General features: G+C 45.3%; 2 long non-coding RNA genes across 5 annotated transcripts; one reads left to right on the top strand and one right to left on the bottom strand.

The window, feature by feature from the left end:
- Nucleotides 1-37,795: 37,795 nt before the first annotated feature.
- LOC106043589 (uncharacterized) lies at nucleotides 37,796-44,162 on the bottom strand. The gene is made up of 3 exons (XR_001211778.3): nucleotides 43,996-44,162; nucleotides 41,416-41,622; nucleotides 37,796-38,784 (listed from the first exon to the last, which is right to left on the bottom strand). It is a non-coding gene; the product is annotated as an uncharacterized lncRNA (long non-coding RNA).
- Nucleotides 44,163-44,196: 34 nt separating this feature from the next.
- On the top strand, nucleotides 44,197-62,077 carry LOC106043570 (uncharacterized). 4 transcript variants are annotated; one of them, XR_010833238.1, is made up of 4 exons: nucleotides 47,407-47,807; nucleotides 48,516-49,824; nucleotides 50,370-50,527; nucleotides 60,582-60,718. It is a non-coding gene; the product is annotated as an uncharacterized lncRNA (long non-coding RNA). The 4 variants fall into 4 exon arrangements; XR_001211774.3 differs by lacking the exons at nucleotides 47,407-47,807; nucleotides 48,516-49,824 and adding an exon at nucleotides 44,197-44,317 and having other exon boundaries at nucleotides 60,582-62,074; XR_010833239.1 differs by lacking the exon at nucleotides 47,407-47,807 and having other exon boundaries at nucleotides 48,112-49,824; nucleotides 50,365-50,527; nucleotides 60,582-62,077.
- Nucleotides 62,078-71,892: the final 9,815 nt, after the last annotated feature.

Genomic DNA, 71,892 nt, shown 5'->3' with positions numbered 1-71,892 from the left:
CATAACATATGTATGTATATATTATCAACACTAAAAAAAGGAAGTAAGCAAATGGGTATATTAATCACAGGAGTGCTGTATTGAGGTTTACAGCAATTAGTAACAACAACAACAGAGCACTTACTATTTTTCATCTCTTCTGTCAGATTTGCTCTTCATTGCATGGATCTTCATTGTGTAAACCTGGTGCCTCTTACACTGATCTCACGTGTCCAAAGCTCCCTTGACTTCACTGAAGTTAATCTCGATATACATTCCTGTATCTGAAAAGTAAATAGATGGTAGATCTTGTTTATTACTGAAGATAGAATAGGATCTTTTTAGATGAAGAATGATAAACTGTCAACACATCTAATATTTAATCTCTATTTGCACCAGAAATCTGGCTGGCAGAGCTATTTCCATTCCAGTCAAACAGCAGGAGGATACAATGTCATTTTTGTATCTGCCAATTCTGAACATCAACCTCCCAGGCAAAGCGCTACTACTAACTTTCCTTTGAAAAATGAACAAATGAAGCAAATAATTCAGAGAATAATTTCAAAATAATCACTGCATTCAAGAGAAGTGACCCTGCACAACATATAAAGTAAAAAGAGGTGAAAGTCATTGATTATATGGTTTCCTGTGAATTATCCACACAATATACTGTGCTAATAAAAATAACTTTTTAAGATGTAAAAAAGGTGATAACAGTTTTCTGGTCTGCTTTTCTTTATCGCATAGACCATAGGCTTTCAGCTAGGACAGGTTTTTGTACACAGGTTTGATGTATGGCATTTTACATATTGCCTGATGCTGAGCATCGAAGATTTGATAGAGTACTGCAAATTTCTCCCAGTGTATAATCAACTGTTATTTTTTTTTTTTCAGTTCTAGCATTTATTAGATGGCCTTGTGCTGATTTCTTCTGTGTGGATTTCTCATACACATTTGTTGTTGAATATGTTACTCCAGACAGAATGTCAAAAAGAGAAAGCAGGAGCATAGATCTCTACTGGCAATTTTTCTAAGCTTTGCTTGAAACAACCAAGTATAGCAACATAAATTTACTTAGGTGCTGTACTCAACAGTGAAATTCCAAGTGTGGCCAATAGCAATTTGGGTTATGGCTTGTTTTCCTGCATCATCTTCTCACCGTTTCAAAAGCGGCAGCAGCTTCAAAGTAAGCTGTGTTGTTTTGGGTGCCTGAAACTGTTCATTCTCTTTGCTAGCTTAAAAAATTAATTAAAACTCAGGAAAGCATTTAAACGTACATGATAATATATTTTAAAATATCCATCAGAACTTGAACCATTCACTGAGAAGCATATTGATCGGTCGCCTGTAAGACCAGAACCGTCTTCTCTCCATTCAGACAACACTCCCTGTGACTTCAGCAGCAAGAGCAAGAACGGGACAGGTCCCCGAGCACCGCGGCTGTGGCTGTCCTGGGCACCGCACGCCTGAAGCCAACACGTCTCGCTGCTCATGGGCGCGCCAGGCGGGCTGAGCCCTGCCTCTGGCGCTGCTGCCCCTTCCTGTCTCAGCTTGCTTTTGGCCACCCAGTACAGGTGCACGTATCCTCCAGGGTAAAGAACACCAGAAATTTTGTTCCCTTAAATTCCCCTAACTCCCTTTTAATAAAAGAGTGAATAATTCTTTGAAGACAGGTATTGTGAGAACTTTTCATTCCCAAGCACGTGCTTCTGTGTTCAACCGAGTCCAAAAGTAAAACACAAACCCAAGGCAAATGTGCCCCCTATCCCAAACCCCAGAAGGCCAAGCTCCAGAGACAGCAGTTAAAAATGCTAACAATTCTCCACCTAGGAAGATTTGTTTTTAATTCAGACCAGCAAAATGTTCTTTTTTGGTTTGTTTAGATGCTATAATTTAAGAAGTCACTGGCAAATTAAGCAGAAAAGCGCAGAGGTGTGGGGAAATGTCCTTATATTGAGGAAACACTATGATAAGTGATCTACTTGAAGTACAGACTTTTATATACATATATATATATATATAAAAAGGAGTATTTACCATTAACCTCATCCCAAGTGGCCAATTACTGTTCTTTTTATTTCCTTTTATTGTGAGATTCAGAGAACACTCTACAAACAAAGACCTTCTGATACTCCTCAGCAATTATTTCTGTGATTATGTGCCTTTCTTTTCTTCCCTGTTTGCGAGTCCCTACAGAGCCTCAAGGAAGCCAAGTGTTTCACTCCCTGGAGCAGCCCCAGTCCTGGCCACTTCATCTGACCCTGCACTCATTTTGGCTGCATTTTAGCCAAAAAGCCTCTGTTCCACCGCATGCTGCTGTCTTCCCATCTACAGCAGCCCCAGGACTATAAAAATGTGCCCCAGAGGTACTACTGGAGCTCCCATGCCCCGGGACACTGCTGGGGAGAGGCTTTGCTCACCACTGACCTTGCTCTGAAGGGACCACAGCTGCCTCATTTCCAGCAGCGAATTCCAGAGTGAATCTGGTCCAGCTGGGGTGAGTTAACCCCTATGTCTGTGCTACCTCCAGCTGAGGGAGCCTCAGCGGATGGGGTCTGCAGGGGTCTTCTGCAGCAGTTCTCTTCCCCCGATGTGGTGGCCCAGAGGTGGGACAGCCCCAGCTGGAGGTTAGCAGTTGTCACCAACTCAGTGGTGGATGCTGCTGGGGTAGTAAGGGCTGGTCAAGAGCTTTTGGTGGTGCAATGCACTATAGAGAAAGAAAAATTGGTAAGATTTAAAAGAACTTGTCTGATACATAGTAAATGGAGGAGGGGAAATAGCACCAAAACTTTTACTTAGTGCTAGCTTGACCTTTCTGCTTGACTAAAATGCTGTTTTAATATGTATGTAAGTTGCTATTTCTGTATACACCTAGATGAGCAGTGTTCTGAAACAGTACGAGTGCCTTCATCTGCACAAAGTCCGCTGAGTCCTCAAACAGGTGTTGGGCAGCAGGGAGAGCTGGGATGTTGAATTTTAGAGGAGAAAGCAACAACAACAAAAAGCTAAATGTGGTATCAGCGGAGATATTCATCTTGTAGGCACCATGTATTTGTATTCAGTAAATAGATATTACATGTTAGTAGTCATTGCATTACAAAGCCCTTGAAGCAGTTTCATTATTGCTTTTTATTTTGCTGATTGCTCATTAACTGTCTCTGTTTAACCACCTGGGTGTCTGAGCAACCGGGAGCTCTGTCTTTCTGCCTGTGAGAATCAGTTACAGGCGGATGGGTGCCAAGGTCCTTGGAGTATGCTCTCGGCCATGATAGACGTGTTCAATAAGGTGGCTCAGCCTGTTGAAATAACTTCTTTACCCTGATCCTTCTGATAATAAAGATAAACTGAATCACACCTATATTCAGGAAATCATTTTATGGGAATGTGTTGATGTTTTACTTTTCCACATAAAGTGAGTAGAAGTGACGTGTTTTGGATACTCTCTCAGATGACGCAGCTAGTTGGGGTATTCATCGTTTATGATGATGATCAGTATCATCAGAGGGATAGCTCCTTTTTAGCAATTCAGCCTGTATAATCCACAAAGGCTGCACAAGACGTGAGTCACACGGGGCTGTGAGATGCATGTGTTAGAGAACACTTACCTGAGATTTGTGTTCTTGTAAAAAGCTAAACTGCATTATACAGGAGAGCAGCAGGAAAACACTTTTTAATGTTTAATGTAAAACCTTACTTTAAATTATGTGGCTTAACCACAACACCTTAAACATGCATGTTCAAGAGATGGCTTTGCAAATCCACTCTTGCCTTGTTCTACTCTGCACTCATATGTTATTTTTTTTTATTCCAGATTTTGATCTTGGCTGCAGTGTGTTGCGCATAAATACTATATAAAGACAAATGAATATATATAAAGGAAAATGTTAAGTGCTGCAACTGTTTGTTAGTCAGCTTTAGCTTTTGCTAGTGTTTATCAACTTATTTTTTTTTACTTATATTAGTAAAAAGATTTATTATTAACACGGACGCCAACACAGATAAAGAAGACTGTGACCATCCTAAGAAAACCTTGCATATCACCATAGTTACATGACAAAAAAAAAATCGTGCTCAGTAAGACACTCACTTATTGATGAGGAGGTGACAATATACTGTGAAATACCTTGCGTTCTTAATACACACTTACGAACTATTCATGTTCAAAACAAAAAACATATGAAGAATGATAAAAATTAGACTTTATAGACATTAAAGCATTTTCTATTATGAAGTATTCAGCTTTTAAGAAGTATGTCTGTAATTTCATGTGTTCACAGATTGCAGGAGGTCTATTATTTATAATAGCAAATGGAATTTAAAAAATGTACCAGGAGAAAACGTGTCCTTTGCAGTCTATTGTTTTAAAATGATCAATTACTGAACCAAATTTCAAATTTGTTAGCTTATTTTATTGTTGTCTTTAAAAGCTCTTGAAGATAGACCGGGGAAGTAGCCTACAAACTTGTGCTCATACCCTCCAGGGTAGCTTTGCCTGAGAGCAGGGAAAGTCCCCTAAGGCTGCTAAACCCCTATAAGCTTGTCAAATTATTAGCATGGTTAATCTTCATTGTATTTCTTTGTAGGCAGAGAAAGCTGGCAACAGACACAATTGTGCCTTCAAGCCTTTAGTACATCCTGGTGTAGGAGCCAGCAGTTGCTTGCCCCAGGAGAAATGCCCTTACCCTGGGCAGCACCTGGGGAAAAGGGCTGCACGCGCGGTGCTTTCTCTGACTGCCACCGCTAAGTACTGCGTGTGCGGGCTTTGTGTGTGTTTCTGGGGGGTGGGACAAGGCTGCCCACGCTGACTCTCCCTAAGGGTTTCTCCTGGGGTACATCCACCATTGTATATCCACATCCCCATTCTCAGTGCGCCCTCTGTATCTGTCCCAGACCTCTTTGTGGAGCTGTCCAGGTTGCAACAAGCTTCCCAACCAAAACAAGTAGCAAATTTTTGGAGACGATAGTCAAGAGAGGAAACGTCTTCTTAGAATGGTGAGCCCAGTGGAAAGCTTTGCAGGGTTTTTCTCTGTGACCAGCGCGTTCTTTAAAGCAGCTGAAGCTGCCCGTCCTGAGGGACGCAGGCCCTGCCTGGGTAGCCGGGGCTGCAGACCTGGTTGTGCGCACCGTCTGGTCACACAGCCACTCTGCCCAGAGCTGGGCCTTCGTAGTGCACAAGCATTTGTAGTATCCAAACTTGCCTATTGTGTAGACATTTCCATATGAATTGGTTTGAAGTTCAGCTTCTGTTTTGAAGTGCAGCCATACAACGGCACTATGTTCTTATTTGTTTATCACAAGCTTGTTGCAAACTTGGGGCGTTATCTTGGTTTCACAAAAATGTAAACATCAGCAAGTCAAGAAATCTCTAACAAAACTGAGTTCTCCCAAGTTTAACGTGAAATCTGAGTGCTGGAGTAGGCTGTTTCCTGAATTGTCTCACAAGTGAAGGAAGATTTTTTTTTAGAGATGGGCAAATACAGAAATTCACTTTAGGGTAAATCATCCTGTGGAGTATAACTTGAATCCCTTGTGAAGGTGTTCTCTGGGACTGCAGAGCCGTGCAGGGGTGCTGTGAGGAGAGAGGGAAGGCAGCAAAGCAAAATGTCCCCGGAGGTGCCTGTGCCAGTCGCCAAGTGCCTGATAGTACCAAGGTTCCCAGACCCCTCCTGAGAAAGCCTGTGTAAAGTCATTGTAAAGGAAAATGGTTCTGCTGGTCTTGTTCTTCCTTGCCAATACAGGATACGCTCTGCTGGAGAACTTCACAGAATCACAGACTGGCTGAGGTGGGAAGGGACCTCTGAAGGAAGGGACCTCAGTCTGACCCCCGGCTGAGCAGGGTCACCCAGAGCACGTTGCGCAGGATGGCATCCAGGCGGGTTTTGAATATCTCCGGTGACAGGGACTCCACAACCTCTCTGGGCATCCTGTTCCAGTGCTCTGTCACTGTAAAGAAGTGCCTTCTCATATTTAGGTGGAACTTGTGGAGACAGCAAAGAACCATTCCCAGCATCAGGATTTTCAGAATGGTTTCTCCAGAGCACGGTGACTGTGTGAGAAGCTGCAGTGGTTTCATCCCTGGGGTGCTCCCGAGGACTCATCCCAGCAACCCTTCTTCTGAAGATAAGATTCTATTTCCATGCAAAAGAGATCCTGACTACCACATCAAATTTAGCCACCAGTACTATTATGACTGTAAGCATCACTACACATGCCCAGAACCCTTTTCTGAGCTGCTTCTGCTTGATCTCTGGGCATGAGAAGATCTGCTCTCTTTGGTCTTCAATGGCAGTCATGCTGCCGACGCCCAGGGTGCAGAGATGCCACATCCCGTTGCTATTCAGAGCATTGGATTGCACTTTCTTCATTGCCTGTTACAGCAGAGTAAAAGCACTTGTAGTTCTTCCTGCATGCACATCTAAAACCTGCGAGAAAAGGTAAATGCCCTTATACAGTTTTGATTCCAAGCACTCGATGTCTGACTTTAATCTCACACTTTCTCTTCGTGGATCTTGCCCTAAAAAAGAAATCCCAACTCTAACAAATCCACTGCTAGAAAAAAAAAAAAGTGTTTTGGCTTTTTTTCTTTTTTTTTTTTTTCCCCAAGATTAAAAAAAAAAAAAAAGCTGTGTCTCCCCGAAAGTTTTTAAAATTAAAATCTTAGAGGGAGACCTGCAACGTTCCTGCAGCGTGTTTAACTGGGAGATGGACCACGGCTGCCTCAGTCCCTGCCAGTCATTGCCTCTGAACCGCCCCAAACTGCTGTGTGTGAGACTCTTGCATTATTTTTTAATTGACAGTGCCTTGGATAGATGTTGTACCTTAGCACACTGCAAAAAGTAATTAGGAATGGGAGGCCATCTTTAGTTACTGGAATTCAAGAAGAAAAAAACAAAGCCATCAGAAATGTCTAAAAATTGACTCTAATTTTCTCTCTGTGACATTAGGAAGCCTTCTCTCCCACTTTCAAACACAGGACTGTGATTTAAGCCACATGTACAGCACAGTTCTGGTAATAAAAAATGGCATTCTTATTAGAGCTCTTCTAAGTGAGAAATACTTAAAAGGATCTGAAAATCAGACTGAAACTGTTCCATTATTTCCTTTCTCATGTTGATGCTGAAAATCTGACAAACCATTAAAGGTAACAGTATGTTTTAGTGAAGCCAATATCTATTGCTAGCTGAATCTATTGAAAAACAAAGTGTGCATTAAACAGATATAATTACACTCTAGGAAAAAAAAAGTATATATTTTTAACAGTGTAAGAAAAGTGTTCATGGCTCAAATGTTGACTTTAACCTTTCCCCCTGTTTTACTTAATCAAAATTAAAATAGCTGTTGGTGGCATAAATGCCCCATACAATGAAGGAAGAGTATGCAAATCTCCTACTGATCAATGCCCTTACTGGAACAAAAACTTTTAAAGCATACAATCAATTTAAAGAGTTAAATCCAATCCCTTTAATTTGATAGAAGAGACTCCTTTCCCCCTTCTTGCAGGGACTCATTCCATGTGTTCCAGTAAAGATTCATCAACTCTAGGCACCTCCACAGAGGTTAACGTTTCCCATAAAAAAACCACCTGTAGTGGGGTGAGATGCTTTTCAGAAATACTTCTTCTCATGTAACCTGTCAAGCAAAAGCACCAAGTTCTCTGTGCATTTCCTGTTTTCCAGGACAGTAGGAACAAGTTTCCTGGTGTTACCCGAATATTAATGGTAACTTTCAAATAAATTTACAGTGGGTGAAGAGACTAGAAGCTAAGCTTCTGTTCATGATTTATTCATTACTTAAAACAAACATCCTGAGGACTGTTTATAGGTTTCATTAAATATCTGTGCCTCATCTAGATGTGAACTGTTGCACAGCATATTCATTGAAGGAATGGGAATGAAGTGCGGAGGCACATGGATAATTTTGCAATCAGTTTCTCTGCCTGCTGTGTGCTGGTGAGTCCAATATTTTCCCCTAACTTCCTTATATCGTCTGCATGGGTAATTCTGGATCACTTCCACCAGCACCACCTTCCCCTTTTTATTCTCAATGCTCTCTGCCCTCTCCAAAACCATACACAATTTCATGCTTAACAACTCCTGCCGTTAGGAGAGATTTATAACAGGATGTGCATATTGATGAGATACTCTCAGGGCACTGCCTGAGGCAGCTTTTTCACTTCCCCTGTTGTCCTCCCACATGTGGCCTGGAGCATTCCCATCCTCGGCCAGGACCCTGCGCGGAGCATTGCCACCATGCTGCTCCCTGCACGCGCCAGGTGCTGGGGTCTGGATGTGGCCCCTGGCCAGATAGGAGCTGCCCCGGCAGCCCGTCGCCGGGCTGAGCAGCACGGACACTGCCCTCAGTGCACGCTTTGCTCTGCACCGCGGTGTGACAATTGCGGTGACTGAGCTGCAGAGGGTTCTTCTGTACACAAAGCACTTGAGACTACATTAGCAGCTTGCCTGACCTCAAGCAAGATCTGGCTGGCCCAACAGTCGCTGGCCTCCAGACTCACCTGAGTGCAGATTGCTGTGGAAACTGGCTTCTTCTGGGATCACCAAAGTCTGTCACCCCACATGACTGCAAAAAACCTCGAAGCCTGTCCTCCTGCCTATGCATATGCTTATCTAGCAGATTTACAGACTCCCCAAACAAGTATTTCTGTGGTGCAGAGCATCGTTATGTTTTCCTCCCTAATGTGTAGGATAAGGATTACATTTAAATTTGTTTGAGCTGTTTTCCAGTCTCCAGTGGTTTGAACAGAGTATTCCACCTTTGTTATAGAAGCTGTGTATGTATTTCAAGACTAATATTCTCCTTCTCATCCTTTGGCTAAACATCCTTGTTCAATCTTAATAGACATTCTTCCTCTCCTAGATGTCCTCATTTGATGTGCAGTACCCAAAAATAGATAGAGTACTCCAAGTGCATATGGTAAGCAGGTGCCTTTCAGGCTGTAATGTTTTGTTTATTCCCAGACTGTTTCATGTTACAATTTGTTCATAGTGAAAGGTATTTTCAGCAATTTCTGGAATTTGAGTGGATGACCTGAGCTCTTTTAATAGCTTCTAACATACCATCTTGGCGATTCCCACATAGCTTGGGCAATTCCCCAGTAGCCTCCAGTACACGTTTTAGATGAAAACATTGAATGATGCAGGATGCACCACTGCAAAGCTCTACCTTGTCCATTCTTCTGTTTGGATAACAACCATTGTTCTCCAAGATGGGTCTCTAAAATCTTTCCCATCTCCTGTGTAATGGTTTCATCTGGGTGGTGTTTGCCTTGCTCAGTTTTGAGAATGCCCTGTGAAACAGCAAGAAAGCTGTGCTAAAAGCAAAGCTATTCCTCAGCACCAGGTCCACCACCGTGCCTCAGAAAACTGTTAGATTGAATTGACATGAGATGCTCTTGACAAATCGATGTTGACTTTTCATTTTTCCTTTGTTTCCTTGTGAGAACTTACAGTTGGCTCACTTGTTTATTTCACTATTTTTCTAGAAACTAGAGTTAAGTTTCTGTAGGTTATGACTTATGTTGACCTTTCATGTCTGTGCGAGACTTCTTTCCTGTGGAAAGTGCAAGAGGGGAATTAAATCTCAGCATGAATCAGGATGCCTTAACATCTTTCTCGCTTACTGACTGATAGTCATGAAGCATAGGAAGGAAAATTTCCGATAACTTTAAACTTCCCGGTCATTCTTAGACTAAAAATTGATGAGATCTAATGAGTTTAACATAGAACACTAGGCTAAGACACATTAGAATTATTTACTTCAGATGAGTGGTGATCTGAAAGAAACCCAGGAGTGATCTTTTCAGAGTTTGGCTTGTGAACTGAATTCAGCACCAGTATATTTCCACAAGACAAGCAACACAAAACTGAGCTGAGAAATCTGCTGCCATGCTAAATTATAGTTATGGGCTTTGAGGAGCCTCGGAAGCTACGGCCAGCAGGGGAGGAAGGGCAGAGGCATGGATTTTAATGCGAATCTCTGGAACTCCAAGGTCAAATTCAGGTTGTTTTCAAATTTCCCATTTGCTTTCAGTTTGAATACACGCGAATACTAGAATTATTAAGTGCTATCTGCTACCACAGCGAACTGGCAAACCAGCTCAGCAGGGCCTGGCATGACCCCGTGGCTGGCTACCCATGGTCTGCCAAAAAATGCATCCGTCTATCATGTTTGATGCAGCTTTGACAACGGAATGAGCCTCTGAAGCAAAGCGAGGAGACGCTCATCCCACGTCTGCTGGAGGCAGTCCTGGACCCTAAGGCTCTATGGAGCGAAGTGTGGTGGGTCAGAGAGACACGCCAGTGGCTTGTCCATCACAGCCCTAAAATACCCTGGGATCCGTATGCAGTGGCTTGGATGGCTTCAGTGTCTCCAAGTCTGTGGCAGGACCTTGTTTCTCTGAGGCTGGATGAGGGTCTTGCTCTGGAGAGCTTCTTGGGACCAGCTCTCCTACTCCACAGGCTCCCACAGCCGCCTGTCTCAGCAGCTCCTGTCTGCTGCTTGCAGCAGCTTTACAAATGAGAGAATTAGGCAGCCATGTGCAAATGCTCGTAAAAGCATCGCACATAAGAAAATTCATGTCATTAATCAATTGCATAAACATTCATGTCAGAAAATGCAGTGAAATATATGCAAAACCCATTGCTGCAGATTGCCTTCTACGCAACTAGAAGTGCAGAAAAATGTGTAATAAGTATCAAATCTGTTTCCAAACAATTAAGGAGAGAATGAAACTTCAGTGTACTCTCAACAGGTTTATAAAAAATGTTGCAGTGTTATGAATTTTAAAAACTATGCATGTATCAATTTGCATATATCCATACATGCAATTATCTACATTAATATGGGCAATAAACAGACTGTGATCTTCTGTATAGCACGATCAAATAACTGATGCTTGATCCCTACAGCTTCTCTTGATGTTTATTTCTCTTTGTCCCTCATTTGTGCACAGAGGCAGTTTACTGCTCCCTCTTGAAACTCAATTAGATGTGCTGGGAACAAGGTTAACTGGGTGTATTTGTGTGTCTGCATCCAGGCTTTCCTGAGCATTTGAAGCCCAGTGTTCACTGGATATTTTGTAAGCGAGAGGAAAAATGCCATTGTCATGTATAAGATGACTGGATCTAATTGTTCTTACCTGTTCTGCAATTCTTTCCTCTTTCTAATAATGGCAGCATATTTAGGAGCCTTGAAGAGACTTAACATTTTTTACAAAAAGCTATATAGAATAATACTGTTGGAAAATCTATCTTGTCTTTTGAGTTCAGGCTCTATAGCTGAAGAAGAGGTTGTATCCTTGATGTAAAGAAACTTTGTAGAGAAGATGCAGAATCCCATGTCTCTCTGATTCAGAATTTGCTTTATGCACTCGGTTTTGCTCAGGATTGCTCACATGCCTGGACACATTTTATGACTAGATCCAGACACACTTCAGCTACGGCATCAGTCTCAAGCTGCTGACACTGAATGGGTGCTCAGGATCCCAGACACATTACTCCTGAGACTCTGCTGGTGGTGCATGCGTTTCTTGCAGATCAGCTGCCCAGTTCTTTGGCAATACTTGTAGCTATGGTGCTCTGGGTACAGTAAGCCAGGTAAGCATTGCTAGGAAAATATAATGTCCTGGCTGGAAAAATACAGACTACCATTTAGGTAGAGATTAAGGTTTCATTGAGCTCACAGTTATTTATTCAAAGAGTTTAGCTCCTTCTTTGGAGCAGAAAGCAGCTTGCTGCAGTTATTTATGGCTCTGGTTCTGCAGCTTGACCTTCATGGGTGAATCTCTGTCCCCCGCTTTGCTCAACGGGAACCTCGCTGCATGGGCTTGTGAGCCCTTCTAGGATAAACACGTCTGTCTGAGAACTGGAAATGTATCTCCAGTGAATTCTTGGGCCTGTGATTTGGAAATCTGCTTACTGTTAATATTTTCACAGCAAGAGTTGACCTGTAGATCACAAGAAGAAGAAACAAAAGGGATGCAAATATGGCCTTACTTATTTACAAATGTGATTAATTATCTGCAAGCAAATTTTGTTGTAGCAGATCTTATTTTTGTTTCTCCCCAGACAGACTGAGCCTTTTTGTGTTCACACTGGCAAACACAGGAACCCTCCCGTCAGATGACATGTGTCACTTAAACCTACCCCAGATTTGGATTTGATGTACGTCAACACATTTAAACTTGTTAAATTTAAAAGGAGTTTCTCTGCCTGCTTCTCAGTTGCTGAGGGAATGCAGAGTATGTCATTTGACTTTAACGCCAAACCCAAACACCACTGGTTAATCCATATGGCACAAACATACCCGAATATTTATTTGCTGTATGCCAGCAGAGCCGTGCTGAAGTTCAACACAGGTTCTGTGGCTGTGGTGGGGTTAAAGCCCCTGCCTGTCCCTGGGGGAGCAGGCCCGGAGCCAGAGGTGCCGCTGCCCTCGGGCCCCTTCTGCAGCCCCTCTGTCCCTCTCAGCGCCCCGGCTGGTGTCTGGCCCACTTTGCAGCTCGGTGCCGCCAGCCCCGAGTGTCCTGGCCGCAGGTCCATCGAGCGCCTTCCCACTAGCGCAGAGATGTCCGTGCCGCCGCCTGGGTCACTGCACTCGCTGCTGAGCTGACATGGCTCCGGGGCTCTGCGGTCCTCTGGAGCACCCAGGGTGCTCCTGGCCTCGGGCGGGATGAAGATCAGCATCAGCAGGACCTGACGGGGCCCTGGTGGGAGCACACCCAGGAGGAGAAGAGGAATACGGACAGTAGGGAATGCGTTTTACATGTGGTGCCTTCTCCCTTTGCAAAGCCTGCATGAAAGCTTCTGAAAACCTGCTTTTGCCTTTATCTTCCTGTTATCTTTCAGTTTATAACACTACATTTAGAGGAGATAAACCCCAAACCTTAGCAATCTGTCACTAGCTTTTGGAGGGGGAGGTATAACTGGAAGAGGACAAGCCTGAAGCCTTGCTCTGAGCAGCACTCGTGACTTTTGGCCAAAGTGTCTGATAGCTTCTGGTGCTGCTGTGGGCCCCGAGACCTGCAGGGTCCGTCCTTTTGCTCTGAGCGGGGTCCTCCCCCTGACCCCCATGGCTGACGGGTGTTAGGTGTGATACAGCCACGTGTTTGGTAACTGCAGCTTCATCGCTGTTTTATCTTTGTTTCAGTACAAGTGAAACAGAGCACCTTGCATGTAACAACAATCATAACCAAAAGCTATTTGGGGGAATTAATCTATTAGGTTGGATTAAATTAATAGTGACATTAAAACCTTGAATAAACCAGCACCTCGTCTGCTGCTGATGGCATAATACAGAGCCATATAGTCTACACTGTCAGATACAACATTTTGGCAACACAGAAATTCACGTTCATTACTGGTGCAGTGGCTAATCAAGATCTTCTCAATTAAAATACCACTTCAGCTGCCTTTTCACCATCCAAAGCTAAAATGTGGATGATGGATAATAAAAGGGCAGCTGGGCTGCAGTGGACTACAGTGGTCTTCAGTGCTGGGACTGGCAGCACGGCGTGATTCTCGCTGCTGCCAAAGCTGAGTGCTCCTCCAGTAGAGCTTCTTAGCCATCAGGAGGCTATTGTCATTGTTTTCAGGTGTTCCGTGTAGAATAAGAAATAGATTAAACTGATACGAGAAAAAAAAATGCTGAGATAGTTGCTCCTTAAAGGGGGCTATTGACGCCAGCTTCAGCTTCTCTTCATCAGCTGCGGAGCTGCCATAGCTTTGTGCCTTACGTCTGGAGGAGGATCTTTCATTTGAAGCTTCTGTACTCCAGGATTAACATCGAGGCATGGGGGAATGATAATTTTCTCCATGCTTCTTTTATCTGTGGTGTTTCCAAGGATGCTGTGCTCAAGCCTGGCCGCGGGGCAGACAGCTGCCTGCTGAGCCTCGCCGCACGCGCTGGCAGTGGGCACTGGGGCAGGCAGGGACCATGCAGGCTGCTTCTACTTCTTCAGGTCCTCCGCTGGCTCAAGTCAAACACCGGCACACTACTTGTGGGTGTGACCTCTGCCCTCCTGCTTCGTAGTTTACCTTTGCTCATGTATGCTTTTACTTGAAATTCAATGTATATTTTTCAAAGAGAACCATGAAAATGAAATGAAGAAGAAAAAGACATCAATGCCATGTTATGGCTGAGATTTTACACACATAAAAGCTCTTAAGTAGAGCTGTGTAAAACTCATTGGTCTCACTTCACAGGGGCTTGTGACAAGATTTGCGCTGGCTTTTGATCCATCTCAGCCTGTACCCTCTGCGTGTGGCTCTGAGATTCACAGCTGAACTCGTTTGCTATCTCTAGGCCAAAAGGAATCAGGAGAAGTTCATTTAGACACCTGTCTCATCAGCTCTCTCTGAAACTGCCCCCTTCACATATTTTCTACATAAAGTCACTTTTTCTTTATAGACTTTAATGAATAATTTAAGAAATTCTGAATGCACAGCAAAAGATAAAGAGCATTTGCATGATACTGTTGCTAATATTTCAATCTGCTGTGAGCACAGTTTAGTCACAGAGCATGTGTGTAGTAAGTAGGCAAATGCTTCCCCGCGTATCAACTGACACAGAGGAAATCTAGTCAAAACAGCCACGGGAATTTCTGAATTTCCTGATTGTGTGAATGCAGAACCTGAAGCATAGTTACACTTGCAGTGTGGGCAGTGTTGGCAGACTGTGGACTCCTGGGCATGCCAGGGCAGGGCAGTTTTCCTTTCAGCCCCACCAGAGCAAGACCAACAGTCTTTTGGTGCTACTGGAAATCTGCTTTATGAATTGGAAAAAAAAAAAAAAAAAGAAAAAAAAAAAAGGAAAAAAGAGAAAAAAAGAAAAAAGAAAAAAAGACAAAAAAAGGAGGAATGAGTTGATAGCATGAGGTAATCACATGCAAAGATCTACAAAAACTCTTAAGTGCGCATGATCTGAGAGCACTGGCTGAGGTGTCGAGTTCAAATGTGGTAATTCTGGGCCAGGTTTTTAAAGCTTTCCATGCAGCTCTGTCCGCACTGAGGACGGTGCAGTGATCCTACGAGGGAGAGCAGCCCCAGGGGAATATTAACAATGTGAAGCAGCTCCGGTTTCACATACGGACCCTCAAAAAGGGGGCTGAATCCTGGAGAACAAAAGTTGCTTCCCCAGGTGGCACACTGCTCTTTCCTGCCAGGCTGACCTGGTGCACGCGTGGCGTACTCTGCTCTGCCCAGGGCAGACGGGCAGCTCCTGGACGTCGGGCTCAGAGCGTGCCTGGAGAGGTGATGCTGAGGAAAACTGCTGGGAGGAAACAAAGAGGATTTTAACGTGAAGATGTCAAAGGAAGCGGAGAGATCTACAGGCAGCAACTGGACATTTTCCAGCCTGAATAACTTTGTAGTGCTCAACAGGCAACCTGAGTGCAGCTTTTAATGAAAAATTCATACTGTTTTCTAGAGAACATTTTTTTCTTTCTTCTGAGTTGTTTGTTTGTTTTCTGAGATATTATCTACAGATATGCTTAATCACCTTTCTGTCAAGATGTGTTGAGCACAAGGTGTATCGCAGTGCTGTCACGTCCCGTTCCCTTTAGGGAAGAGGTGTGACGGGAGGGTTGAGTGCGGGGCAGCTGAACATGGGGAAGTGAGGCTTCCAGACACGTCCGAAGGAAAAGGTCTTCACTTGCACAGGTGACAGTGCTGTACTCTTGGAAAGTAACAAGAAAGATTTAGCAATCACACTGAACAGAAACACAACTTCTCTCTTACTGAACCCAGGAAAGGTTTAGGAAAAGAGCACGGCAGCAGGGAGCAGGACAGGGCTGGCACTCAGCACTGCATGCCTTGCAGCCACGAGAAATGAGGTGGAAAGGGCTTCAAATGCTGCCCTGGTAGGCAACAAAAATAGCAGTGTAGGTACTGAAAGCAGTGACTGTGAACAGGTAGCTAGGAAGTGGAGAAGACAGAGAGAGAGCTAAAGATGTTGAAGATTGATAAAGTTAAGAACACAGGGAAGAAATTATGTACACATCTCAGTGACAAAAAAAAAAATATCCCTATTTAGGGATGACATTGCTTAAAATCCATTGCATTGGCATGATTGGATAGTTTGTACATAGGAGAATTAAATTAACTTACTCGAATACTCTGAGACACAAAATAATAATTTCAAACAAATCCGAGAAACATGGGTGGGTTCCTAAGGAGGAGAAATAATATTAGTGCCTATGCCTAAAAAGGGTAAATATAAAAATTCTTATGACCAATGACCAGTTGCCAGGCCCAGAAAATGTAACAGAAAACTTGATGTGAGATGTGATCACTAAGGAATTCTTCAGTCCTGTAGTGTAGTTAATGCCAAGCAGAGTGACTTCATGAAACATGTCTTAAAGACAATTGCCGTGAGAGATGATAACTTTCCTGATTAAAGGTAACTGTCACAAAACAGGTTTCCTCAAATAATTTGATTTACTGCCCCAGGCATTTGGAAAATTACGCAATATGCACTAATGCCACAAAAATTAAAGGGATGAAAAACAGTTGAGTGATTTCAAAATGTAACCAGGATCAGGGCTCACTCCGGCGTGTTTCCAGCCAGCTGCCACGGGGACGTGCCCTCCTCAGCCAGCGGCACCACCCGGAGGGCCCGGCCGGGCCGCTCAGCCCGCGGGGAGAGGCCTGGGGGCACAGGGCACGGAGCTGCAGGGCTCTCAGCAGCTGCCCGCCGGCACCCACGGCCTCGAGGCGTGGGCACGGACAGCATCGGTGTAGGGACAGAGGGGGAACGAGATGATGCTTGTGGCCCAAAGCAACCATCGAGCCCGAAGAACCCACGTGGAGCCTGGCGCTGTGCGCGTGAGGACCCGGGAACGAACGGCCACGTGCTATGAAGAAATCAGTAGATGAAGTGCAGGAGATCACATCAGATTTTCCTAATGGTCGCTTCCAGGTATGAATTTAATGAACAACTATATGTTTTTTATTCCTTTATTAAAAATAACAGATTCATCTAATCTGATTAATTTTTCACTGCCTTTTTGCAGTTAGCACAGCACCTCACTGTGCATGTAGCCACGAGCCATCTCTCTGATGCAGCACGCTGGCAGAGGCTGGCTTCCCTTGGCTCTGGACAGAGGGCCTTGTTTTGCTTCTCCAGTGGCTACAGCTGAGCTTTTATTTTCATGGGTTGCTGTCTGTTGCAACAAAAAGTTATGTTTCCTCTGATGATTAAAAGTGCTCAACCGCAAGCCTATGGATTAATGGTCATTACTAATGGAAATGGTAAATACTACCCTGAAGGTTAGGTTTCATTTCATGGTTATATAGACAATGGTCAGGCAACACAGTCTGGGAAAATATACTGAAATTAGCAGTATGCGTTATGCAAGGTTGAAAAGAAAAAGCTAAAAAGCAATGGGTACTGGCCACATGGTGTGGGGACATCCATGAACGAGGGGGGCTGGCCAAGGAGCCCTGAGCCTTGCCCACATCTCCGTGCCGGCCTAAGCAGGTCTCCAGCAGCGCAGGGCACCAGAAGCCCCCTGCCCCCGGCACCACACCACTGCCCTGTGACTGCCAAGCCACTGCGGCAGTGGAAGTCCCCACCGAGGAGCAGGGAGAGTGATGGATTACCTCGACCTCCACACACACCACCTGTCAAAGCATGATGAATGGCCTTTTGTCTGCTAATTAGGCGAAGGGGACAATACAGGGTGTTAGTTTTCTCGTGAGCATCAAATTAGGAAAGCTGTCAAGCAAAATGACATGGATAACAATTAGATGGTGCGTTTGAGTTATTTACCTGACCGTAATGTTAATGGAGGCATCAAAGATAAATTCTGTGCATCGTTCAAGAAGCCATCTATGTTTCCTCTGTCAGCGCAGCTTGTTACTGGCCACTCGGCATCCCCGCGGAGGGACGGACGGTGCGCGGCGCTGTGCCGAGCCCCGGGGAAGGGGAACTGCGGGCTTGTCCCGCACCCCGAGCAGCTCTCCACCCCTGCACGCTGCAGACCCCGTGCTCTTTCACACCAGCTTCTGACATGTGCTTTAATGAAGTTGTGCCTGTTTCAACGCAGCGTGAGTGAGGAGAGAATTAGTCCCCATCTACTGCATTTGACATTTGAATTTGTCACGTTCTGATGTGGAGAGAGGATGTTTGAGAGAAAGTGCATGGCACATCATCCCGCGCACGTGTTCACACTGCCCCCGCCACCCCTGCATGCCGCAGGAAAACATGGCAATGAAGTGTGCTTTTTAACCATCACTGCAGTCCCGTACAATTTCCTGACCTCAAACTCATTCCCTCTTACACTAATCCAGGAAAATAGTCTTTGGAGAAAAACATCCCTGTCTGCAAATGCTCATGTTGTTTCCATTTAGAAGAATGGGAGTAACAGTCATTATTGTCCCAAGGAGTCTGGAACTGCACAAAATGATGTTGTGAACTGATGTACTTGGACGTCAGCACATCGGGACTGAGCAATGCCTGCTTCTCACAGCTGAGAGGAGACGGCTTATTTTGAAACAGACCAAAACACACAGAAAGTGGCGCAGGACACCACCCCAGCTCTGCAGAGCCACACAGCCCTTGCATGCAGGATCCTGCCTGCAGGATCAGGAGGCGGCTGGCCTTTCAGCCCTCCATCCTCTCATCCACCCTCACTTCTGGCCCTTGTCTGCCCAGGGGGGCGAGGGGGACGGGCAGCCCCTCTTTGTACAGCAGTACCCATTTCAGGCAGCCACGTGGCATTTGCTTACTGGAGAATAGCCACAGAAGTAGTTGTAATCGACCGTTTCCAGACTGAGACCAGAAAAGTTGAGAAGTTTCTCGTGGGCGTCCCTGTGGTGGTGGCAGCCTTATGGGGAAACCCTGCCTGGCCACGCACTGCCCGTGGAGCAGCACCGGAACTGACAAGGGTACGGACATGGACACAGGCATGGACATGGACACAGACACTGACACAGCAGGGACAGCCCAAGGCCATGGAGACACTGCCAGCTCTTCTCAGGGCTACGTGCTGGACTGGAGAGCATGCAGTTTGTTTTTTTTTTTTTTTTTAATAAAATGTATTTAAATTCAAAAGTGAAACGAGAAGAAAAGCTGTTTGATTTTTTTTTGACTGTGCTCATGCTTTTCAGCTGCAATTATTTGCACAACCTGGAATAAATTCATGCTGGAATCATGGGAAAACACCTCCTCATCCATAAAGAAAGTGGTAATGGCTGAAGATCAAAAGAGCAAAATGTTCAACCAGGGACATGCTTCCACTGTGGAAAAACCCAGCACTCGCCTTTCTAGAGCAAGCAACAATTCACAGATTTTTTTGCCTTCTCAATAAAAACATCTAGTAGGCCCAGACAGGAAATTTGTGCCAAAGGAATCACATTCTCTATGTAAAAGAGAGCGGCAAAAAAAATTCTAATACCAGCCTGCCAGTGACCATTTGGGGACGAAAAGAGGCACGTGGCGTGCTCCAGGCACCATGCACCCCGAGGGCAGGGCACTGCTGGCTCCTCGGGCAGTGGCCACGGTCCCCTGCGATGCCATCCTGCTGGGCCAGCTCCTCCTCCTCTGACGCCTCTCAGGAATTACCTCTGGAGGTTTTCGTTGCATCTTGCACACCCTCGAATAAAGTGTGTTTTGTTTGTTTAAAGTTTCACTCATTTAAATATTGAAAATATTATTAAAAAAAAAATCCAAGCCAGATTTCTTTTGACAATTATATCAAGAGGACTTGGATGGTGCCAAGTTTTAGGTTTTTGTACACTAATTCTCAATTGTGCTCTGCAGGCATTGGTTTGCTGACAACCATCTGTTTCAACCCAACTTTTTTCCTTAAAGTCTGCCCAAGAGAAATTAAAATATCAAAAGGAAATATTTCAGAGGGAGAGAAAAGGAAGCTAAGGAGAAGGATGTTGAAGTTGAAAACAGCTTTGGAATTTAAGCTTTGCTTAAGCTATGCGTTGCCGCTGACGTGAGTACTGGCGAGCTTGAGTGGGCTCAGCGTCATGGGCATGGTGGCCCTCAGCTTCAAACAAGATTTGCAGAAATGCTGCTTGGATATCACCAAGGTCTGCCCACCGTGGCTTCAGTGCCTTGTCAGGTTTCCGTTTGTCACAGCCTCTCTCCAAGCGTCTTATGAAACACCGTTACGTCGAGCGTAGAACAGATCTCAGAGAGAAAAATTGCCACAGAAAATGACAGCAGCATTGCTTTTAGGAAATGCAGAGCTCTGGCCAGCTTCTCTTCATATGATCAGCTTACCCCATGACTAAATTAACCATTTGTAATTAAAATGGTACTAAAAAGCAGATGGAACATATTAATTAAATGTCACGGTTGGTTTCCCATAGCCTTTTGATATTGAGAGCTACGCCAAACACACACACACACAAAAAGAAGCTCACGGCTGCAGGCTGGGCTTGCAGGAGCTGGCCGGGGCAGCGCAGGGGCAGCCCCTGGGGGCACAGATCCCCCTCTCTCCGGGCACATCCCTGGCTCGGTGGGCAGGGGCAGCAGAGCTCCACACAGGAGCCAGCCCCAGCCTCCCTCCTGCCAGCCAGTGTGGCTCAGACCTTTCACTGAGGGAAAAATTAGAAGTAAGAACAATGAAATTCATTCACAAAGTATAATTTTATCACAACTGCTGTCTCTCTCTTTGAAATAATTTTGTAAAAGACAGAATTACTGTCATTTGTGTCAAAGCATAATTTCCCCTGTTAAAACAAGGCACATTATGCCCCATCTTTATGGAACAACAAAACAGATTTAAAGGGTTTTTTTCTTATATATATATGAAGTCACTGATTTTTGCTGTTGCTTGAAAACACTTCTGTGAGCAAAAGCAGCCCATCTGCCAGAAGTGCAGGGAGTGGCTCTGTGCTGTCTCATGCTCCGGGTCCCAGGGTTCCCTTCCCAGGGAGGTTAAGGGCTCCCCATGCATGCTTGGTGCATGGACGTGCAAGCTATAAACCGCGCAAGTATAGACCAATCTGCCCTTTAAAACATGAAAACCTTGGTTGCTGCCCCCCTTGCACTCAACCTTGTAATTCTATGTTCTTTATATGCCTAATGTGATTTCACTCACGTGGATTGGATTTTCCCCCAAAACAAAATATCAATACATAACAATAATAAAGACAAACAGAGAACACTTTGTCATCAATAAGGTGAAACAAATGCTCCCATGCTTCATGTAAGAAAAAACTAAATGATAGTAGGGAATTCAAAGTCACAAAAATGAGCGCTATGGGAGAAAAGCTGCTCAGAAACAGGTTGGATGAGGATGAAGAAGATTGACCCTTGTAAATGGAGGGTGCACTCCTGGTATATAAAGAGAAACCTTTGTCAACATTCCCATCAAAAAGCTTAACCTCATTGCAAACAGCACACCACACCACTTAGAAAAACAAAAGCACGGAAAGATGAATAGCTCTGTCACTAATCAGTGTGAAACTGTTAATTTTAATTGAATTATAGCAAACTTGAAGTCAAACAGATAAGTCCTAATCCTGTAATGCTTTAATTTTCTTTCTAATATTTTTCTAATATTCTAAAATAGCATGTTACTTACACTGCTTAATCAATTTCATGTTGAATTTGTGAAACTCTGATAGCGTATTGTTGTTTCTAAACAAATAAATGGATTGCAATTTCGAAAGGTTATTGTGAAGGCAGCAGTGCGGGATGCGCAGCCAGGCTCGGGGAGCGGTGGGGGGCCGCGCTCGTCGCACAGGACACCCGACGTGCCGCCCACGCACCGCGTGGTTTGGAAGCCCTGCTCGACTCCTGTCGGTGCCCTGTCCCCGTGTCTGTGGGCTGTCAGCAGGGCAGGCTGGCCACGAGCCAGAGCACACCGAAAGGTGGGGGCAGCGCTCCCCCAGTGCTGCTGTCGAGTGTGGCAATCGTTGGCTGCCTTTCCTTCCCTTTCCACCAAGGCAGACGAAATTTTGGCAGGCAAACAGTGGGGCCGATGCTGGCCGTGGCCTGGGCCGGGGAGCAGGCAGCGTGGCGAGCAGCAGCATGAAGAGCTTTCTGTTCCTTCCCTGCTGCAGTCAGAGAGGCAGAGCGCCTCAGCGGCTCTCCCTGAGTGCCAGCCGTGGGGCTTCTAAATGGCTAACAGGAAGCCAAAGGTACGGCTCGGGCGTTTCTTTATCCTTCCGTGGAAGATGACACTAAGATTTCTGCTGTATCAACAAAAATAGAAAACAACTGGCTTGCCCAACGTGGGGTTTTATTCCAAATTCTCTCAGGTATTTTGTCCATGAGAAAAAATATAAATTGCTGAATTTCTGGGTATTTTTTTCTTTCAGAGCAGATTCTGCACATTTCCTACATTCAAAGCTAAGAGCAGTAACAGAGGAGCTGTGCCGCTCACAGGTTCGGCATTGCTGGTGCTGCTGTCGGCTGCTACGGTGCAGACAGCTCTTGGGCGGCCTGCTCCGTGCCTGGCTGCACAGGCGCTCTGTGGTGCAAAAAGCTGAGCGGTGTGGGAGGCCAGGGTCCCCGTGTGCGGTGTGTGAGGCCGGGGTCCCCGTGTGCGGTGTGTGAGGCCGGGGTCCCCGTGTGCGGGGGGGCAAGGCGGCTGGGAGGCTCCCCCTCTGCCGTGACCGCACGCACAGGAAGCACGCCCTGATCCCTGGCTGCTCCTGGTAACAAAGGATGGAGTCAGGTAGTTGCCTTACTCAGTACGAGTTCATCTGCTATTGGCAAGGGAGGAATTCAAATCTTCCGAGGCACTAAGGCATGAGCGTAAGCTACCGCAACAGGATTTGTATGGAGATAAGGCAGAGCTTGCTGGCAGAGGCATGCTCCGGACTCCTCAGACCTTTACTCCCCATAGGCTTGTATATACTTAACAGATTTATAGAAAAGGCAAAACTTGCAAGAAACAAAAAGACTCAATTAAATCCCTCTCTTCCAATTTATTATGCCACGCCAAAGATGAAAACAAGAGAGTGCAGTGCAACCAGAGCTGCACGTAGAAAGCTGATTTATGCCCCTGACTGGCGAACAGCAAGTGCATGAGAAATGGCAGAGATTCCTAATGAGTGAGTAATCTGTGAGAGAGCTTTTCCAATAACTCAAACAAGATAAAATAAAAATGCCTGCAACAGACATTGGGATTTTTCTAATGAATTTGCTCTATGAACCGTTCATAATCCATGTTTATTCCATCTTCTAAAATTAGGTTTATCTGAACAAAGTTCAGACAAATATGTTTTTAAGACCTGTTTATAGGCATTTAGACAAACTGAAGGTTTAGTATTAGATTATAAGCTTGCACTTTACAGTCACAAGGAGAAAGCACCATCGTTCCTGCTGGCAGGGCGCGTCCCTTCTGCAAGGGGGGTGGCTCCTGCCCCACTGCTGGACACACGGCACCTGCAGCCCAGGTCTGGGCAGTGGCCACCACTTCCCCCAGGCACACACGTGCACACGCACAGATGTGCACACACAAAGACATGCATATACACACACGCATGCAAACATGAGCTCATGGACATGGACACACACATGCACAGGCATGCACACATACAGACCTGCATGCATACACATACACCTCACATATGCACACACACACCGAAGAGTTTGTCTTTGTTGTCTCCATTATCAAATGCTCGTCAGGCCTGTGTCTCTGTGCTTTATTTATCATTTTCCCTGTTAATTATTATTCCCCTTGAGATGAAATGAAGCAGATGCTCTTGTATTCCTCATACACTTACGAGAACTTAGATGGGGAAATAAGTGTATCCACTCCCATACTACACTTCAGCAATGCAGTCACAAATACAAATAAAGAAACGTATGTGGAGGGAAGAGGAAAAAATGACAAATTCAGGTCTTCCTCACCCAGCTCTCCAAAGGCAGCTCAGTTGTGCATCATCCCTTATTAAGGCTAAACTTAATGGCAGTCAGTCCATATTTTTTTTTTCTTCAGTGTAAGTATGAGAGATGCCTTCATACCTCATTCTGAGAGGGAAGCAAAACCAGTAAGTTATTTGACTAGTCTTAATTGTGACTGTTCATGATCAAGCCAATGTCTGAATATTTTGGGAAGGTTTTTTGAATACATTTGTGCATGGGATAAATATCAGGGAACTCATATTTCCTTCCAAATAGCCTCAACAGAAAAAGATGCTAAATTTAGTGACTAAATTATTCATCATATGATAGTTTCTTGATCTTAATCTTTGACTCTTTATGCCAGGCAGCAGAATACACTCTGAAGACAAACATTTTTCATGGTTGTTATCTTCTACACACAAAAAAACGTACCCTCAGTGGTAGACTGAACCAGAAAAACATCAAGGCTGTGAAATGAGACCCTAGCAGTATCCACAGATGAACGGAGTTAATTTTTCCCTCTACACACATTGGATTAAGCCTGTAATTTAACTCCATGTAGATGATGTCCCCAGGGCACTTGCAGATCCCAAATCGCTTAAGAAGCCTAGTGATTTTTTTCATTGTCTTACTTGGCATCAAGCTTGCACCCAATAGTTACAACAACTTAGTGCATGGAGGTGCTCTGTGGTTCACAGAGGAGAATTTGGTAGCTGGCTGCCCTGCGTCCTGTGAGTGACCGGAGGGGTCAGGCCGGGAGGCAGCAGACACTCCAGCACCATGCTCAAGCCAAGCAAGACACCGGTGGGCAGCCTGGCTACTGGCAAACGAGCTCCTCTGCATGCTGCGCTGCTGGGTTCAGTCCAGGACAGCTGATTTCAAACTGGGTTGAAGATCTCCATCCAACATTACAGTCAAAGACTAGTCCCAAATGGTTTTCTTGAGGCCACTAGAATTCCTGCAGCTTTCAAGCTTCTCCCGACCTTTGGCTTAGCACTGGACAGTGCATCCTGGCACTGAGGACGATTCCCCTCCTCCGTGACTCCAGCCTGCACAGCAGCTATAAACCTCATCACCACTGTGCCAGTGAGTCTCTGTCAGGAGAAGAACCCTCTGTGTGATTTCATTAAAGCCAGTAAGACATGTGTCCCTTCTTGGATTAAAGCCATGCTAGCATGCAAAGCCAGCTCAGGGCACTGTACGTGTCTCCAGAACTGTATAGAAGACTATCTGTGCTGGGAGTGACAACTGAATCACCGAAGGAAATCATTTTCTACCCCACTCTCAGCACACAGCTCTCACTACTGCAGAGCTTTGTTTTGCTCCTCTCAGCGGCTGCTGTGGCCCTGCTGTGCTGGGCTCCCTGCCGTGATGCTGGCAGCAGCCCCTGCTCTCCTCTCACCTCAAGACAGCAGAAGTGCTGCCTCCAAACAGCGTTTTGAGGGGCTGTGCCCATTTCTCTTGGGGAATAGCAAGGCTGTCATGCCTTCAGATGGTGCCTGTGTTGCCCACACATTTCCTGTGCTGCAACTCAGGGCGCACGGGGGCTGAGGCCTGTTCCCCAAAGAGTGTGACAAGCATTGTGGGTGCACGGTCCCTGGGAACAGTATGCTGTATTTTTATTTTTCTGTGGGATATCTGCATCAGCATGAGGCAAAACAGTCACTTTGTTTCACACATGGAATAGGCTGGGGCATTTCCATCAGTGCTGCACCCCGCTTTTCATGTCTTCTCTTCTCTATTTTGCACACCTGACCAGAAGGGAGTGTTGCGTGGAATGAGATTTGCAATACTGAGTATATTATGCTTTTAACTAGCATGTTTTGTGATAAATGAACAGGGAAAAAATAAAAATAAAGAAAAGAAATCCCTTTCCACAGCCCTTCTGAATGGGGCTTAAAAACGCTTTTCCAGGGAGCCTTTTCCAAACGTGTCACACAGCAAGTACAGGGTCCGGCAGCGGCAGAGCTCCCTCCCAGCACCAACCCTTCTCCTCTGCCCTGGGCTCCTCCTGCTGCTGCCCCTGCTTGGTGCCCAGGGGTGCTCCTGCCACCGGCAGCCCCCGGCACCCATGGACCTGCAGCACACGGGGCCCATGGGGAGCGGAGCGGGGCCGTCCTGCGGGAGGGCAGGGGGACCCTCCCCGCCTCGTGCCACCCACTGCCACCTGCAGTGCAGCTGCCGGGGAGGACACCTGAGGACCTGCGCTTGCTGCCATGCAGTTTTCATCTCTTGGTGTCCCGAAGGCCCCTCCACCGGGGCAGACAAGAGCACCACGTGGCTGGTGTGGCAGGGCTGCTCTCGGCTGGTGGAGCTGGATCTATAGGCAGCGTCCCTCCACCCCAGCGTGCAGGAGTCAAAAGCTCGAAACTAGCAGATATGGGCATTTTAAAAATGCGTTCAGGCATATCTCTTTAGAAATTAGCTTGTGCTAGGAAAGACCGTAACACATCTGTTCAGGAACCGTCATGGGCTTTGCTTTTCTGACAGGTAGGAGAAGTTTATCTGACGAGCTGGCTACCTGCACTGGGGGAAGGTTCATTTTATGCAACGCAGTGAACGGTAGGAGTGTGCATCCAGAATTTACGTTTCCAAATAGCAGACAACACTCATCTCGAGTCAGCTCACCACCTGTTCAGATGCAAACTAAAGATCTTTGTTTTCTCCTACCTTCCTGCCTCTGCTGCTAAGACACAACCAGCTTTGTTGGGGTTTGTTCATTTGCTTATTTTTATGCTAAAAGATTGGAAGGAACTTTGAGGAGCATCTCTACACTCCTGTTATGCTATTATCTAATGATTTAGGATGTGGCACAACTTATCTGGTAATATGGAAATCATGTCATGTTTGTTAAATTAAGGGTTTAGTTGTATGAGTTAACAGATTTAATTTCTTGGGTAATAAACTGCTGTGAAATGATTTCTGAGTCATCCTTTTCTTGCCTTAGAAAATGCAGAGGCTGCAGGAGGCACAGTGGTAGGGGGCCCTGCACCACAGGCTAGGGGATCCCGCTGTGCCGCTGCCCCTCAAGCACTACAAGGTATTCGTCCTCGGGGCGGGTGGTATCTGAAGTCAGGAGTCACCCTGCCCATCCGGGCGGATCTCTGCAATGTCAGAGCAGCTGAGGCCTTGCCTCTGTTTGTTTCTCCCTCATGTGGGATTTGGTCAATTGTACTGGTGACCTCAGGTCTCTGCTCCTCGACTAACTTCTCTGGGGCATCTAATTACACTATCCTCATCTTTTTCAGCATATATATATTATCCCTTTAAGATATGAGATGATTGTTGATGCAGCCAGAAGAAAAACAAACAAACAAACAACAACAACAAAAACAACAACACCTCCATGGACAGGTAAACAGAGTCTGAACAGAAAACTGATCCTGAGGCATATCCTGCTTCTATCTGCTCTTAATGGAGAGCCGTCACCTTGTAGGGTCTGACCCGTAATCAGAAACTTTCCATCTCAAGGTTCTTTCAACTGATAAGACTGTAATGGCATTACAAACACATTTATCATCTCATATTTTCTCTCCCACCTGCACAGACACTTCAGATAAGGCAACACGCTCAGGAGTTATTTATGGTTAGTGTGACCATTAGCCGCATATGTGCGTGTAACGTACAGTTTCTGTAATGGGACTATAAATCGTTTCAATTATTCATCTTTCTATATTTACAGCAGTGACACTTTTTAATATTGCAACTTCTTATTCATCTTTGCTAAATTTACAGTAGTGACATTTTTTTAATATTGTAACTTCTTTCCTTACAAGAGGCAGCTACGGGTCTCTGTCGGACCAAAACGAAATTCTTTGGGAAGCGATGAGAAAAGCTCACTTCAGTTACCCGACAAAGAGATCTTTATGCAAGGAGCTTCCCAAAGCAGATAATGAAGAAATATGTGCCTGCTTATGTATGCAGCTAGACCAGCACAGATGACTCACCCTTTGATCAAGAGTCATTTGAAGTAAGGAGCCGCCTTTAAATGAAGCAAAGTATCAATGTAAATTAAAACAGGAAAAGAAGCATGACATGTTGGTCCCAGACCTACTATTGACTCCACTAAGAACAAGATCAGACTCATTATGTACCCAATTAACCAGACCTAGCTGTAGACATCCAGTGGGCATGGGATGGGTTCTGGCGCAGCACACGTTGCAGCCCATGAGGGCTTGCCAACGTCAGCTTGGGAAAGGCTTACCCCGGGCTGGCTTTCACCTGTCATGTAGGCACAAGATTAACCTTAATCAGAGCTTGATGTGTATGTCCTGTCAGCACAGGATTAATTTGACTACAGCTCACTCCAATGCAACATATTGCAGAGTACGTGGGGCTCGTCCTGGCAGGCCCAGCTTCCCTCGCCTGCTGCTCCTGGACAAGGAACGACAACCGTGCAGCACCTCAGGGTGGGGACCAGGGCAGCCAGTGCGCTGGGCTTCTCCTCTGTGGAGATGAAGCAGAGCCCAGGCTCACCCACCAGATTTCTCACCCAACTTTTGCTTTACGGTGAGCATGACACGAGCCACAGGTTGGGTGCATCGTGCTTGCTGCTTGCCAGGCGTGTGCTGCTTCAGGAATGGAGGCAGCGGGACTAGTTTACAATAACCTTTTCTACTCTTTACAGTGATGGAAAAAAAAAAACAAAGAAAAAAACAAAACTAAGGCAAATTGGGGGAATGGAGAGGCTGAAGTTCATTTGAGTAAGAAGGGAGAAAAGGAAGAAGAAAGGTGGATATACAGACTAGACAGACAACTAATCATCTATTTCAGTGGTTTTTTTTTTTTTTTTTTTTTTTTTTAACTTTCTTCTAACAGACTTTTGTTTCAGGTAGTCCTTTGCCCATGTCAGTCTGTCTTGACTGAGACTTTGCTGATAAAATATGTTTCCAAGAATCAATAATTACAGAACTGCTCTGTACAGCTCATTTCCAACACAGCAAACCCAAATCTAAGAAGGTTTATATGACCAGCCCACTTGGCATAGATTTGCCATTTTGATTTCAAAAATAACGGCACAGAAAAGTAGAAGTGGTCCTACATGGTCACTCTGAAAGTTAATCTTAGCAGTAAAATTTTGATAAAATTATTTTTAAGAGAATAATTGCACCAAGTTCTTCTGCAAACCAGGAAAAGAATGAGAAGAAGGCTCTTGCCAGCAGTATTAATCCCAAAAATGGGATTCAGGGCTACAGGCTATTGCCAACACCAGAGATGGAAGAGTGGCTTATGATCATCCTCACTTTTTTGCTCGATTTTATTCATTCCTAACTAGCTCTGAAAGCTCAGGGAGCAGTAGAGTTATGTAACTGCAAAGGCAGTTTGTAAGCAAATGCATTTGAAACTCCTGAGGGGGAAAAAAGGGAACACACTGTGTACTGGCCTGATCTCACATTTTCTGAAGTCATTCTGCGTTTTTCCTCTGACTTTAATTAGCTCTGAATCAAAAAAGGAACACTGCAGAACAGTCTCAGTATTTGGGGATTTAATTTATTCATAAAAATCTCAGTGATAAATATCCTATCAATTAATCTGAGTTGTATTAAGGCATACAGTGAAGTGGCTGATTGTTGAATGTCTAATATACCAGTATTATCAGCTCTATGTCTCGCAAGGTGATAAATGGAGGTACCAGAATTGGTGAGATATGATCACATTTTTATTTATTGTTTGGTACGATGTCCTGTCCTGGTCATGGAGCTGCAAGCAAATTGCAGTTTGCTTATCGACGTCCCTGGCAAGGCTGCACTGTCGGGCTCTGCGCTCGCCTGCCTTGGGCCGGTGGGGCACTGGGGTGCCCGTTCCCCCCATGCCCCCGCTGGCCCCGATGGTGCTCCAACTCAGCAACTGCTCAAGAGCCGTGTTCTCACTGAGGCGGGAAGCAGAGCTTTCTCATTATTTTCAGCAGACACTCCTGTGCTCTCAGTAGGGCTTGTTTCTGCCAGCTCATTTCTGAGACGGGTGGTTAGAAACTCAGAACGCAATACTGTGGCTCTCATAAAGGAAAAGAAGGAAATGGCAGACAACGCTGGAAACTTTCTTTAGAGAGAAAGCATCTGAAGATTAATGGAAGAGAAGGAAATTAGCAGGGACCTGACCCCTCAGCGTGGTCCTGGGGGAGAAGACCAGCTGCAGCAGTCATGACCTAACAGTGAATTTTATTAGAAATTTTATTCTCTGATGAAAAAAGTTTTGGCAACATGCCAATCGGCACTGACAGCCAGCCAGATACGGTAAAGTCCAGCTTCGTGTGGCAGACCGTGCAGCCCTGCGGAACTGAAGTCAGCACGTGCAGCCCGCGGCTCAGCACTGCACCGCCGCTGCCTCCTCTCTGCGCCTGCACACACCGCTTCGCTCCCGTGGTGGCTCTTCCCACGTGCCGGTGCATGTGGATATGTGCATATCACATCCGCACTGAGATGAATACAGTAGCCAGTTCTTGCAAAAGCAATAAGTGAATGGAAAGCAGAGTATTAGATTATTTACACTGTCCTATATTTTAAAGTCAAAAAGACATCCCCAGCATGGTAGGGGAGAATAGGAATTTCTGAGGGATTTGAAGCACTAACAGAGATTGTAATGCTGATCAAGATCTATGACCTACACTGATGAAATATTAAAAAAAATCTACTGAAGAAGCACAGTGTTCTAGGCTTTTGGAACCTTGACACAAACAGGGTCTCCTTGGGCAGAAATGATTTCTATGCAAAATACAGTAAGTAAATAGAGTAAGTTACCAGAAAAGAAAAAAAAATAGTTTAGATACTCACAGAGGTATTTCTAAATACCAGGTCTAAATCAGAAATACTGAAAATATTCAAAATGTCAAACGATATAATGAACGGCAAAAAAAAAAAAAAATCGTGTGAATTCTATTGTGCTAATAAAAGTATCACCAGGTAAATACATTCAGCTGAGACACTTGAAAGCTTCAAGGACAAGTTCAGGTTGATTTTATGGAGGTTTTGTTTTGAATTTAATCTCACTAATTATTTTAATAATTAAAAATGTTCTGCTAAAGCAGGTTGTAATTAGCTAATTATTTGCTCTGTTTGTGTTTCCTGCTTACTTACACATTTTCATTATTCTGTAAATTTGAATAGAAACTCTTCAAAAGTGCTGGTGCTTCCATCTCAAGTTGTCTAACCGGGAGGAGTGGGGGCACACGGGCCCTCCTCCTCCACTCCTGCGGGGCACCCGATTTAGGTGAGACTCAGAGGCAATGTCGGGAGCCAGGGAGCTTCTGCTGTACAGAAGTGGTACCACAGGAGGAGCATCAGGCCCACCGCGTTATTCTCCTTGGCATCAGCTGCAGAAGCAGGAATCACCACCGGCCGTCCCTGGTGGCACAGATCGGGAGGGACTGGTGGCAGCCGTCCGGCCCAGGCTCTGTTGGATTGCTCATCTCAGGCACGACGCTGTGGTGGGGCTGCCCTGGCCCGCAGCTTTTCCACCGGGCACCTTCTCTGTCCTGGGCTGAAGCCATTTGCTAACCGTGTGCCACTCCCTTCCAGTCCTGCAGAAAAGCTGCACTGGTCTTTGCTGTTCCATGCGTGTTGTAACGACTTGTTTCCTCCCTCCCTGCCGGCATCTGGTGCGTTGCTGTGGTAAAAGAGAGAGGCAGAGAAGTGCTGGCTATACAGCTTTTTTTTTTTCTTATCTATGTTCCTGCTGATGTTGTTCCTGCAGCACTTGTTGCTGCCGTGTCTGAGTGCAGAAGTAGGTGCACCACATGAAGCAAGTATTTAAAAGTGGGAGCATACATATCATATGGGAGCATACATATCATATGGGAGCAGGTGTATCACGTGGAGCAGGTGTATTGCATGCAGCAGGTGTATTGCATGCAGCAGGTGTATCACGTGGAGCAGGTGTATCACATAGAGGATTGCATGCAGCCACCTGCTGCCTACACACCTCCTGCCCCAGTCTGGCTCCTGGCTCAGCGGTTTGGGGTTATGCTACAATCCATTCCATATGCAAAGCTAGTTGGAAAGAAGCTCATCGGGCCTTGTCCTTCCATCCTGGTTTAGGGTTCACATGAAGACTGAGGCATGGTGAAGTCGCACCTCCCTGTCTGTGAGAAATTCCCAAGGAACCATTAGGCGAAACTGGGGGTTCCACCTCAGGAGGTCTTCAGAACTCACCCGTGAGCTTCTTTAGTCTAAGACCAGAGAAGAAATAAAAGTTGCATATGAATGAATTTCAGGAGAAAACAACATGAAATAACAAGGAGACGTATCCATATAGGGAAAGGTTTAGGACATTTATTAGTAATATATAGCAAAGACAGTTAAACATAGATAGATGACAGCTTTGATGAGCCTTTATTGCACAGTTCTTTGTGCCTCATTAACTATAGAGAATAAAAGAAGAGTACAGGACTCAAAAGACAAATCTGCTCATACCACTGACGAGTGATGGACCTGGGGAGACAAAGGACATGTTCCGGCACATTTGAGTCGCCACCGTTACAGGAAGATGGGTGCTGACGATGCAGTGAGCACAGTGCAGGAGGAGGCTGACGGGAAGGAATTTCTGGGATGTTGCCCAGGGCAAGGGAGCCCCATTTGGTACCCGGCAAAGAGAGAGACAGGACACCCCTTGTGCCAGGGAACACCCGGCTCGCTGTTACCATTCCTCCATCACCTGCATTTGCTGCGTGTTCATCAGTGTCCCACACGTGGCTGGAGTGGCTGCAGGGCTGGGCCAGGTGGTGGCAGCGGGGCAGCGCAGCGGGGCAGCATAGCAGGGCAGCATAGCAGGGCAGCACAGCAGGGCAGCATAGCAGGGCAGCATAGCAGGGCAGCACAGCAGGGCAGCACAGCAGGGCAGCACAGGGGGGCAGCGCAGCGGGGCAGCATGCCAGCAGGGCCCGGCATCCCCATCCTCCTCCTCCCGCGTGCCCCAGCGCTGGGCGCTCACGGTGCTATCGAATGCTTGCATGCAGGGCCGCCTGTGGGTGCCCTGCAGCATGCATCCCCTGCCAGACTCCATCTCCAGCCCAACCTGGCCCTGCAAACACCTCTCAGATGTCTCTGTCCTGGCTCAGGATGGTGTTTTTAACCCACGTGATGGCACCCATAGTAGAAGAGATTCGTATACCTCACGGGGGAATGCCCCACACCGCCACCTCCCAGCCCATGGGACTGGGGACATCTTCCACCACCTCTCTGATTTGCACCCCGTCACAAGGAATCTGTCCCTATTATCACCAGGGCAGGATGTTTTCCCTGCAAAAGTACAGCTTTTCCACCTAGACATGTAGGTTTTAATTTTAATTTGGGATTTTTTTTTACTCATGTCCCTCTGTCTCCTCCCGTGGCCAAGCCCCACTGCAGCGAGTAGGGCTACGGGTGGCTGCTGCTGTACAGACCCACGGGGTGTCAGCTCTGGGCATGCAAATGCTGTTAAAAAGCCAGAAGCGATGCAGTGGCACAGGCCCCAGCGCACACAGCAGAGTAAGCACAGACAGTGCCTCAGACTCAAATTCCTAAAGGGGCACACTCTGGGCTGCTTAGCCACTGTCAAACCCTAGCCACTTAGGGACATGCTTCCTGTAATATTTATAAGCAAAACTGTAAAGTAAGTCACCTGTAGGTTTAACAGCAAACCAACAAACAAAAAAGACTAGCTAACGTCCATTGGGACAACTGGTAGTCCACCTGCATTGCATTTCTTAACTTCCCACCGATCTGTGTGCATTGTTACACATATAAATATATTTGGAATCCACTCCAGGCTCTGCAGCTCCAGCTGGCCACTGCTTTCTGGCTTGGGTGCAGATGTACCAAGGACCCAGGAACGGCTCCATCGCTGTGGTTTGGACCACTCCTTTCAGAGAGCGGCCATGCAGGGTTTGACACTGTCTGACTTTGACAGTCACTGAAGTCTGTCAGCTGCTTTCCACACACCAGTGAGTGGCTTCCTCACACGGATCTGGCATTGTCCGTGCCCACAGTTCAGCATTGCCTTCCCCACAAGAAACATCAGTGAGCAGAGCAGCTGATGTGCACAGCATTCCCTAGAGAGTCCAAATCTGGGAAAAAGCAAAGTGACTTGATGAGCTACAAGAGACTTGAGTAATAAATTCAGAAGGGGAAGAGAGAGTCTTATGACAGGTACAGGAGACTGTAATTGGTGCTAAATGCATGACTGAAACCTTGCAGCTATTTAGAAGCAAAACACTAGCTCAGCCCTGTCCTCTTACAGCTAATTTTGAGGACACATTGAGTTGAAAAATGTGCCACTGGTTCATAGCTGAACTTGAGTGGAGTGGTGTCGATATTTCACCAGAGAAAAGAAACCTCCCTGGAGCTCTGCTCCTGTGAAGGGCTGCAGCAGCACATCCTCTGCACCTGGCTGCACTGAGCCAGGTCTTCAGCATCACGCTGCGCTTGTTCAGACTCAGCTGTAACAGGCAGTAATGGCCTGGCAATGGAGAGATGCTATTTGGGATGAAATGGGAGCGTTCTGGGAAACCCTGGAGTCAGCAGTGAGATGAAGCCAGCGGGGTCAATCCTCGCCCCTCACAGAAGGCGGAGAAGGGCTGGTGGGCAGAGCCCAGCTGGGGGAAGCTGCAGCGGGGCTGGGCCTCAGGACGGGGCCTCAGGACGGGGCCTCAGGACGGGGCCTCAGGACGGGGCCTCAGGACGGGGCCTCAGGACGGGGCCTCAGGACGGGGCCTCAGGACGGGGCCTCAGGACGGGGCCTCAGGACGGGGCCTCAGGACGGGGCCTCAGGACGGGGCCTCAGGACGGGGCCTCAGGACGGGGCCTCAGGACGGGGCCTCAGGACGGGCGCTGCCTGGCGCTGGTAAGCACAAGGGCTGTCACAGGGCCACCCCGGCACTGCACTTGGTTCCTCCGTGGTGCTGGGTCTGGGCTTTCCCCGGGTGCTGGAGCACTTCTGCTAGCGTGCTGCTTGCAGACTCGCCGGGGTAGCCCCAAGGGTCCATGTCATTAAAGCCTTGCATGATTAACGTAGTAGCCCCTCCATAGGTTTTGCTTAATCCCATACATTTTTTGAATGCTTTTTCATTTCCCCTTTTTTTCCCACTACATTTTATCACTTCCCTACCAATTCTATCACTTGCCTTAATCCGAATCACCTGTCCAGAAGGGTTTGGGCTGCATGTATGGCATCTTCCTCCTGACATTACTGCACCAACTCCCACCTTAGCGTATGCTAAACACTGCTATGCAGGCCTCCGGTACCTCTTTTCCCTCAAGGTACAGAATTATCTCCTCCAATTATTTTCTTTTTTATGAAGAGAGTTGCAATAACAATGCTTCTGTGAATTGCTTTTGCAGATAAATATACCAGGCCCTGTTCCTGAAGCAAGGAAATAATTGTACACACCTAAATAGGTGCTTTCCCCTTTATCTCTGATGTTTGCTTTCTTCTGTCAGCTATCTGATGGGTTTTCTACCACTCATTTCTTGTTCCTTCTCCTCATTCTGCTATCCTAGTTTATTTTGCTCATTCTTCTGATAATCCAGTGAAGTCCTCACTGCAAAGGAGGGAAGAAAGGAACTTTTGATTTTCCATAAACTACTTGTGGACTCTAAAACCATTAAGATAATTCTGCTCAGTATGAGTCCACTTTTATTCTCCAAGCAGCAGGATAAGGATCAGCCTCCCAAAACACAAAGCTCTTTCAGGAGGACAGGCAATGCATCGTCTGATGGCTGCTGGGCGGAGGATAGATTCACTTCAGCAGGAAAATTCAGAAAACAAATTCATCAAGCAATTTGGGGTACCCTACCAATTATGAACTCAGCACGTCCCCTTTGTAAGACACATACTAGACATCATCTGTGGTGAATGTGTTATTCAGTACAAAGCTGAACCCAGGCCAGAGTTTATGTTTCTGCCACAAACTGTAGGAGGAAATCTTCTCCTGAGGTTTACTTGAGCCAAATTTTCAGCACACTGCAAGGAAGCTGTGGTGAGGGTCAGTTATTAGACGCTGAGCACCCCAGGGTGCCTGGCCTGGTAGACTACATGTGCCCAGAGGCTGAGGGAGGACAGGTTGTTTCAGAGGCTGTGGTAGAAATGTTCATTCTGAAAAAAAAAAAAAAAAGAAGGTATAATTCACCACATGAGTTTCCCACAATCTAGTGGATAGCCTGTTGCCCCTGTATTACAGCATGCTGTTCAGTTTCTGTTTTTGTGTGATTGCAATTTCTCTCATACATTTGTGATGGCTTTTTTCTTCATTTCATCCATTTATTCTCTCTCTTTGTGCCTGCCACTTCTTTTTCTCCTCCAGTTTTCCTCCACTTGTCCAATGCAGCACTTTTTCCATGTCTGCCTCTTTAGAGCTGGTACCCCTGTGCCTGTAAGTCCTGCTCTCAGAGCAGGCAGTCTCTGCGAGGACAGAGTCCCCAGCTCTGCTGCATTTGCAGCGCGCTGCAGCTGCCATGCTGCTGGGGCAGAGGCGCGGGGCAGCCACCTCTTTGCCACCTCCCACCTGCTCGGTGACACGGTGCCGTCACCAGCCTCTACCAGTAATCACATTAATCACTGTGAAATGCATTCTCAGGAGAAACCCTAAACACCGTCACACAGGAGAGCGCTATATATTTATTCATGAAGGGCATTTCAGTCATACCTGTACCCACTGATTCTAGACAAAAGTTTCTTTTAATTTCCTGTCTCACAAATAAGTAGTCAGTATACTGGTCTCTACATTAAAGCAGAATAGCCTCATTTTATTTGTCTTGTATTTTTTCTGGAACAAGATTAAAGGAGAGAAGAAATGTGGGAACCAAAATCTCTGTCGAGTTCATAAAAAAGACAGAATGAAGATGTAGAGCATCTCTGGTCAGGAAGCTGTTCTCTGTCGTCTAGTCATTGATATGCTGTAAGCATATGTTACATCATGTGGAGTACACCCACCCTTTTGCTGCTTAAAATATGTATAGATATATAGATAAAATTCGCTGTAAGTTGGAGAAGATGGTTCAGGCTGGAAAAGCCTGAGCGCTCATTAAAGAAAAAAATAATGCCAGCTATATTCTTCTCCTCTAAGGGATGCCGTTCAGCTAACGCTGGTGTGGACTAAACACACTTCATACACACTTCACAAAAATATCAAATTGCTGCTTTGTCTGTATTCAGGTTTATCTAGATGGTTTAACTACATTACGGTGTTCTTGCCTCTCTATCTGAGAAGAGGAGCATCGTTAGCATTCACCCTTCCTTCTGCTAAAGGAGCAGTTGACATGCTGGCTACAAAACGATACTGTAATTCAATTGCTGGCACATTAGGTTTTTTAACATTAAGACTTGCACTATAAATTCCAATTCTGTATTCTGTCAGTAACTAACAAATGCTGAATTATCTCCTTCCTTAGACATACACCATTGGAATCCATTTAAAGTGCCTAATGATGTATTAATAAAGCATGATTTTCCAGCAGAGTTTCTGAACTCCAGCCACTGGCGCCAGGACCAGTGCTGCCAATCAAATTAGAGTGTCATCACTCCTCAGTAAATAAAGGTTAATTGGATGTACAGTATGAAAGGATCAGGAACGTCAGACATATCTATGGCAGGTTTGTTCTTACTTGAAAGTCTGATATTACATCCCAATTGGCTCGCATGCTTGCCCTGATGCTGCTGGCAGCTTCTGCGCCTGTTATTGTGGACATGGCCAGTTAAGCATGTTCTTCACATACCTGAGGATCTTTGAAAAAGTTCACAGACAAAATATTTAACAGCTTTAGCACTCTGGTGACCTACTGATTCCTACAGAGGGTGGGGATCTGAAGGAGCTCTCATCTTTAATGATTTCTCCATAAGCCCTCTACAGAAACTCCTCTGAGGGGCTGGCGAGGCGCACGAAGAGGTGTCAGCTGCACTTCAGCGGGCGAAGGCACAGCTCCTCGGTCTGATGCCTGTACCTCGGCCGGACAGCCCCGCATCCTGCCTCTGTGACTGCCTCGTGCTGGGGAAGCGGCGGGAGCTTCCAGGGTTATCCTTGCCATGGCGTTCCCAGGGCCACCCCCCGCAGCAGCCCTGTGCCCGCAGGCCCCCTTACACGCTGGTCAGGGGGAGGTGGGTGGGGGTGGTGTGTGTGTCTGTGTGTGTGTGTGTGTGTGTGTGAGCAGTTAAAGGCAGCTCTGGTGCTCGGGGAGGCCAGTGGGTCAGGGAGCCCCCGGTGCCGCGGGGCGATGTGCCCGCCCGCGGTGCCAGCAGCATCCCGTGCCCTGCCAGTGTGGCAGGACCGACATGAGACTCTTTGGGTGGCTCTCCAAGGGGCCTGTTAGAACATAACTGAGTAAGTAGCAGAATAAACACAAGGCTGTATTTGCATTAAATAATGTGCAGTTTAACATGAGCTGGAACTTCATCCCAACACATCAGGGATTTCATTATACAAAAAGTCCATCCTGTTTTCCAAAATCCATTAATGTATCTTAAGTGTCTCTTCTCCTTCAGAGACTCTCATTCAAACTCACAGCTTTTGTTTAGTCTTTCGTTGCTAATTAACCCTCCTGAGCTATTTGCTCCCCGTTCTGCTCTGGAGGCCTGACCTTTCATTGAAGACATCTGATATTTTCAAGCTTTGATTAAAATATTTCCATTAAGTGCTTTTTCAATGAACAAAGGGCTTTTGACGTGAACAAAAATGTATTATCTGAAATATTTGGTTTTGCTAAATTGTATCAATTTTACACAAAATTGCATTAATTGTACAGGCAAAAAAAAAATCTTCAGTGAAAAAAAAAAGTAATTCTGAAATGGAAAGCATTTTAGGTTTTTGCTTCTTATTTATAAATATGTTCTTTTGAAATCATGGAATGGTTGAGCTTGGAGGCACCTCTGGGTCCATCTGCTCCAACCCCTTCTCAAGCAGGGTCACCCATAGGGGAGGTCCAGGACCACGTCCAGGAGGCTTTTGAAGATCTCCAAGGAAACAGGGTGTCCAGAGAGGTTGTGGAGCCTGTCTCAGTGCTCCATCACCTGCACAATAAAGAAGTGCTTACTGATGTTCAAATATAGCAGCAATAACTGCAATTTACAACATACAACCAGTTTTAAACTACCCATGAAAAAAATATTGTTTTTTAGGATCATTAAATTTTGGTCAGGCATTCGAAAGGAGTCATTACACAAACAGATCCTTAGGTGGCGAGGGTATTTGCCTCAGAAGGCTCTCTCTCCTTCCAAGGAAGCCATGTGGATTTTTGCCTTTAACTCCGGGTCTTCGGTATGCAAACGCCTCACTGGTGGAGTTGACCCTTCAAGACTGCACATGGTGAACCACAAAGGGTTAATCATAACTTCAGCAGATCTTTTCTGTTCTGCTTTCAAATGTGCATACACTGGGCTGCTCTACAAATCTAACAAGCTAATTTACAATAAAAGTAAGCCCTTGAAAAATGATTGGCTGGCACTAAAATGTTTCCAGCTTTATAGTATCATAGCATGATATCATTAACCAAAATGAGCAAAAGTCTGGGAACAGAACAAAAACAAAGGGACGACTCTAGTAACAATGGAAAAAGGGACAATGAAGGCACTGTCTACTGGTTTGTAATACAATGCTGACATGCACTGCTATTGCGTGTTAATGCTGTACCATCAGTGCATCTCATTGTCAGCGCTTGTATTGTGACAAACACAATGCTCATCAATTAGGAGATTCGTGGGCATTGGAGAGAACTCATGAGTCTCCCATCCATTTTTAATGGGAGATGTAATTTGTCCCACGTTTTCTGTTTCACTGATAAATAAAGCACACAAAGATAATGTAAATTGAAAGCAACAGTTCCAGGCTGAATTCAGGTCAACTAAGTGAAACAAACCTGCCTGGGAAGCCTACAGTTGAGTTTCTTGGTTTCTATAGAAGTCAGGTATCACACGAAGGCATGAGGTCAGCACATAATCCCCAGTCATGCATTTTAGGTTATTTTACCATATTTCAAAGGATTTTCAGGTCACCTGTTACATTTTCCCTTACGTTTCAGTGGGAGTGATGTACCGGGTTGTGAGCGAAGGAATCACAATGTTGTCATGTCAGCATGTGAGCTGGCTGCCTATGGTATGTAGTTCACCAAAAGCTTTCTCTTTTCGTCATCCTTTCAACTCCCCATTTTTGAGGTTTCCCCATCCCCAGCCGTGCCCGTTTGTTTGTGGGATGTGGCTGGGCTTCACCTGGGCTGATGTGTGAGCCCTGCCTGGTCAAACTGACTTTCTGCTTCTGCCTCTTGTTTCTCCTCACTCTTTACGTTTCTTTCTTCTACATACACCCCTCTTGCTATGTTAGGGCTGTTTCTGCTCCTCCTGCCCCGCCACCCCAGAGCTGCCCCCGCTGTCCCACAGCTCCGTGTCTGCAGACATGGCGGAGCACAGCATTTCTCTTCCTTTCTCTTACCCTGCACTTTCCACCATTTCTGTGTTGAGCGGCACCTTTCTGGAGAATTCTTAGGTATTTAGAAGTATGAACAAAATCTGAATTTCGGCTGCTCCTTGGGAATGGCAGAAGAGCCCATGTGTGTCGGGGATTTAAGGCCCCACAGCAAGAAAAAGGCTCGTTCAGAAGAGAAGGTGAATTTCTCAGCTTCTGCAGAGAGGAAAGGTCTTCAGCAGCAAAGGCAATGCACCAACCTGGCACCTTTGGCAGTCCATTAAGCTGCCCTAAAATTAATGGCTTTATTTTTCACCTTACTTACAGAAACACTGTGGCTTTTTAAGCGCTTGTATGAATAGTAACAATGGCCATTTCCTTGTGGGCCAAGCTACAAAAGATCACTACAAAATGCACCCTGCTTCTGTATGTAACTGCATTTTTGTTCTTTCTCTTGCTTTAAAATACGTATTTTTCATTTAATATGTTGCTGAAAGCACCTTCAGGCATGAACCTCTTCCTCTCTCTTCCTGCAGTATTTCCACAGCCAAATTGTAATTGTTTCAAAAATCTGTCACAACACACTCGCCTCCATCAGGAAAGAGAGACACGCATGGTCTCCGTAGAGGGTGTCCTCAGTGCCAGGCACGGGAATGCTCTGCTTCAGCAGAAGCAATAGGGCTTTCTGCCCCTGTTTATCACATCCCACCTTCAATTTATTTCTCGGTTTTATCTTATTCCTTTGCTACATCTTCCACAGTATCATCCTAAGGTTGGATTTTTAGAAATGTTGCTTGCTCTCCTCCACAGATACACCAGATATTTGTGTATGCAGTTTTAACTTACTGAATGGAAAAGTATCTCTCTGATCAATTAAATCAGATGATGTCCAGTCTATCTGGAAACAGATGAGAAAGTAACATCCCTAAAAGTAGACATTTGTGCTGTAGCCAGATTGGATTATGGGTTTAAGACACTGCTCATTTTCTTGATGAAAGAAGCAGTAAACAGCAGAATATAACAGAAAAATTTGGATGAACTTGGCTCCATTTTCCTTGTTATCCCACCACTTTCAATGGAAAATTTCTTAGCGTATATCAACATTATCAAGACAGAGTTTGTGTCTTCCCAAATATTTGTGCAACACCACCCTGACCTCTCCGTTAACCAACACAGCCTCTCATGTGAATGAGTAACATCTTCAACAGCAACACCACTGCGCAGCAGCTGCAGGAAGCACCGACCTCCGTCATTTAGGAAGATTCAGTCAGAATTGTTGAGTATTTGCCTCTTCTGCCCAGGCCCACCAAGGCAGATGCAACACCGCATGGGGCGGACCCGGGGGGCTGGATGATGCTGCCCGCCACACGCCCGCAGCTGCACTGCAACACCTCTGCTCTCTTTTGGGGGACCTGGTGATAGCAAGAAACATGCTAAATCCTCCAGCCATGCTGAAAATGAAAAAAGGAGATAAGAAGAGTCAAGTACAGTGGAGATGATTTCCCCTCCTACCACAGACTCTTTGGAAGCTGAAAAATTGACTTCCATTTCATCCATTTTAATGTTGAAGGGTAGGCTATCCACGACTTGACATTAAGATTGTTGGTGCTTTGTCATGCCAACACTGCAGCTTCAGAATATACAATGGAAAAAGTTATATTGATGCAAGATTCTGCATGAGCTTTCAATGACAAAACTCACAGCATTCAGACCAAAGGTCCACTGCTGCCTGTCCTCACTTCCCCATGCACGCGCACTAAAGCAGGGCTATAATATCAAAAAGATACTCTGGTGTGTGCAGTTAATTCCAAAGAAAGGTGTTTTTAAAACACAGATCTGTCCGTTGTTCAGCTTATTTTTCAGTTCTGTTTAGAGTCTCCAAGGGAAAGTGTTTGTTTCTATTTCAGTGTTTTTAAAGGTAGGTCTGCGCTTCAATACTGAGACCCCAACCAAAATCACTCAATTTCCAAACTCCTAAATCTATGTTCCACTTTGGACTGTTGCCAAGTTATCTAACCTGGGATAATTTACCATTCTCAAAGCCAGAGCATTGCTTGCCGGGCTGCACCACAATGCTCAGCACCATGGGGCTGTCGATCAGGTCTCCTAGTACACCCTTGCCCATGCACATTTACATGGGTATTCTGGGCATGCCACAAGGCCTGAAGTATTTTCCATCACTGCCAAGCCCAGAAAAGAGCCAGAATCCTGCCGTGTCCGTCTGCAGGGCCCGCAGGACTGCGCCACCCCAGAGCACAGTCCGGGAGGAGCGCAGGAGCTCAGCCCTGCTGCAGCTCCAGCACCCGGGCTAATGCCGAGACGCCCAGCAGAGCAGGAACGCGTCTGGCTGGAAATGAAGACAAGTTGCCTCCATTTCTCATTCCCAGATAAATGGCTGAGGGGAAGAGTATCCGAGTAATGGAAACCTGGCAGAAATTTGTCTTTTTTTGGTTCTCCAGCTTTCCCATATAAAGAGTCAGTTATTGTTTAGCTGCAAAATATGCTGTGCTATATCAGCCCATGCTTGAGCGCAAGGCAGGGTCAAGGTTGGCTTGTGCTCAGAATTAACATGCTAACAATCTTCTCTTGGAACCACCCTTCTATCTCTGTCACTTATTCTTAGCATTCTTCTCAGAAGTGCATTTCAGTATATTATTATCTCGCTATGTGTTTTCTGCTTTTCCCTATGTTAAATTTACTTATCTAGCATTCCCAAATTGATAGGATTTCCATAACATATTTCAAAAACTACGTTTTAATTTAAAGCATGTGGTTTTAGTTATAATCTGTGTAGATGTCTATTCTTTCAGCATGTGGTAGCACAAGAGACAGATAAAGAGGTGAAATTCTTTTTTGTTTGTTTGTTTGTTTTTTTGTTACATTGAAGTCATATTATTCCAGGGAAAATAAAACACAGTCAACGAATGTCATCTACTCTTTAAACATCATTTCATGATCATAATGATATCATTACAAATGTGCTTCAAATGTATGTGTAACAGCTTAGGGATTGCCATCCATAACAAATTCCTATCTGGGACTTGTTTAAATATAACAATCTGCCTTCCCAGATCATATTATATCAGTGAATACACACTACTCCTTGGAATTAGATTTCTATAAGGAAAGATTAGCCTTGTATAACATAATGTTGCATTTTATTGTTCTCATCTATACTAAATGTAAATCGTGTCTCAGTTACAATAATAATTCAAAGAGAAAATGCAAAAGGAAAGACATAAATATGAAAAAGAAAGATAGGATATATAGGAACACAATGCTTTTGAAACTTGGCTTGAAAGTAAAATACATAGCTTTTTTTACAATGCTCTGATACTATTCAGTTACCCAATGAATTTTTGTGAAATAATATCATATCTGCACCTTCATGAACAGCACAGCTGGAGGAGAATGTGAATGAGACAACACCAACTCTGTCAGTGAAGCACCCTTTGAAAGAGGTGCTGCCTGTTCCAGTTGTGCATTCATATAGCAATTAAGAAATCTAGAAGTTTACCTAAGTTTGCTTAGGAGAAAGAACTGAAGAAAGCAGTCCTAAAATACAACTTTTCTAACATCTGAAAAACAAGTAATGCAACTTCGTGTTTAAATAGTGCTTTTAAAAATAATAATAATAATAAAATAGATTAGATTGCAAGCTGTTTAGCTGAAGTGTGTAGGCAAGCCCTTGCAAACAAAGGATGCTTTCTCTAAACCACAAATCTATTTGCACCATGAAGACAGAGGCACTGTACTTACCCTTGCACAGCTAAGGAGCAGTCAGCTTGGAAAAGCTGCTTGTGGCCCAGGGGAACGTAACCTACCTGCTCTAGGGAAGGAAGGTAGCAGCGGCCAGCTGTCCACAGAAGGGAGCAAGGCTCTCCTTCAAGGAGCAGGAGGGCTCACAGCTGCTCTCCTGAGAGCAAGGATCTGCAAGGCAGCCTGGCTTCAACCAGCTGGAGAAAATCAACTGCTTTCCTCCAAGAGGCTATAAAAGGGTGAGGCTGAGGAGGTGCATGTGCTATAGGAGCAGGCAGGACGGCCTGGGGGAAGAGGTGGGGTGTTTGCATGGTGATGTGGTGAGCCTCAGCGTAAGCAGTATGCAGAGGATGTGGGGCTATAGCCGCCTGGCAGGCACCAAAGGAGGTGAGTGTGAACTGGTGAAGGCTTCTCTCCGGTTTCTTACCGGGTCTCTCTCCATAGATGTCTTCTTCGGGACTAAACTAAAATTGGATCATTGTGTAGCTATAGTTCAAGCTTGACTTAATGTCATTCTTGGAGTATGTTTGGACCTAAAAATGTGCTTGAAATACTCTGGAGACACTTTAAATTTGGCCTGTAGGGTTTTTGCAGTATCCTTGTGCTTCTGTTGCATATCCTAAGTAGATCTATTGTATGCTGCGTTTTGTGCTGTGACCTATGTCGTATCAGCTAGAGCTTCAGTAGGAGTTATTTCCAGCAAGTTCTGTAACAGTACATCTGGTGGCGCTCTCAGTATGGGAAGGGGAAAGAGGAAGACTAGGTCCCTGCAGTGCTATATTAGCAGGAGCTGCAAAATACTGGCTCCTTGCCTTGTCTGCAGTGGTGTGGAAGTGGTTTATCAACAAGGCAGACCTGTCCTCCCAGGTGACGTGAAGGGCCCATAGTGGAGACATCTTTCCCTGCCTCCTTTCCAGCAGTGCCCTGTGCAGCCTTGCCCCTCGGTAGCTGGAGGGGGCTCCTGCAGAAGGCTTTCCTCCTGGCATGATCCGTGCAGCTCCATTGCAGTGCTGCTCTTCCAAGCTGTGCTAGTCACTCCTGGACTTGCTTTGTGGAGTATGCAGTTTCCCTGCTTCCAAGAAATAGTAATACAAAATAAGATTACAAAGGTCTGGAGAGGGTCAATGGGGCTGTAGAAGAAGTCTTACAGCAAGAATGGAGACAGCTCTAGCTCTTACTCTGATGAAAGGCCAAATCCTGCTTTTTTCTTATAACACAAATTAATCCCTGGTGATGTACAACTTGGGTTAGTAAGAGCACTAACCAATTCTCCTGTGTATCAAGCAAATCAGCCTTTCCTTCTTTAAACAGCAGTTTGTACAGATGTGTAAATAGAAAATGTTGTTTTGCTTCTCAGGGGATCTATTGTTTGGTGGAACAATAATAAGTTTCCAAATGTATTTCAGCATTAAAGCATGTGTATTTCTGCAAAGATCGGCTTTGCTTACAGGAACACAAAACCTCTCAGTAATTACCAGGAAAAGCTGACTCACTCTTTAAGACTTTTCCATAAGGGTCAAGATGGAGCTCCAGAAATCTCAGGCTGAGAAACCAGCTGCAACCTCATTACTTATGGGGTTTTCTAGTTTCCTAAATTCATCTTATTATCGCCATATTATACTTTAATATTTCATGGCATGCACTGAGTATTCACATGTGTTATGCCGAGAGGAGTGTATGCTTGGTCTTGTTGTTAGAGGAATAATGGGGTCATGCACAAATGTTTCTGTGCATCCAGGAGAATCTAAGATGTAGAGTTGATTTATGAGAAGAATATGATGCTGGGAGAACTGGATGCTTTCTATCCTGTTAAAACCAATGTTGTCTAGGCTTGAACAGAAGTTAATGTCCTTTAGTTTGCATGCAAAAAGGCTGATAGCGTTCTTCTACTGGTAATCTGGACTTCCACCGCTGTAGCTTGTGTGATTTTGAGTAGTGGGGGTTTGAAGCATCATGGGTATGTTGCTTCAAAAAACCCAATGTGTTGAACCTCCTCTTCAGGTCTCACCCTGTCTCCATTAGTGTGAGATGTGGCCAGGTGGTGATCTGGGGCTTTGCATTGGAGGACTCTGAGGGAAGACCTTTCTGCATCAGGTTAAGGCAGTTTCAGGCGTCCTTTGTGAGAATTGGTTCATCTTCTGCCCTTAGCAGACTTAAAACCAGACCCATTATTAGGCTCTGAAAGAAGCCAATTTTCTTTCCTATAACTTGAAACAAAAGCATGGGGTGGTACACCCCTGTTTGCAGATAAAAGCTTCCTGACCAGATGGCAGAGCAATAGGAAAGGTTTTGGGCAACTGCCACTCCCCTCTCAGCTGGGGGGACAACCAGAAGGTGGGCGTCCGCAGTGCAAAGCCTGCACGGGCCCCCGGGGTGGTAATAAATTAGAGAGGAGAGTTGGAGCAACACCATGAATGAGAATTTAATTACACACTTCTTGTGTTTCCTGAGACTGGTATATGCTGGCAAGGAGTATTTTCTGAAGGAAATGAGAAGCTGATAACTGGTGAGATATAGCTGTAAAAATCTGCATGTAATGAGTCCTGTACTGAATGAACTGCTCCATTAATAGAAATTGTCTGAACCTACATTTTTGAAATTTGTGTGTCTTGAGCATTTGCTCAGCAATAATTTGTCACTCGAGGAACACAGCACAGAGTAAGTGTGGTCAGACTGTGACCACCTTCTCCTCCTGCTGATTAATAGAAGATGAGCCTGGCAGGAGGTGATCAAGAGTAGTCAGTCCAGGTATTCAGGAGGACATTAGGAGTTCTGTGGGTGCTTGACCTCCATGAAGTTAACAGATGGAGGTGACTGCATGTTTAGTCTTCTGAGTGCTGCAGACACGCAAGCCACAGTCCTTAATTACCAGCCCACTCCAGGATGTGTGCGGAGAGGTGGAGGTGAAACGTGTGTCAAATGTTCAACAAGAAACATCAGGGTTTTCAGGGTGTTTTGCAAATCTTTGCAACATATTTGTTTTCTGGCTTTCTGAAGGACAGGGGAGCAGAAGGACTGATGGAAATAGCTTGTGGAAGCTAAGAAGCACTGCATGCTTTAAAAAAGCAAACCAACAACTCCTACCAGTTGTGGTGGTTTCACACTGGTAGATAGCTAAGCACCCCAGCTACATCAGTACACTGACTAAAGATAACATGCAATACTGGATATCTTAATACTTGTTAACTCATGAGTCCATTGGTACACTTAAGAGAAAGTCAGCCTTCTAACAACCCTTATTTTTTTATTTACTGTTTGTGTTAATATTCTCACAGGCTTTACAAAACCTTATGGCTACCCTTTAAACTTGGCTAAGCATTTAAAGCTCTCTAAATTCTGTTTCTCTTTAAAGAGTAAGGCAAGTCAGAACTTCTGTTCATGATGCAAAGGAAACTTACTTCACTGAGAAAATGTGTAGGAGGCTTTTTATAATACACCCAATAAAAACATTGCTATAAAAAATAAATGAGATGAATAAATGTAAACTTGAATCTAAGGTTGTGGAACTATTTTTTACATCAACTTTTGAAGGTGGCCTAAGTATATTCTAGTGTGATAATGCTTTTCTATGTCCGCAATGCCTATTCACGCTTGGCTGATGCAAGAAGCAAGCCAGTTGCAGGAATCAAGTAACAGCTGTTGTCAGGGGAAAACAGACATGCACAACTCCGAGCTGCTAATGTAATGTGAAAAAGAAATGGGTTGCAAACAGTGCTGTTGTGATACCAGCCACATGAAACTCGGCATGGTAGTCTGCAGAATGGAGTACATCTCTCATCCCAAGGGGAACAGAGGGGCTGCAAGGCAAAACAGCCCAAACATCAGCAGCGATGAGAGGTTAGCTTTGTGTGAGGATGGCTTCATGCTCTCATGACCTGTGAGTACATGCCTCCCCTGGGCTGGAGTCCTGTGTGCCAGATCTGCCTGTAGGCAATGGTCTTTTTCTGCTTTACTGACAAGTTTTCAATAATTGTGAGTTCTGAGACTAGGAGGTTGAAAATATTTTTATAACTAACAACAAATAGGATGTGTGTGTGGGGGGGGGGGTTGGGGGGGGAGGGGAAGGGTCTGGTGAAAGTGGATGGTAGCTAGTGCTGATTATAGAGGTGGTTCTTAATTAAGATAATACCAGTGTTTAGGGAAAAGGAAATAATTATTAAAAAAAAAAACTTTAAAAGGGATGCCTTGGGTTGGTCTATTTTAGAGGAATATTTGGTTCCTAACAGAGCAATGCCCTCTGCCAGTACTAGACATAGGTGTCTTCAGTGGGGACGGAGTTTTAACCTTTGTGTTGAGGACCTAGTCTGAAAGCAGGCGTGAAGAGCTTCCTGTTGGAGGGGAGGTGCTGCAGGCGGCAGCAGTCTGCAGTGAGGTGATTTCCTGATGCGCTGAGCAAGCTCTTCCCGCTCTCCAACCAGAACCAGGACACCTTGTCTGAATTTCAGAGTTAGTCTCTGTGTGGCCAAAAAAGGCCAAACAGTGCTCTGACCTCTGATACAGCTGGGATCTTTATGCTCCACGCATCCTTTCACTTCTGTACCATTGCCAGAGCTCTCCCTCACCTACTGCTTCGCTTTGATTTCAGGAGACCAAGAGGACTTGGTGCTTCCTTTGGGACCACTCCAGCAGTGGATCATCTCCGAGTGCTGGATAAGGAACGACTGCTAGCTTTCCTAGGGATTTGTTTGTCTGGCCTTGACTTCCACCAGTTTCTTTTGCTATGTTTTTCACAGGGCACTGTAGTACCCAGTATTTTCTCTTGAAAGCATTCAGATGCTGTAATCCAGTCCCCTTTCTGCTCAGCGATGATAAACCCAAAGCCTAATGAGTTCTTTAGGTCTGTTACTGCCCTGCATGTTTTCTTTAGATCTCAAGCTATTTCTGTGGATCTCCTCTCCTCTTTGTCTTCACAGCCCTAAGAGGAGGGCTGGTTCGTGTGGGGCCAGCCGGAGCTGCGAGGAGGGCTGGCCGAGGCGAGCAGCAGTGTGGTGCTGGTGGGTGCCTGCGGGTTGCCGTGCCCCGGCTGAGTCCTGCCGGCGCTGATTGCCACTTGCGAGTTGTTAAAGGGAACTTTGAATTGTATCAGACCTAGGAGAGGTCACTGGGGAACCTCGGTAATAACATTTCCCTACCTCCATCGTATTCAGGGCTGAAAACAGTTTTTTGGATCTCATTTATAAAGCTCCTCATGCAAAACAATTTCATAATAATATGAAGTATATGCAGTTTCTTTTTTTATCCAGACAGAATATCAAATGTAATCAGGGCTGTTTAACCTGTAAAGCAGTGCTGATCGGTATTTGCTATATTTTTGACTTTTTAGCACTTTGAATTTAATTGTGTAGTGCATTGCATGCACTGCCTTAATTTGATGACAAGCGATGTGGGTCATTTGGCTGGACCATTTGAAATGCTGATGTGGTTCTGGTACTTCTGCATCATTGAAATCCCTGGTATGTTAAAACATACCCCCCCCAAACACTCTTGTTGCTTTTCTTACCAGGCCTTTAGAGGCTTGAAATTCAAAATATCTGGAACTCTTCCTCCGTCAGAGCCCTTCCTTCCAGGGATTTCTGTGGTAATGTCTGAAGTTTTTCTTATTAATTACTTTCCCATTTCTAATTGGTATTAAAGATGGCAATTTATTGTATTCCTTCTAGCTGAAAGCTTTCTTTCCTGATTATGGATTTTCTAGGCCTTTAACAAACTTATTTAAAAATAATTCTCCTCAAGTTTGTTCCCACCAGTATAATTCAACTTCCCTTCGCTTTAAGAAGTAATGCTTTGGTTTCAGTCTGTACAGTTATATATTTACTAAGTAGGGCTGCTGTCTGCCTGCATGGGGAGTACGATGTCAAGCAGAGGCTCCTAGGAGGCCATCAGTAATCAGAATGGTAATTACCTCATTTTTATCATCATAAAGTCCAAACTTTTTCCCCCAGGTTTCTTCATTACTTTTAAAAAACAATGGTTTTACTATTGAATGGAGGACCTCCTGTACACAACAACTGAAATCAAGCCACAGAAGTCTTTTGCACAATGTAGCCCAATGATTAAATGGTAAATCATCCCGTTTTCAGCTGGATTCAGTAGACTGTGCTGATGTTGCTATACCTCTTTCTGGGCTTTGAGGCAGGCTGCTGAGCCGTGCATGCTTGGGTTCCCACACCTGAGGCCAGCTGGGACTCAGACAAGCAGTACTGTCCCCAGAGTGGCCCTGCTGGAAGCCTACATGGCCCTACACAGCCACGAGAACCCCGGTGTTGCCAGCTTGTTTAGAACACTGGCGTACCTTCACTGCAGGATTTTTCATTTCAGAGACAACTTTGGTTAGTCAGTTGATTCTGAAGGGGAGGGGAAAAAAAACATATTACATTCTTTTCTAAACAGACTTTAATTTTTTTTGGTTGCATGGAAAAATCACTTTGACCTAGTGAAGGTTGAGGCGGGCAGCACAGCTCCACAAACAGCCTGACCCATGGATGCCAGCCAGAGGAACTGCCCCCAGCTCTCCTGCAGCCCTCCGGCTGTCCTCGGGGGCCACCCCAGCTGCAGCTGCTCCGTTTGCTGGTGCCGCCTCTTCATGGTGCGTCTCCTGTGAGTAGATCAAATATGCCTGATTTTTGTAGAGTGCTGTGAAGAGGCTTTTAGGAGTTCTCAAGGCAATCAGTGCAGCATCGTAATGTCCTCCTCATTCAGTAGCTGACTGAGGAAGTCTGGGGGCTGCCAGGGAGAAACCTCGCAAGAAACCTCTGCGGAGAGAAGCAGCTTGCAGCTAGCCGGGGTAACCAGGCTGGGCAGGGCGCTGGACTGCCCGTCAGCTCGGCCTCTCTTCCTTCAGGCTCAATTTCTGTGGTGTGCGGGGTGAGGGAGCCTGCCTGGTGCCCTCCTGTTTGCGCAGAGTGGTCCCCACGAGGATGGCAAGGCCTTCTTCCTTGCCAGACAGAGCAAAGGGGCCTCTCCTTCACCCCTGGCAGCAGGGCTGTATCTTCCCGTGGTGCAAGCTGCTCTCTAGATGCTAACTATGATCATGTCCGGGGTTTGAAAAGCAGCTGTTCATGTGAATGTTATTCCTTAATTAAGAATAGTTGTAAAACCTTCATATGACCTTATTATGAATCAGGTACAGACAAGTACAAACTGTTTTGTATTACACTTAAAAGAAAGTATCCTACTTGCTGCACCTTACTCCCACAAACAATTAAAGAAAGTGGTGATTATCGGAATCTATTGATAGCAGTATTTGGCTTAGACAATGGTAGAGGTAGAAGTGATAATTCAAGCTTAATGTGTACAGTAAGAAAATTGAAAGACCAAGAAAATGGAAATTTATGTAAATTTCCAAGTACAACTTATAAGGTTACAGAATGTGGGATACGTTGTAACTAGCTCTTCAGGTATAGGTTGGTTTGACTTTCTAATCTGAATAGCTGCTTTCCTTCAGAGGACACCCTCCAAATAGCAGCTTTTAAATTTTAGGAGAGTAAAGACAGTTGCCTGTGATTTGACTGAAACATCCAATTTCCGCCATTGTTCCACTCTTCCTCCTCTTGGGATAAGTGGAGTACCTAGTGGCACGTGTAGTGACCAGGAAAGTGGATCAAATGTATCCACAGTAAACAGCTCTTGCAGGTCCCTTTTTTTTGTCATCTTGTTTGCAGGGTGGGAAGGGTACTTTTGGGGAGCAAGGGGTGTTGAGCTACAAAGCGCAACTCTGAGGCTGTTGGATGATTAAACTCTAAGGGTCTTATGAGAAACCCAAAGAGTTTCTAATAAGGGGTACTCAATTATCTCTAAGCCAAGATATTACCAAAAAAGACACTTTTTTTTTCTCTTGTAGGCTATAAGTCAGTTATCTATCACTTCAGAGGAGCAGACCAGCAGTAATGAGAACAAAGGCCTCCCCACTGAGCACGTGGGCTCTAGCAAGGCTTGTGAAGTGCTCAGAGCCGGGGCTGTGGGGGCTGCTGGCGGGGTGTGTTATGGCTGGGGGTGCAAGCCGAGCTCCTGCACACCCTCAATTAGCCGAACACCAGCAATGTGTGCTCTATTAGATCGCCTCCACTGGGGAAGCTAAGAGTTCCTGTTATCACTTACTCTGTTACCATTTATTCTCAAAGGCAAGAGGGAAATGTTTTGAAACTAAGGTGGAAACCAGCAAGTTGCCTTCTGAAGCAGCATCTATTCCTGTGTGTTTTCAGTTGCACCTGCCGACTCAGCAAAACCCACCAGCTTTCACTAGAATTTGCTCTTTTCAGGAGCACCAGAAGCCTGCAGAGGAGTGGGTGGGCTCTACGTTATGTACAGAAACCCCCACAGGCTCAGTCTTACTCCAATTCATACATATAAAACTTCCACTTATTTCAAAATTGCATGATCAAGCTGTAAATTCTCCCTGTGGAGCTGATTTTTTGTTCATGTTTGCAACGCTGCCCCGAGACCAAGGCAGAACTTAACCCTAGAAGCTTAACTCTTGGGCTGACCACAAGTCAGGAAAACATCATACATGTTTTTGAACTTGAGTTGAATTTTAATGTTGATAATGATCAAAAGTCTTAAAACTATATTTGGAAATTGCTGACCATCAATATATATTTTTTGTATCTGCATTTAGAATACATTTCTAAAGTATACTTGTGGATTCAGCTAAATCCTGGTTTTAGCTGGGGGTTTTGGTCTTGAGAACAAGACCTTGTCCCTTTAAGGGGTGACAGGAAAAATAACTTTGCGTTTTCAAAAGAACTGTAACTTGTTCTTTAATCTGACAATTTCCATTTTCATAAGTCTTTTCTCCACAGTTATTAAACATCTTTAAAATATAATTTAAAAAATGTAATAACCTTTGTCATCTGTTCTACAGCTTGCCTTCAGCCAGTGCGCTAGTTGTGAATACAGAATTTGAAATTAAATTTACTAATCTCATAGAGAAAGGACACTCTAGAAAATATTGCATTCACAATTTATACTGCCAGAGCAAGCTAAGAACAACTAATTCTATCAAGTAACAAAATAAATTATACATTCTCTCTCCTGGTGGAGCTAAAATATTTCACAAAATCATTCAAAAAGCTTCTCGTGTACAACCAAAGGAAAATACCAATTAGCCAGAGTCTTTGGCTAATGATGAAGTGGGACTGTTTTTTTTCTTTCAAGGTAACAGGACAGAGGCTAATTATTTTTAGCAGATGGGCCTGGTGAGATGGACAGGAGGAATTGCTCCACTCTTTAATAGATGGTGTAGCTGCTGGGCACAGCCCCATCCTCCTGGGGGTGCTGGGGTCTGTGCCAAGCAGTGCGTGTATGGTGGTGACGCGTGGAAGTGTCTGCAAGGGCTCCCGGTTGCAGAAGGATGCTTATGCACTCCAAGTCACCTCTTCAGCTTCCAGTGCACGGCATTTGCTCATACCTTACAGGCAAATCAAGGTTCTCTCTGGAGAAGGATCTCTACACAAATGTATAGACACAAAGTGGAGGTGTATATACAAGTGAATATATTTTTTTATGGTAAAATAAATAAATGATGCAAGTAGGTGTGATTTAAAGACAATACCTCTGAAATATACTGTAACCAAAAGAAGTGATTCCGTCAATTCAAATTTTAAATAATTCAAGTGACTCTGAAATCCAAGGTACTGACCCAGGGAAGTTAAAAGAACTGGCGTTACAGAAGAAGAGTGATTTATTTCTGTTGCATGAATTTACAGCTATCTGCAGCGTAAAGAAACAGTAAGCCTGCCAGAGAGCCCTCCTCTCTGCAGCCCTCTGGAGCCTTGCGGGGTGCCTGGGGCCAGCTGGCCGTGGCAGCGGCATGCCCCACAGTCCATTTCATGGAACCAAGCAGTGCCCTGGGGCCTGTGGTATTTGTTGTCTATGGTTGCTGTAAAGGTCAAAGAGTTGTCCTGTGGACATCCCCAAATCTCCCTTTAACCTCAGAAAAGTCCCCAAATATTACACAACGTAGTCCAAGAGATGGTGGCTATTGGTGCAGCCATATATGTGGGATTTGGTAGCAGACAGTGACCATAACTGATATTTTCCTTCCTCCTTGTTTTCTTCTCTGTGTTGGGGTTGCTTTGACTTTCCAAGCTAAGGCTCATAACCCACATGGTCCTGATGAGCCGGAGCGTCCAGCTTGGACTGATTTGGAAAGAGGTTATTAGGAAACAACAGTTTTAGGTAGATTTTAAAGCTGATCTAGTATTCTGAGCTTAAGTTAAATCCACCCAGGAAAGTACTGGAGCAGTTTATTTTTGCTGCGATGTCATTTAACAAAAATTCAAATTGTACATGCACATCTTTTCCATGTGACAGAAGAAAACGGAGCTCCCCTCCAAAAAGCCATTTATAGGAATTAAGTCAGAAAACATAACCAAATAAGATAAGCCTTCCCTGGTATTGTTCTAACCACTCAGTTTTTATGTGGCTGTCTTTCTGTCCGTGCTCTGAGTGAATTGCTTGGAAACCAGACAGAAATAAATGGGGAGGAATCAGCATGCTGAAAACAGAGTGCTTTGATTTGTCTTCTCATTCAGCCTCTACCTGTCTGGCCTCTGGAGCTGACCTTTATTTAATTGGGACAAGGCTGGAAGGATCATTAGAAAGCATTAGGTTCCTGTGTCTATTCCACCATCTATTTGTGAAGAAAGGACTGTCCGTAGGGCACATCTATAGCTTAGCAAAGCAGTTGCTGCCTCCTGTCAGGGCTCTAACTGATGCTTCAGAAGAAGTTGAAATAAAACTCTAACACACCTAGAAAATTGAGCAGTGTTTCTCACTGAGGTGGCATTTGGAAGTGTAATCTTCAGGTACTCTATTTTGAAGAAGAAGATTTGTTAGAGGCAATTTCCTTGCTCATAGCCCTGGCCTGCAAGCTTTCTCTGCACTGTGCTGAAAGAGAGAGATTGTTAATGGAAGGAGGGAAGATCATGCATCAAGCGGGTGTTAAATGTGAGTGAGTACCTTTTTGGACAAACAGTGTATTGCTAGTTATAAATGTAGCTCCCATTTGTGTGCCAGTGATGATGCATGGTGAGCGTGCGCGCAGGTGTGCATGCTTCACGTCGCCTGGGCACAGGAGGAGGTCACCTTTTCAAAATCAGGCTCTTTTGTGTTCCCCTACTGTGGCTGCTGTTCTCACAGAATAGATTTTTCTTTCTTTTTCTTTTTTTTTCCAGAAAAGGTGCTTGAAAAAAATATTCTTTAATGAAATGCTTTGGGGTATGTAATCAGAATTTTTTAATGATTCATGTCATAAGTGCAAAGAATTTTGGCTAAAGTAAAAGGTAAGATTTTTTTAATCATCAACATGCTCATTATTCACTTCCCACTCTAAGCCAAGACAAGAAAAACAGCAGCTTTCTGATGAAAAGAAGAGGGATCCATCAGGTCCCACTCACTTTTCATGAACTAAGCACTGATGTCAGTGACTGTCAGATTCAAGTGATTTTCTCCATAAATCTCCTCTTTACTTGCAAAAAGGAATCATTGTTCCCTAACACTGCACAAGCTTTTTGTTCAGGTTTGCTGTGTATAAAATTTAATGAGAACAGGCACAGAACACATCAAGAGCTGAGCATGTGTCAGTTAGGAAATGTGTGTGTTTGAAAACCTTTTCCTATAATTATCTACATTTCCAGTTACCTACTCAGGGATGATGAGGGGAAAGGGGCTGGGCACTCACTGGAAACAATGGCTTCATGAAAGGCAAGCAGTGCCTGACTGCAAGAATTGTAGGTGGATGGGGGAGAAAAGAGGGAGAAATGGGAAGGAGCTAAAACGACTCCAAAATCAATCGTCCCCACGGCAATATTGCTACAGTCATTTTTTTAGTTTGAAGATTTTGGGTAGCGTTTCTTGACAGACCGCTGCTTGCTACACTAATTGTGATCATCTATTTTGCCGCATGTTTGTCGTGCCCATCTGTTGTATCTGTTTGCACCGTGACCCCATCGCAGGGACATGGCAGTCCGTCTCCCGGTCGTGGTGCAGGACACGCAGCGCGGCTGGCAGGGTGCCGGGGATGGCTGGTGCTCCTGGCAAGGGTCGGGACGGCCGTGGTGCCATCCTGTGCTGGTCGTGGCAGGCTGTGAGCGCAGCAGTGAGTGCACATGGGTCGCTAGGAGAGGTCACCTCTCACCTGTGCGCTCAACTGCTCTGCCCCTGCGAAATACAACCTGCCAGAAGTCGCCTTTTTCCTAAATAGTCCGTGATAAATCTTGCCACATGAAAGAAACACAAGCGATGGCAGTACTTGTTGACAGCAATTTGTCTGTGCTTGCACAAGGCTCGCTGTTTTGAGGCACAAGGGCGTTATCAGGGCCTGTTCTACCTGCTGCGGAGGAAGGCCTCTGCAGCCTGCAGACCCGAGCCGCCTTTCTGGCGTGCCCAGGGAGGGCCAGCCTCCTTTTCTGCTCCTGCTGGGGAGAAAAGCAATCTCCTTGGTTTGTCTTTGTTTTGTGAAAAGAATGACCACTTTGGCTGCCATGGTTCAAAACAGAAATCCATCATTTCTTGTTTCTGAAAACAGGCGTGGCAGGGCCTTCAGGCCACACCAGGGTGGCCGCAGCGAGGCCGGAGGCCTCCTGGCGCAGCGGCCGCTCGGTGGGGCAGGGCCTGGGGACCAGGGCTCCCCGTCACGGCAGCACCCTCTGGGGAAAAGCACCGGCTTCACGCACAGCTGACACACACCGTCTGTAGCACTGATGGCATAAGTCATGTAGGGACTTTTTTTTGGCACCTACAGTCATTTTACAGAAATAACTTCTCTCTCCCTTTCATTTGGCCATCTGCCTGCAGTCCCCCCGACCTGCAGTTCTCCCCCTGACACTTGGTGTTTCCAGCGGGGCTCCAGCTGTGTGCTGGCAGCCTCCCTCTGGAGGTCAGGGGGCTGCCTGCAAGCCCCATGTCCCCCGCCACTGAGTCTGGGGATGTCCCGTGTGCTGAGCCACACAAAACCACAGGGCCCCTCTGGTTTCCAACTGTTTCTAATCATCCTAATTTTGCATAGATAATAGGAAAGAGCAACATGAAAAGTTCAGGATTAGCTGGCTAATGTTCATATGTGGGTTCTAGATGGCTAAGTGTTCTTTCAGAGCCTATGGGTAACTACTTTCATTGTATGGAAGTCTTACAGGTATAAAATTCAGCTTTTCTTATGCCATGATTCATCATCCTAACTTTTATTTATGAATATTCTTATAAAAACGCCAAGATTCCTGTCTTCTTAAAAGACAGAAAGCAATCAAAGAGCAAAGAATATAAGCAAATGTGTGTATTTCATTTTTAATGATATTTTAATAATATTTGAAGTAATTAGAAGTTCTTCTAACTCATTGCTTCTACAAAACCCTTGTCCTAGACAGTTATTGGAAGAAAATCACACGTGCTTGGAAATCTGGTCCTTGAAAGAGAGGTGTGGGCATTCCTGGGCACAGAGGTGGTGCCCCCTCGTATGGGGTTAACTTGTCCTCCTGGGATGGCAGCACGAAGTGAGAGGCTGAGGAGGAGCTGCCGCATCCATGGCCCTTGGCCTCCACCCTGTGCTGCGCCCATGGTGTCTGAGCTCCTCCTGCTCCGCTCAGCCCAGGGCCCTTGCTCCTTGTACCCCCAAGAAGAGTTTTTCATACCACCTTCTTCCCATTCCCCTGGAGATGGGGTCTGAAGGCTTTGCTCACAAGCTTTTCCTTGCAGCATGTGAGCATAAGCACGTTTTGATTTGGGGTTCTTGCCCCATTCCTTATGTACGGTGGTATCCAAGGGTGGGAATAGCTGGGGTGAGCTGCATGAGTGCAATAAAGTGTTGTCTTTCCAGTTCTCAATCCCTGAAGCACAGAGTAAATATTTCATCTAGTTTGTGATTGGCTGCTACACTCCAGTAGTTTAGTGGGTACGTTAATAAAATGTATGAAACGTGAGCTAGGTTCAATTAAAACACAGTACATGGAATTTGGCATAAGCCACACTGAGCCTGAAAGATGCAGCTGTCAGTTGCTTTCTTGACTCTTATCTCCATAGCAGCCCATTCAGTATTTGCCTTGAAGTGATTTTTTGAAATGTTTACCAGTATTGTATTTTGGGCACAGTATTGAATTAATAAAAAGAGAAAGAGGTCATGCCCATAATTTGTGTTTGGCATTACAGAACTTGCAGCCTGTCAATAGCATTTTAAATTTTTCTTTCCAATCTATTAAGGTGTTTAATTTGATTTTAACCTTAAACAGTAAGGGTTGGTAGTAGCCATCAACAGTAAATTAATATTGCTGTTTTGTGAGTCATTAATTGCTATGGCTGAATTGCAACAGTAGCTCAATAAAATAAAATTTTGATTTTCACATCTCGTAGGTGGTGTATCTGGAACTACGGGTTATGAAGCTGCATGAAATCTTCTGCAATTAGAACAGAGTGATCTTTATTAACTGGCCTGTGCTATGCAAGGCACAGCCAGTGTCGTTCTCGGGTCTCTGATTTACTGCACTTCATTTATCGAAGTGTGTACATGAAAGCAGAGGTAATTTCCCATAACAGGGGTAGGGTGTGAGTACAATGAAGCCTAGATAGTAAATAATTGCAGCCTCTTTGAGATCCTTTTATGCAATGACGTTTTATTGATATTTCTTCCTGATCACTCTCAGCTGAGTACAAGAAAAATAAAATGGGCTACCAAATGCCTAGAAAACCATTTCAGAAAGATTATCTGAACATTTCCACGTTCTATAAATTTGACAGAGCAGTGAATGTGTAAGGGATTGTTGCTTCCAAAGGGAAGGCATCGTAGTAAATGATGCAAATTGGCAGGATTACAGAATATAATGAATCCAAAGAAGATTTTAAAATATAATTGGAAAGGGTGTCAAAGAAAAAAAAAATGGTTAGTCTGTTTTATCAGTTATTGGGACTTGAGCTTACATCCTATTAAGAAATTTAGCTGTGCCAGAGAAAAAGATGAAATGTATCGCCGACATTTGTGAGCACTATTACTGAACAGTAAACTGTGTGCAGGGGTGATTGCAGAATAGTTGTCGTGGTTTTTTTTATTGTTCTTTAACTCCTGAGGGAAGAGCAAATCTGCTTCTCAGAATTTTTTTCTCTGCATTTTGACTTCTGCATTTCCTTATGCTAATCAGACTTGTGTGATGTGAAGTATGATTATGGAAAGCGAATTAACTGTTTCAAGCTGCTGCGTCTCCCGCCTGCAGGAACAAGTGCTAACAAGCACCGCTGGGTGCGGGTCCGGCCCCCCCCACGGCACGGGCAGCCCCACAGCTCCCCGGGCAGCCCGGGACAGCCACCGGCAGCCCGACACCTCCCCGGGACACCTCCCGGGGCGGCCGTCCCGTCCCCAGCGCCGAGCCGGGCACGGCGGGGCTGGAAGGGATGCAGGCGGCGCAGCCCCGGGCATAGCTGGAGAGGGACGGGACAGCCCTGTCCCAGTGCTCCAGCCCTTGTGACAGAACCTCCCCTTCCCTCGGGTATCTTCAGTGCAGCATCACCAGGAAAATGCACTGTCATCCTGCCTCCTTCTTCCTCCCGTCCCAAAACCTTACTGGAAAAAAATGGAACACAGGTGCCGCAGTCCAGGAATGTGAATAAAGATTCTGAGAGCCCCCAGGCACAAGTTCTCTGACAGAACAGCCTGTGGTGTTCAGCAGCCAGAGCCGCTGTGTGCAGGAGAGGCCCTCCCCGCACCCTGCGAGCAGACAGAACGGTGTGGCTGCACCGCGGTGACCAGGGTAACAACGAGTCAGCTTGATGCCAAAGTGCATGTTTGTTACAGATATACAGAAACTGAAGATTCAGGTAACCTTAAAAAACAAACACATCGCGTTAAACGATGTTGTGCTGTAGATATGAGACAAAATACGTGTTGTCCGCAGCCCCTGCAGTCCCTGTGCTGGTTAACGCAGCTCCTCTTCCAATTAGACCCCAAGAGATGCAGCTGACTTCCGAGGAATGAGACCCTGCATTTAATCGTTTGAAAGGCTAAGAGAGAAGTCATTTTCCTGTAACAAGGAGACATTGTAAAGGGTGACTAAGTGGAAATGCTGAAAGCACTTAAATAATAAAATGAAAATGAAGGTTAAAAAATATGTCTTTGAAAACTGTGTACTGAATCACTCGCATGCAGTGTGTGTTGCTTCTTGCAGCAAAAAAGCATTTTAACTAATTAACATTCTCCAGTTTTTTTTTTTTTAACCAGTTGTTTAGCTCAGGCCAGGCTGTGATCTTGTCAGAGAAGAGGAAATGAACGTGCAATTTTTTACAGAATATAATTTTGCAGAAAGTGCGGGGAAATGCAAAGTTGCAAAGTAAATCAAACAGGTCTTAATCTACACATATTGATGCTAGCAATTCCTCTAAACGCAAACCTAGATCCTCCTTCTCTGGCAGGTTTGGAAGTTGGGTTTGCAGTCCATAAAGGAGTAGGTTTGTTGGCTCCTGTTGTGCCCAGTATTTCTTTCGGTGCAATCCAAATAACATGTCAGGGGGCTGAGCGGTCACACAAGTCTTTCTTCAGCACTGGGGAAGCTGCTTGAAGCTTCTTACTGGTGGTCATAAACAAATACTATTGTTGAGAATAAAAGCAAGTCCTTTAGCATAAAAACAAATGGTTTCGTAAGACTTGAATTTATTCTCACTGTTTTTTCCCCTCCAGAGCTGGATCACTGCCCACGGAGCCGAGACCACCTCCCTTTGGCTGCGGGGGCTGCGGGCACTGCCTGGTGCTGACCACCCGGGGCTGCGAGGAGCTGGTTCAAGTCCGGTCCCGCAAGGACGTCCAGGGAGGCCGAGACTCCTTTCATTGGAAAAATACAAATGGAAATGAGATAAACCCTTAAACAGAGCTAAGCAAGAGATGAAGCATATAGTCACAGAGTTGACAGCAGCTTTGACTTGCAGGGATCTTCACTTCAGTCATTTCCAATAGTTGAAATTGAGTGTAATTTAGTTTTTAGGCATGTAAAAATTAACTGTCTCAGAAAATAAACATGCCATGTACTTAATAAAGCAAACTCTGAAGGGAAATGATGCTACAATAAAGCTGCCTGAACAGTAGCTGATGCCATTAGAATCTGGTTTTATTGGACAGCTGCTTCTGGTTAATGAATTGATGTTTTAGTTCCCTATTAGGTTATTTCAGAAAATTTTTAGCAATATGTCCTGTCAAAGAATTCTTGTCATTATTTTATTATTGTTTTTAATTCTTCTCATTGTACATAGTTCCTATTCCTTTCCAGCACAAACCTTGGGAGAAAGTAAGAGGAGAGAATACAGAGTCTTGAAAATCTCCCTCTGCAGTATTTCTGTTACGTTATCTGGGGAGAAGCAAAGTAAAAGCACTGTAAAAAAGAAAGATTTGGGTGATGTTCATCAGCTTTGGGGAACATCAAACCTTTTGATGAGCACAAGTCATTAAATGACTGTTGATGGCAGAGTAAGAAACAAGTGCTTAGTCTGTGTAAAAGGACTTAGTAATAAAATCAGCTTCATGACAATCTTAATGAAGAAAAGAGTGTGAGAGGAAGTGCAGAAATAGGCTGAACTAGTTGAAGCTGATGACAGTGAATGTGAACCCAGCTGGAAGTAACCAGCTATCAGAGCAATTACAGCCTGGTGTTTGTGGAGCGGGTGACGATGAATCACGGTGGAACAATGAGGAATCTTTTAACAAGTGCAGTAATACAGTGTGCACCCACTGGGCTAGAGGAGCCACTGGGAAAACTCTGTCTTTGTGCGAGCAAATTATTCCCTTGTGTCAAACATTTAATTTTGACAAGAAAACACATATGCTATAGTACCAAAAGAATAATTCTCTGACTTTTTCTTAAATAGTCAGGTTGCAAATGGACCCAGGCCTGTTATTCTTGTTTAAGAGGCTGGAAAAATTCGTGCTTAAAAGAAAACTTTACCTTCAGTGCATAATCTCCAAAAGCAATATGTAAACCAGTATGTAAATTGGTTCTGTGAAGAAAAAGAAAAAAAATCTGACCTGGCTGTCATATGATATGAGTGACAGGTAATAGTATTAATAAACCATCAAATTTAAATGGTAATAATATTTATTCATTGTGTTTTTATTTCTGAACTACCTATTACACTAGGGCTTTAACCCTGAATTTTCTGAGGCTGGAATCATTTCTACAGAGCACAGTAAACCACTTGGACAGTAACTAGCTGTCCTGGAAAAATAACAAATAAGCAAACACTGTTGATGTTTTTCAAATAGATATGGAAAAAAATGATCTGATAAGGTTCAATCACTTCTGCCCTTAGCAATTTATAAGTAAATTATGAATCAAAAGATAATTTCAAGTATGCTGTCACCTACTCTATTGTATGGCCTGTTGACCATGAGTTTCTGGCAGTAACAGTAATAATCCTGGTATGTCATTAAACAATGATAAAAAAAAAATCCAAACCGAAGATGGAGATGAATATTTTGGGGGAAAATTGTTAAGTATATCTTTAAAATTAGATTCCAAGTAACGTTTTTAGGATCTCTCTTTTTCCTGGAACCCTTAAAGTAATTTTGGACGTACTGGAGATTTCTATGAAGCAGAAATCCTGACCTCTAAGTAAGAGGTAAGGTAACTGAGAGATACAGTCAAGCTGTTCACTTTGGTGCAGGGCGTGTCTGTAAGCAGCCTCTGCAAGAAGCCACCATGTCCCCTGTGGCTCTGTCAGACGTGTCGAGGAGGACAGCTGTGCTGTTTGCACAAGTGCCCCGACTACCCCGCTCGGTGTGCTGGCCTGGCGCTGCCCCTGCTCTGGGCCCTGCCAGGACATCAGGTCAGGTTTGGGCTCAGAACAATCACTCGTTGCTTTCCGCCTTCTCACTCCTTTTCTACACAGTGGCAAGGCTGAGTATGCTAAATCAGACTTAAATTTGCTGTTTATGCACAGGACAATGAGCAGCAGCTGCCCATTGATAATGGTGTTGATGCAGAGGCTGTGTTGAAAATGTTTCTAAAGTTGCTGAAGAAGCAGAAAATGTATGTTTCTTATTTGAATGAGTTTTACCTTTTTATCTAGAGACAGTGTGTAGCTGAGGAGTCTCTCAAAAATGCCAGGAGCCTGAACAGCACCATAAATAGATTCCTGAATCAAATGTAAATTAAGCTTTCTGCTGCGTTTCTGTAATAATCCATCCAAAAAGGAGCAGAAGCTAAAAACCATAATAACAATGGGATAAATTATACAGTCCCACAATTTTCCTAGCACTGCTGTTAGCATAACACTAGATTGATGTTGTACCTATTTTTATTTTTGCTGCTGGAACAGTCCTTGTCAAAGAAAGGAGGCATACGATTTTCAGTATCTAATGTATTTTGTGAAATATATGGAGTGCTGCACTAATCTGACCTTTTCAGAATTTTTCATTTCAATTGGCTGGTCACCCCGGTCCTTTGCAACAGGTTAGACTCCCCTTTTAATAGGAAGAGGAGGAGTGCAATGGTCAACCATTCAAAATACTGAATATTAAAAAGGTCAACAGAGTATGGCACAGCAATGTGAAAATGAGACAATGCAATCCCAGATACCTCATTGCAGTGACAAAAATTGTAGCAAGAAGAGAAAATGTCACAACATGAATCTATTTCCAGGAAGGGAAGGGGGCATTGTGTAGAGTGCATCTGTCCTTGCTGCAGTTACAATTGCGTTTGTGCAGACTGCACAAAATCTTTAGCAAAATGATTCTGAATGTGTACCAAAGATATTTCCTGTGGGCTCCTGTTCCAGCACCTGCCTGGGCCACACCTGGTGTGCACATGGCACTCTTCAGCTTGCTGCCTTCCTTCATTTGAATTATTTTTACTTTATTAATAGTCATCAGATCTTCATTTTCCATTTAAAACACTTTAGAACCAAAACAACATTTATGAAGACCTGCTTGTAGACTCTGCTGGGCTGACTGTAAATGCACAAGCACTTTCATGTTTTTCCAGTGCCACAAAACACTACGGTAACTTGCTAAAAGTTGCTACGGTAACTATTTATTTTGCCTTGGAAAGCTAAGTCAGTGTATGATAAACATAGATCTAAGGTGCGTGACTCGAAGCACCCTAGTTTGCAAATGGTAGCCTATAGCTACCAGGGACTGCTATTTTAAAAAATCCAAGCCTCAGAATTAACATAAATAAGCTACAATTGAAAATGGGATTTCTTCCCACCTGAGGCAGGAAGAATTAACTCACAGGAATCCTATCTGGCAATGAAAGCACTTCTCCTTTGTGTCCTCAGAGAAAGAAATAGCATTACAAATAAGTTAAAAGAAGATGTCCCAGACGTGTGGTTTTATTACAACCTAATGGGATTGCGCTGTCGGGCTATGACAGACCCAGCACTTCTTCCAGAGCACTTTAAGCTTGGCTGCTTATATTTTCACTTGGGCAATTGTAGCTACCAATCATCCTTGTTGGAGGTCATATCTTGTCATCATTTGCATGCACAACTCCTACTGTCGTCAGTGGGGCCTGAGTGAGATGGAACGGCACAGAAAGCCCCAAATTTGGCCTAACTCCCTGCCAAACTGGCGTAAGCACAGCTTGGTTCATGCTTCTGATCAAGTGCCATCTGCAGCTGCCTCTTAACGAAACAAAGCACAAATCCCGGCAGCACAGGGCGCATCCCTGCTCCCACCTCTGGAAGCAGGCCTGTCGGTGTGGTCCCCGCTCAAGTGCCAAGTGCAGGCCGCGAGGAGCGGCGGCTGCGACGTGGTTTGGCTCACGGGTTCGCTGGGCACGCAGAATGCTTTTGCACGGGGTAAGTTCAAAGTTGCCAGGGGCACGGGGCGGCCAGGACTCAGTGCCTGCCCGTCTGTGGAGACAGAGCAGCACCTGCCCTTCAGAGCGCTGCGAAATGGTGCCCTGCGCAGCCGCTGGCAACAGGTGAAAACCGCAGTCAAGCCTCTAATCCCCTTGTGCATTTGGAGGTTATGAAAGGTGGATCTGAAGTACTCTTCCTCATGACTTTAAAGAAGTGAATCTCTAACCCAGTGATTAGAAAAAGCCCAAATCAGATTTGAAACAGCCTGGAAAACATTTCAGATCAGGCACACGTGTCCTGCCTGCTGGGACTACAGAAGCACGCGGCACCAGTGGAGACAGACCAGTGCTAGCAGGATCTCAGGGGCAGGTCCTGTGGTATTTTAGGAACAATGTTCCCAGAAGGTGCTGTTGAGTGCAGCAATGTTAATCCTCCTTGCTATTCCAGCCTGCACAGAGACGTTTAGGGCTTTTACAGAGTACACCTACCAGTGACTGTAGGCTCTCCAACACAGTGCTGGTGAGAACCCCACACTAAAACAGTGGTTGAAAGAGGAGCCGTGGCTGTTGCCTGATGCCCACTGTCTCCGAAGCAGTGCAGGAGGTGCCCCCGCGCAGCGTGCTCCTCACCTGTCTCTGCTCTGTGTGGGGGTTGTACAGGTTATGGGACGTAACCAACACCTCAGGGCCCATTTGCAGACTAAGGGGGGAGAACACGTGCATCCTGACCCCTGCCCGCCTTGCAGTGAGGAGCCTTCCCAAACACAGCCTGAGAGTGTAATGGAACAGGTGCTTCTGAAACAGTCTTGGGAATGCAAAAAGGTGCAGTTTACACCCCAAAATAATTTAACTAAATCTCTAATTAGATACAGACCCCAAAGAGCAAATGGATTTTGATAATGAACATTGCCAGACCATCACTACAGCAGTGAGGGAAATCAAGAAACAATAAATTGGTGTGGAATAGCAGGACACAGGTTTGGAGCTGTGCCCACTGGGTCTCCGTCCTTCAGCCCAGGCTGACCTCAGGCTGCTGTTCCGTACCTGTGTCCCCATATCTGCTGGCTGGACAAGACAGAAACGTCTAGCTGATGGCACTGTGTCCCCGTTACGTCTTCTTTGCTACCTCTGCCCAAGTGAGCTGCTCTCTTTGTCTGCACTCTCATGCATAGGTACAAAAATACACACACAGACAGGAGCTGACCGTCTCTACCCCGCGAGTAACACAGCCTGCCACTTCTCTCTGTGTTGGCAGAATGTATCATATGTTATTGTGTCTCCAGGGTATTTCCTTCATTTATTTCTTATACATCTCTTACTGTCCCAGTTACTTCTTGATCCATTTTCAATCCCATTTTCCAAACTCCAGGCTAACATTAAGCAAGTACTGTTATTTTAAGAATGTCATTGCACTAAATGACTCATTCTTCATTTCCTGTCATAATAATTTCTAATAGTTTTTTCTCCGTGATAAAAGTTATGTGATTTGTTTCCTCCTCCCCCCCTCCCCAACCTCCTCTCCTCCTCTCCCCCCTCCTTCACATAAGGTATTTCTGGTTACTTCTTGACTTTTTTTAACTTTAAAGTTCCCACATCATGAGCCACTGTTCAGCTCCCCGAGCAGCACCGTCGGTGGCGTTCAGGCAGCCTCAGGCAGGCAGGGAGGTGCCGCAGCAGGGAGGTGCGGGACAGCTGGGTGGTGGCAGCGCGGGGCTGCGGTCCCGCATGCAGCGGTAAAAGGGTCCTGGTGGCACAGGGGTGCTGGCTCCCGGGTGTCCTGCTCACCGATTGCTCGTGGGAGTGATCCCACCCTGAGCAGTGCGCTTCGTGTGGAAGTGAGGTCCCCATCAGTGCAGCTGTAGCGGTATCAGCTCTGACGGATGTGGCTATAGGCTCTCAGATTTAGGAACACAGCCTGAGAAGGGTCACTCGGGCTCCGGTGGTAATTCTTGTCATGAAATATCAACAGAATCTCCGGCAGATGCCACAGGGCAGCAGTGTCTGCAGAAGGCGTGTGCCATTGCTACTGGTGGCCCCGGAGCAGGGCACAGCGTGGCCGTGCCCCGGCGCCCCAGCCCCTTCCAGCTCCCATCCCTGGCCTCACGTGGTGCCTGCCAGCTGAGGGCAGGGGCACGCTCCTCGCCTTTCGGTGCTTCCAGGTGTAGCTGCTGCTGGTGGTGGTGCCACGGTACTTTGCAGAGAGACTTTGTTGTTCTGCTTTTCAGCATACAGGAGGACAATCATGAACATTTCACAGGGAGGGTCTGATCCAAAGCCAAAATGAAAGGAGGAGAGGCTTCCTGACCCCCTGAGAGAACTTTAGATCAGGACTTTCTAAACTGTTCTCTCGCTTCTCTGCTGGATGTTAATTATTACAGCTTGCAACTCAAGAATTTCGTTCTCAGTCATATCCTAGTTTTATTCTCAGTATAGATGAATGACAAATTATTCATTTCCTCTAATCACAGTGGGGTTAGGATCTTTGGTATGCAAGTGACAATATTAATTGCCTGGCGTGTGGTCTTCTGAAGAACAGAAGTTAGAAAGAATGATTCCACACCCCGAGTCATTAGGAGAACAGTGCAATTCATTATCTGTGTGTTATTATTACTAATGACATAGTAATAGACTCCACACTAACAATAAATATCTTTTTATAACCTCAGCGTTTTACTTAATAGCCCTTTTAACTCGCAGGCAAAGGTTGGTGTCAGCCTCAGCCTCAGCCCACCCCATGTCTCTCGCGGGGAGCTGCCTGGTGCCCCAGCTGGCCACGACGTGCTTCACCAGCCCGCGGTCACGGGTGTTTCACCAGCCCATGGTCAGCACTGTGCAGCAGTCGCAGCCCCCGGGGCGACCCCAGGCCCCCGTGTGCCGTGGGAGTGCAGCGAGCTGTTCGCACCAGGGAGTGCTTACGCCATGCAGGACGGGGGCAGAGCCACAGGAGCACACTGCCTGGGTGCTGGCATTCAGACGTGCCAGGTCCCCCCCTTGCTCGGAAATACATCTTCTGACAGGGAAAATTCCCGCTAAAACTTCGTTTCAGTATCTTCAGGAACAAGACCTATCTAATATACGTATGTTGTAAATGTAGATACTTGATCTCCCTTGAAAACCCGGGCCATCACTGATCAGTTATGCTGTGGCCATGGCATTTGCAGATGACCCACCTTGGAACTCTTCGGTCACTGCGGGTCTGAGCTGTGCTGTGACATCTCCTGGCCATGAGGGGCTCTCCTTGCCCAGCAGTGCTTCAGAAGTCCCGATTCCTGCGGCTGCAGCGCTGCTCAGCACGACGCTGGATTTCTCCACCTGCGCTGGATGTTTTGGTTCCTACTTGAGAGTATGCATATTGAGATAGGGAGGGGGCAGTGCTCATGTTGTGAATACAATGAGTCCTCAAAACAGCTCATAAATCAAGAGTCACTTCAAGAGGGAGGCACAGCATCTTTTTTTTCCCCTGGGCTGCTATCTGAGGCTTACACGAACAAGCTGCCAAGAACAGGCGTTTGTGTTTTTTTTCCTTTTTTTTTTTTTTTTTTTTTCCTCGAATGACTAACTTCTTGCTCTTAGCACAAGCACATTTATATGTGGAGATGGCATGAGCCTTTCAGAAAAATGATCTTAGGAAGGGTGCTGCCTCAGACACAGCCTATACAACCAAATCAAAGGTGTGCTAAAATCCGTGCACGGTGCCAGCTCAGGACACCTGAGCATTACTGATCTGGCTGGCAGAACCCACGTTTTCAATCCCGTCTGAGAGAGTTCCTGTGTAACATCAAACCCTGAGCGACCTGAAACTACCAGGGCATGACGCAGACATTTCTGGCTTGCTCAGGGCTTGGTTTTCCCAGCGAGAGGCTGGTTGCACTCTGCTCCAAATGACCTAATGAAGCAAGGAGTAGGGAGGTGTTCCCCAACAGGGAAGCTAAAAATACTGACTTCATGCAGTGGGTATCAATGGCTAGTTTTGGTTAGACTTTGAGTCACTCAAGGCCAGTACACACACTCCTGGTCTTGCTAATGAAATCCCTGCCGCAAAGTACTGGCTGCTACGGGGACCAGCCCGTCCCTTCTTCTTTATAATTAGTGCTGTTTTCAAGGGATCCAGACACCAGATTCTTGTGAAGCCCCCAAACTCACACCCAGCTTTGCACCCCTGCATTTAAAAGGAGAGGGTGAAGGCCAGAAATGTTGCTGAAGTTGGGGGAAGAGTGAGATCTACCTCATTTTCATTGTCCTTTTGGCAAGAAATTAATTTCTGTCCCTTCTGGCCTTTCTAGAAGTGTTTAAGGTAAAACACTCTGCTGCTGGTCAGTCACCAGGGCTTCCCCCGCTGCCCAAGGGAGCGGGTCCCCGTCTCCCTGCTGAGCATGCTGACGAAGAGCAGACCACTGGACTCCGTGTCTCTGCTTGATCTCAGAGGGGAATCTGCTCTTGGAAAAATAGCACCTAGAGACATTTCAGCACTACAGTCTGTTCTGTCCAGTCAGAGGTGTACTGAGACAATTCTGTTTGCACAGTGGAATACAAAATGATTTATTAATGACGGGAAAATCTGCACCCTTGAATATATCCCAAAGCAAGTTTGAAGGTATTGAGACAGGGTCATTACTGCCCAGTCTATTAGCAAGACCTGGAAATAGATATTTTAACTTTAATTGAATTTCATGTAAGTTGGAACCTGGCCTTTTACAGAGGTTTAATTTTAATTTATCTCAGACTCAGGCATTTGCTTTAGGCTCACCGATTTAGTCTTTAGTGCTGCTGAAGACTTTTTACCCCAATTGCATTCTGGCATTGAATGCAGAAGCCTTAACTAGAAAATCAGCATGATTTTGCTTTGGTGTTTTCTAATTTAGAAGTAACTGTGCCCAGCAGGGACCAAGTGTCTGACATTTATTGCCTGAAGTTGTTCCAATTGTCTAGCAGCTAACCGGGTTAAATTGGCTGTTAGAAGTTAAAGAGAAGTGTGTGTCCCTGCGAATGTCCATGCATTGTGCTTCCTCGGGGACTGAGGGTAACATGCTACTGCAGCGACCTTACGTCCACGGCCAAAGGTCCAGTGGGTACCTTCCATTCCCCGGAGCCTGTGGTCATGTTTTGCAGAAGTCCTGCTTTAGGAGTGTCTGGGATCACAGGGTTTCTGATGTGATGAACAGGAGACATGTATTGGCCTTGGTGAATAAATGTTTTTAGTTGGAATCTTTTAATGTTTTTTATTTTTTATTTTTATTTTTATTTTTAATGAACAGGGGAAACTTGAAGTGTGGGTTTTTGGATGAAAACTGTCAAATTTTGCTGAAACATCTCCTTTAAGTCTGTAAGAACAGTGTAGTGGTGAGGTCTCAGGAGCTCCCCATGGGAAGTGTCTCAGTGTGGTGCACACTCAGGGTCATACACCAGGAGCGTAACTCCCACTAGGGTTATGAGACAGGATCCCTGCTGCACCAGCCGCAGGCAGGGTTTTCCTGTCACCCGCTGACGCTGGGCAGGGCATGGCCTTCCTCATTCATTCCTCCCGCCCTGGGTGAGGTGGAAGAAGAACTGGAATGTGTGTCTTCGGTCCGAGTCTAAATCACAAGGTGACTCATGACGAAGGTGACTTTTCTGGAGAAATCCTTTCTGTTTATGGAGATTTTCTGTGGGCTTTCTGCTGTGGAGAATCAAGGTCATGCCGAGGAACGTGCGAGTGCTTTTCATTTCAGTGGCTCCATGCCCAAGCACTGATGTGAATTTTGGGCTATTTCCACAGCAATTCTTTAGCACACTGAACCATGATGACATTCTGGATGGTAAGCGTACTTCCAGATTTTCCTAAATTTCTCAGTTGGTAAGATGGGGATTCAAATGGGTTCTGAGAAGAAATGGGTCAGGCTCAGAGGAAATCTGTCCACTCTGCCCGCAGTCTCGCAGTGAGCTCTCTGACTACTATACTTGTGAAAACACAGCAGAGCAAAAAATGGACAAGACATGTGAGTGCCACCTCTACAGGCACGTCCAGGCCAGCATCCTCTCCCGGACCTGTCCGATCAGGTGTGCTGAGCACCAGACCCGCCGGTGGAGGTGGCAGCACATCCCACGGCCGTACCGCGGGGCCGGGAGGGCCCTGCCCTCTCCCTGGTGCCCGCCAGCAGCCGCAGAGCACCGGCAGCGCCGTGCCCGGGGGTAACGGGAGCAAGGCAGGTTCTGAGGGAGCGCATGGAGCCACAGGGACTGCCTGGGCGTGCTTAGTACATGTGTTAAATTATGCCATAGAAAAGCATGTTAACGTTTTAAACATACTGGAACTGTTTTTAACTTGTTTGTTTAGAAAACAAATATCTGTTTCATATTACATTACGTTGTTGAATTATTTATTTACAGCTCAAAATACCTGCATTATTTGTGCTAGCTGCTATTACAATCCCAAATTAATGTTCATTTATTTCTCCACTTATGTTGTGGAGATTGCATTATGACTTTATCAATTGGCTTTTTTTTTTTTTTTTTCCCAAAGAAACTTATTTCAATCCAATTTCTAATGCCATGTTACAGACAAATGAAAGCAAAGGCCCCCCATATTGTATGTGAAATCTGTAATACCATGGCTCTAGAGTAATGCCTTAAACAATCAAGCTAAATATGTCAAGGGACTTTTTAATACGCTGCACTGATGAAGCAAGAGTATTAAATTTATTCAACCATGAAGAAGACTTTGATTATCATACACCTCAGCTATGCTGCTATGTGTTGACCATGAGGAAAAAAATAATAGAAAATGAAATGTGATTAGTTCCTGATGGGTTGAAATGCCTTTAATACACATAACATGGAGGGAATTCATATTAAGAGCTTCCATCAAGATTTTTTTTTTTCATATCTACTCGACAACACAATGAATCAGTGTCTCCAATGTGTGATAACACTCTTATCAATATCTGAATGGAAACATATGGGATGGCACAATTATTGTGATTTTATTGTTTGCTCTGTTAAGTGAGACACGTATTGTGCACATCTCTGAAACCCTGTAAATAGCCATAGCAATTTTTACTTTAGAAAACAGAAGCTATGATTGCTTTGTGCCACTTCTTGTGAGTAGATTTGATTGTGCAGATTTAGAAAATTGATTAAGTCACAAGATTTTAAAAATTATTTTTGAGCTAAAGCTCAACAAAAGCCTGATTTTAAAAGCTCAGTAGAAAAAAATATCTGTAA

Source organism: Anser cygnoides, chromosome 8 (genome assembly GCF_040182565.1).
Source record: "Anser cygnoides isolate HZ-2024a breed goose chromosome 8, Taihu_goose_T2T_genome, whole genome shotgun sequence".
Classification (NCBI taxonomy): Eukaryota; Metazoa; Chordata; class Aves; order Anseriformes; family Anatidae; genus Anser; species Anser cygnoides.
The sequence above is the reverse complement of the archived record's forward strand: the minus strand, read 5'-3'. Positions and strand labels throughout refer to the sequence as shown.